At 35.6% G+C, this 61,966-nt stretch overlaps 1 protein-coding gene and 1 non-coding gene across 2 annotated transcripts; one reads left to right on the top strand and one right to left on the bottom strand.

Moving 5' to 3' along the window:
- Positions 1–8,928: 8,928 nt before the first annotated feature.
- On the bottom strand, positions 8,929–10,418 carry LOC125492650 (uncharacterized). The gene is made up of 2 exons (XM_048635326.1): positions 9,996–10,418; positions 8,929–9,882 (listed from the first exon to the last, which is right to left on the bottom strand). Exons 1-2 carry the CDS (start codon positions 10,416–10,418, stop codon positions 8,929–8,931), a joined length of 1,377 nt encoding a protein of 458 aa, XP_048491283.1.
- On the top strand, positions 10,255–10,361 carry LOC125494525 (small nucleolar RNA R71). The gene has a single exon (XR_007270772.1). It is a non-coding gene; the product is annotated as a small nucleolar RNA R71 (small nucleolar RNA).
- Positions 10,419–61,966: the final 51,548 nt, after the last annotated feature.

Raw genomic sequence — 61,966 nt, 5'->3', positions numbered from 1 at the left:
CCAAGCATCGAAACATTCTCAAGCAAAGCCGCATAGCACGTCATGTGATGCAATCAACTCTCCTAGCATACCACATACCATCTCCCCCAAGCTAGACTTAACCAAACTTGAGAGACCTCGCTTTAGTCATGTGCACTCGTACTCTCATGTGTTTATGGCATAATCAATGTCACTCAACCTAAACCACTAGTAGAATAAATGCTATTTGCTGCGGTTAAAAAGTGCCTTATTGCTGCGGTTTTGGGCGCGCAGCAATTAAGAGGGCAGCAATAGGTATTAATTATATTGCTGTGGTTTAAAACCGCAGCAATATCTACAAATATTGCTGCGAATATTTTTACGTTTTATATATTTAACAGAGAGTATTGCTGCGGTTTTGGGCCAAAACCCCAGCAATATGTCAAACTATTGCTGCGGTTTTTTTTTTTTTTTTGCATTTTGCAATCAAATTTGAATTAAAATCAGGCAATTAATCCATCCACTATCACCTAATTCACAGAAGAAAGATGAAATGACATCTTATAATCAACAACAAAGTTGACGAAAAGAAAGAATATGAAATACATAAAAAAAATCTAAATCTGGTGAAATTACCAGAAAATTAAACAAAACAAATAAAAGTCGAATTACAAAAAAAAAATTATACAAAAAAATACAGATCTGGCTAGTTACAACAAATCGTGGCTTCAACAAAGGTTCTAAGAAAGATTCTAAATGTACAAAAAATTAATGGATGTACGAAAGGTTCTAAATGTAAAAAAAATCAGCAAAGGTTCAACAAGAATATGAACATTTGTTAAACCAGATCTGGTGAAAATAAAATTACACGAAAAAAAATTTAATGGCTCGAATGAACCAGATCTGAAAAATCGCGGCTCGCGTCTCAACCTTGACGAACGACGAAGAAGAGGAGAGAGGTCAGATCTGATTGTTGACGCACGACGGAGAGATGACCACCACTGGGCGACGAAGACATGTCGTCGTCCGTCATTTTTTAAATTGACAAATCGAACCGTTTGTCAAATCGAACCGTTTTCTGGCGTATCGTTTGTCAAATCGGCCGACTACAACCAAGTACTTCCTGTTCGTCAGCTATCAACCATAATTCAACCAAGTACTTCCTGTTTCGTCATCCATCATCCATCACTCTATATACCGTTTTTATATTAGTACTTCCTGTTGATGGTATTTTGTTATTAGAAGTACTTGGTTGTAGTTTCATGGTGGTTTTCGGCGCCGCATGGTTTCTCTTCAAATCGAACCTTTAGCAATGAAGACCCGAAAACCTTCAGCGATGAAGACCCGAAAACCTTCAGCGAACCTTCAAACCGTTTTCTGGCGAACCTTCAGCGATGAAGACACGAAAACACCAACAACGACGCCGAAGACCCGACAACACCAACAGCGGCGCCGAAGTCCTTCGAATTCCTTAAAATTCAAGAACGAAAATTCATGAGGAGGAGATGAGAGAGAGTGAGGAGAGAGAGGAGAGAGAGTGAAGAGCGTAATTTTTTTTAAATTGATGAGGAGGAAATGAGAGGGAGAGAGAGAGAGGAGAGAGAGTGAGGAGAAAATGTTTTAGAAAAAACGGCTGGGATGACTTGTTAGAAGGAAGAAGAAATTAACCCTAATTGGGCCGCGTCCTTTTTTTTTTTAAGCAGACAATATTGCTGCGGTTTTGGGCGGGAAACCGCAGCAATATCTTTTAAAAATATTTTTAATATATTGCTGCGGTTTCCCGCCCAAAACCGCAGCAATATTAGTCTCTCTAGGCCCCACATTTTCTTCAAAATGTATCCGTTGAACAATATTGCTGCGGTTTTGGGCGGAAACCGCAGCAATATTATTATTTTCTATTTTTTCTTTTCTTTTTGCGTGTAATATTGCTGCGTATAGGTAAAACCGCAACAATATCACCGCAGCAAATAGTATTTATTCTACTAGTGAACCATGTCGACTCAAATGAAGCATTTACTCTTTAACTTTGACTATCGACTCACTTTCCACTCGAAATTATAATACAAAATGATCATGAGGACTTTCAAGGGTTGTAACGGGGCTGAGGTTATGGGTAGGAGATATATTTGGAAATGTGGTGTTAAAAGCCAACTAATGGAGAGAACAACATTTAAACGTCTATTGTCATTAGATGCAAACGTCACAAAAACTTCTACTAGAAGTTCAACATCACATTCCATTAAATCAACATAGTACCCATCTTTATCAACTCCAACCGATTTCATTGACCTTTTATTCGATCCTTTCATTTTTTTAGAATCATTTTTCACAACTTCTTCATCATTCTTTTCATTTTGCACTTTCACAATATTTCAAGCAACTTTCTTTCAACATATTTCCTTCCAATAATTACCACAAGACCACAAACTCAACCTCAAAACATAAACTTTGATGCTACTCCACTTAGCAAGGCTTAGGTAGAGAAATCATAGAAGGCTTAAGGCTTGTAATGTAGGTATTAGTTCATAATAAGGTCAGGAAAGTCTCAGCGGGGCTAGAGAAAGGACAATATATGTGAAAAGAAATTTCTCTGGAAGTTTAGAACACTGAAAAGAACGCCTCAATCATATCCAAATGCTTATAGAGTCGAGTATCAAAGAGTGCCAAGTCAAAGTCAAAATCCATGCAACAAATGAGGAACTAATCACACACGGAAGAACATAACTGACATAGATATATCAGTTTATAGGCACAAAAGCTCACGTGGGTTAAGGTGTCAAAACAGTAAGGTTAAATCAAGCCAGAGAGAGATCGACCAATCTTACCACAAGCAATCAATCGCGATACAATCATGCTATGAAGAATCATGAACGAGATGAATTACGCTTAAGAGTATAGTAAGGATATCAACCAGGTTCTCAAATGGTGCTAGCAATAGTCTCATAGATGCAACTAAGATGAGATGAAACCTAATATGCTAATGCAACTAAGAAAGCAGTGCAATATTTTTCGTTACACGTAAACTCCCACTCCTAGTGAGTGGTACAAACCGTGCAACATCCTATGAAAGCAAGAAAACCTACACTAGAAAGCGATAAAAGATAGAATATACCTCCCCCACGCTAAAATATCGCAATGTCCACAGTGCATCAAATATGACATGAATATCAAGGGGAAAGAATACGCACAGCATGCCGTCATGGAAAGGAACAAGGAGGAGTTGAAAATCCTCCTGATTGGATCCAAGTGCTAATAGTGCCAAGGAATGTGGATATCGAAGTCAATTGCTCCTGGATCGCCTTTTGTTCATCTCTGATCCCATCAATTGAAGTTTGGAGTTCCACAAGAGCCTTCTCTGTTAGCGTAGAAGATAGGCCAGCACCATGAAAAACACTAGGCACGACCACCGGGTCAGGAAGAATTGGAATTCGAGTTCGAGGATGAGCACCACCAAATGACCAGTTTGCCTTATCACGCAAAGACAATGCCACTCTACAGGGTAGTGCATCTTCGTCATTTTGAATACACCAAAGTGTAGTTCCTTCTCTCCTACGAATCCAACCCATTAATGAGTATGCAGGAATGTCTATGCAATCACTGCCCACAATAGATTCTTCCTTCAAAAGGCGCTCCTTGTGACCTAAGTGAAGAGCAATAGGAGTGATGAGACCACCAAGGACAATTGCCCCTTTTTTTGGTAGTAACAGTCGCCAATTCTTTCATCTGCTTGATGAAAAAGGCACCTGTGTCAATGGGTAGAGCATGAAGCATTTGGTGTATCATGAACAATTCATCCTTTCGAGCCTTGCTCCCTTCTTGACGACCAAACACAGTGTTAGCCAATAATCGTTGGATATATCGAAGTGCTGGATGACGGATGTGATTCGCTGGACTCATCTTTGAATCATAAGTCGTCTCACCAGTTAATAATTGCCAAACAGGATCTGCAGACCAATGATGAGGTGTTAGTCTTGGGCCACCAGGACATAGTCCAAGTATCTCATTGAACCTTGTCAAAGTCCACGTATGCTCTTCATCGTATAATCGAAAGGTGATGGAACCTTAACCACAACCTGGTTCCGAGTAAGTAACTGCCTTCAAGGAGCTTATAAACTCTAATGTGACTCTTTTATATGTCGGATATTTGTGCATGAGAAAATTACCCCATCCAACATTAGAGAATAACCAGCAAACGGCATCGTCAATAGTTAGAGTTTTTAAGGCATCTATATCACAAAAATGAGTAGCAGTGACTCCTCGTTCAAACAATCTCTCATATTTCACTCTGTGCTCGTCATCACGAAATTTAATGTCATAGTAATCAACTACCACTTTCTCTTTAGTTTTGGATGATAACTTCTTTCCTTTAGTACAGGCAGATTTCTTCGTGGAAGTAGAAGTCTTAGAAATAGATACAGGCCGCGAAATTTCAGAGGTTCGCTTCGTCCGAGTTGTGGTAGAGAGAGCCATTCGAAATCGATGCAATTTCAGTCCAATAAACTACTTGTTCAGCGAAATCAAGAGCAATAATCAGTGAAGAGCATCAACTAATTCCAATAGGATAGTAAGCAATCAAAATTTCAAGCCTGCCAATGGGGGATGTGCAGTAATATCGCGAAACGCAGCAGGTTTCCACCAGCGAACAACCGAGTCGGGAATTAGGGTCGATGAAATACTTCGCCAATGAAATAGAGGGTTCAAGATTATCGGTCGCAAACCTTTTTCTTGGATGGCGCTTGAAATTTCTGGTGTGTTTTGACAATCGATCCAACAACAATGAGGATCACAAAGGGTAGCAGAGTTGAAGCGGCATGAGAGGTGTGTCAAAACCCGCTTGAGATTGTGTTTCTACCCGATTCTTGAATCTTTTTTTTTATCTCTCTTTTTTTCGATTTGTTTGTTTTTTTTTGTTGTTTTTTTTTTTGCTTTGTAAAATTGAACCCCAAGGTGGCTGTGGTGGCTGTTGTATACCGCAGCGATGTCGCGGACTACTCTGCTTGGGTGACGCCTCTTTCACACTCTTTCTATTTTATTTTTCTCATCCTCAGGTATGGGGCCACAGGCTGGTCGTGGCAGATTGCGGCTCACCGCAGGGTGGCTGCGAACTAGTCTGTGGCGTCTTTTTTTTTTTTTTTTTTTTGATGTACACAAGACCGCAGGTTACTTGTGGTAGGCGGCTGAAATCCCCGTGACACTTGTGGAACTCACTGTGATTCCAAAAAAAATTCCAAAGATGTTGGTGAGTTAGTTGCTATGTTCATGATTCCACCTGCAGTACGTTATATGTAAATGCATTAATAGACAAATAGGTGGAGAAGTCAATATACTTGACTCACTAGAAATCACAAAATGACCATGTAGCCACTAATCTATTTCACCTAACTAAAGGCCTACAAAACTAAAGCTACGAGCTAAGGAGTAGAATAGCTAGTTTAATGGAACTATTGTTTTTTTTTTTTTTTTTTTTTTTTGAAAAGAAAGAAATAGAAAAATAGTAATAAAAGAGATGAAGGAGAAAACTTGGGTTGCCTCCCAAGAACCGCTAGTTTAAGATTATCTAGCTTGACCACCTCTTTGTTCAGTTTGAATGAGGGTCGGAAAGGGTAAAAACCGCCTTCTCTTCAATAGGTTCACCTGCTCGGTAGTGCTTGAGACGTTGTCCATTTATCTTAAAAGAGCCAGTTGTTGCGCTCCAAATCTCAACCGAACCACACGGAAAAATCTTAAGGATTTTAAATGGACCAGACTACCTTGAGCGAAGTTTGCCAGGAAATAGCTTCAGTCGAGAATTGAACAGTAAAAACCAACTCTCCTTCATGAAATTCACGCCTCATAATATGCTTGTCATGCCACCTTTTCGTTCGTTCTTTGTACAACCGTGAGTTTTCATAAGCTTCGAGGCGCAGTTCTTCTAACTCATTTAGTTGTAATAATCTTTTCTCTCTTGCCACATGCAAATAAAAGTTGAGATTCTTTATCGCCCAAAATGCACGATGCTCTAATTCAACGGGGAGGTGGCATGCTTTTCCATATATAAGCCTATACGGAGTGGTGCCGATGGGTGTTTTGAATGCAGTTCTGTATGCCCACAGTGCATCATCGAGTTTTAAAGACCTATCCTTCCTGGATCTCGCAACTGTCTTCTCTAAGATAGTCTTGATCTCGCGATTAGAAATCTCCACTTGGCCACTAGTTTGTGGGTGATATGAGAGCCCCACTCGATGATGTACTCCGTATTTCTTCAACATAGATTCAAATTTCTTTTCGACGAAATGCGTCCCTCCATCGCTGATCAATACTCGTGGTACTCCAAATCTAGGGAAAATCGTCTTCTTAAAGAACTTTTGAACCACACGAGCATCATTAGTAGGAGTAGCAATAGCCTCAACCCACTTGGAGACATAGTCAACAACAACTAGAATATACTGATTCCCATAAGATGAAGGGAAAGGACCCATGAAATCGATGCCCCATACATCAAACAATTCGACCTCAAGAATGTTGTTTAGAGGCATTTCATTCCTCATAGAGATATTCCCGGTCCTTTGACAACGATCACAAGATTGGACATAGGTATAAACATCCTTGAATAGAGTTGGCCAATATAACCCACACTGAAGAATATTTACAGCAGTCTTAGCAGTTTTAGCATGGCCACCACATGGAGAATCGTGACAATGAGAAATTATGGGGCATACCTCAGCTTCTGGAACACACCTTATAATGACGCCATCCGCGCATCCCTTGTAAAGAAAAGGGTCATCCCAAAAGTACTTTTTCACCTCATAAAAGAATTTCTTCTTCTGTTGTGAAGAATAACCATGAGGGATAGTACCACTAGCCAAATAGTTGGCTATGTCAGCATACCAAGGAAACTCTTTGACAGAAGGAGCAAACAAGTGGTCGTCAGGGAACGAATCATCAATGGGGAGGCCTTTATCATCTTCATCATCAAGGACAAGTCGAGAAAGGTGATCCGCAACAACGTTTTCTGCTCCCATCTTGTCCTTTATCTCCAAGTCAAATTCTTGCAGCAAGAGAATCCAGCGAATTAAACGAGGCTTGGCATCCTTTTTACTCATCAAATATTTCAATGCTCCATGATCCGTATGAACTATCACCTTCGACCCAACCAGATAGTATCGAAACTTTTCCATAGAATATACCACAGCCAATAACTCCTTCTCAGTCGTAGCATAGTTCAGCTGGGCCGAATCCAGAGTCTTGCTTGTGTAGTAGATTGCATGGAGTTTGCCGTCTTTTCGTTGGCCCAATACTGCGCCAATAGCATAATCACTGGCGTTGCACATAATCTCAAATGGTAGATTCCAGTATGGTGGTTGTATGATATGTGCAGATATGAGAGCTTGTTTTAACCTATTAAAAGCTTCAAGACAAGCATCAGTGAAAACAAAGGGAACATCTTTGCCTAGGAGCTCAGTTAGAGGTCGAGCGATTTTAGAGAAATCTTTGATAAAACGGCGATAAAACCCCGCATGACCAAGAAAACTCCTCACCGCCTTTACAGAAGTAGGGGGTGGCAATCGCTTAATGACATCTATCTTAGCTCTGTCGACTTCAACGCCCCTATGAGACACAACATGACCCAAAACAACTCCTTGTTGTACCATAAAATGGCACTTTTCCCAGTTGAGAATAAGATTGACTTCTTGGCATCTACGAAGCACCTTTGTCAAGTTTTCAAGACAAACATCAAAAGATGTTCCATAAACAGAGAAATCATCCATAAAAACCTCCATACTATTCTCAACCAGACCTGAGAAAATTGCCATCATACACCTTTGAAAGGTGGCAGGAGCATTACATAATCCAAATGACATCCTTCGATATGCAAAGGTGCCATAGGGACAAGTGAAAGTGGTCTTTTCTTGATCACTTGGATGGAATTGAATTTGGAAAAAGCCTGAATATCCATCCAAGTAACAGAAAAATGAATGTTTCGCCAACCTGTCCAACATTACATCAATGAAAGGGAGAGGGAAGTGATCTTTTCGAGTGGCCTTATTCAATTTCCTATAGTCTACACATGCGCCACCCTGTCACAGTTCTAGTGGAAATTTCTTCTCCCTTATCATTCTTAACAACGGTCATACCTCCCTTCTTTGGAACAACTTGTACTGGACTAACCCACTTACTATCAGATATAGGGTAGATTATACCAGCATCAAGCAATTTAAGAACCTCTTTTCGAACTACCTCCATCATGTTTGGATTAAGCCCTCTTTGAGATTCAATAGATGAAGTATGATCGTCCTCAAGAATGATCTTATGCATACAAAATGAAGGGTTAATCCCTTTGATATCATCAATGCTGTATCCTATAACATTTTTATATTTTCTCAAAATGGTGAGCAATTACTCAATTTGCATGTCCTCGAGCATAGCATTGACAATAACTGGATAAGTCTCATTAGGACCCAAGTATGCATATTTTAAAGAAGGGGAAGGGTTTCAATTCTACCTCAGGAGGCGTAGTACTCTCCTTAGATTCCTCGTGTGTCAACACCTCTTTGATAGACTCATTCATTAGGTAATGAATGCGATTCCTCTAAGAGCCTCTTGTACGCCTTAGTTTCCCAATCCTCTTCATCGGCAACTCCCATGAGAACAGTTTGCAGTGAATCATCAAGTTGTAGACTAGAAGCTTTTACCTCAATCACCTCATCTAGAGCATCCACCCTATAGATAGTCTCCCCAAACGAAGGAGCCCCCATGAGTTTGTGAGATTGTATCCGTCTTCTCATCACCCACTTCAAAGGTAATCGTTCCATTCCTCATGTCAATGATGGCTCCAGCAGTGGCCAGGAAAGGTCTCCCAAGAATGATAGGAACTTGCGCATCTTCCTCCATCTCCATTACTACAAAGTCACGTGGAATGAAAAACTTCCCAACACGGAGAGGAACATCTTCAAGGATACCAAGTGGGTACTTTAAAGTTCTATCTGCTAATTATAAGGAGATACGTGTGGGTTTTGGTTCACCCATTTGAAGCTTATTGCAAATAGACAAAGGCATTAGACTAACACTTTCCCCAAGATCACAAAGTGCCTTTTTTATTTCAATATCTCCTAGCTTCACAGGAATAGAGTAGCTACCCGGATCTCCTAGCTTCTTAGGAAGCTTATTCTGCAATATAGCACTACATTCTGCTGTAAGTGAAACAATTACATTCTCTTCGATCTTCCGCTTGTTTGAGAGCATGTCTTTTAAAAATTTTGCATAAGAGGGCATCTCAGAGATAGCATCCAAGAATGGTATATTTATGTGCAGCTTCTTCAGTATATCAAGGAACTTCCCATATTTCTTCTCTAATTTTGCATGGGCTAACCTTTGTGGAAATGGAACTGGTGGCGTGTATGGACGAATAGGGGTAGGAGTAGGTTCCTTCTTCTCTTCTTCAATAATCTCGTTCTCCAGCGCTTTCTCAGGTTGAACCATCTCTTCCACAGTTCTATTTGATGGCTCCTTCAAAGGATGATCTTGTAGCTCTTTTCCATTTCTCAAAATCACAGCATTGATATGGCCCTTAGATGGTTGTTTAGTATTACCGGGAAAATGACCTGTAGCTTTTGAAGATTGACCCACTTGATGTGCAAGTTGGCTTATTTGACTTTCTAAGAGCTTGTTCTGAGCTTGAATTTGTTGAATTGTGTGATTAGTCTTCTCATTCCGCTTACCCTGTTGAGCCATGAAGTTGGTTTGTTGGGCTAAAAGGTTCTCCATCATAATCTCCAAGTTGCTTTTCTGTTGAATTGGAGGAGGTTGCTGATTAACACCTTGATTGACATGAGGATTGAATGGTGCTCTAGCTTGAAAACCTGGTGGTGCATTAAATTTGTTGCGAGGTGGAGGAGGTGGATTGAGTTGTGCTTGAGTGTTCTTGTATGAGAATGCATGATTGTGCTTCCATCCCTCATTGTATGTGTTAGAATAAGGATCATATGGTCGCTTTGGATTGGAATTATTTGACATTCAGTAGCAGCATGTCCTTGTACTCCACACATCTGACATGAGACCATCATAGATGAACCAGCTTGGAATCGATCAAACTTGTGAGAAAGTGCCTGCACAGTATTAGTCAAAGTGGTTAGCGCATCAACATCATATTTACCTCCTTTCTTAGCACGATTGCGACCATTTGGATGGTAGTTGTCATTGGCCGCCATCTTCTCAATCAACTCCTTTGCTTCGGAACCACCTGAAGCAGCATCAATGTAGATACGAAACTCATGTGTCAAACCATTGTAGAAAGTTTGTATCAACATCCATTCAGGAATCCCGTGATGAGGACATTGTCTTTGCAAACGTAGAAACCTTCTCCATGCTTCATACAATGATTCGTCGTCATGTTGCTCAAAGGTTGCTAACTCGTTTCTCAACTTCGCAGTCTTTTCTTGCCCCAAAAACTTCACCAAGAATGCTTTGGCAAGTTTCCCCATGTATCAAAAGTTCCGACACCTTCATCTCTCAACCACTCCTTTGCTCTATCTCGAAGAGAGAAAGGAAAAAGGCGTAGTCGAATATAGCATCCTCACTCACATTGTTGATTTTTACTGTGTCGCATTTCTCCAAGAAACTAGCAATGTGACTCACAGGGCATTCATTGGGTAACCCTGCAAATGAATCATTGGAGATGAACTGGATGAATTGAGGCTTAAGTTCAAAATTTGTAGCATTGACGGCTGGTCGAACAATGCTCGATAATGCACCAGTTGTAGTATCTGGTACACCATACTCCCAAAGAGTTTTTAGTTGCTTCTTCACCCATTGCTTGATTCTTATTCTTAAGTCGTCTCTTTGTACTTCCTTGCTTGCGTGTAGTGGCTTCGATTTCAAGATCAAGAGGAATCAAATTCTGTGGACCTCTACGTCGAGTTTGCATGCAACAAAGAAAGGACTAAAAACAAAAGATCAAATAAACAAGAAATGATAGCCGAAGCAACAAACTAAAGGAAAACTTAGCAAAAATAAAATCAAAAATAACTAATTTAAATACCGTTAGTCCCCGGCAACGGCGCCAAAATTTGAAAGGCGTGTCGCGTACCTAACAAAAATAACCTAACTATTCCTCCTAACTAATATAGTCGGGCAAGTAAGGGTAGAATCCCAAGAGACTAACTGATTCAAAGTAGCTAAATTGACTCTAATTAATACTAAGCAAGTAATCAATAAAAGTGATGATGAACTAATCTAAATAACTAAATCAAATGAAATTATCAAGAGTGAATAAAAGACTAAGGACATCTAGGTTTAAGTATCCCCACTAACACGAATTAATGCCACAAATAATCCCTTTTTCCTTAATTAACTAATAGATAACTCATAGGATGGACGCGCCTTAATAATACTAAGGATTTCTTTCGATCAATCAATAGCTTCCCTAACAATGCAATCATGCCTATTTTCATGGAGTCATGCAAATTAAGGACTTTAGACATAGCATCCTAACATCCTAATAAATTCCATCAACTACTTTCGTGATGATTTCCTTTATCATAAATTAGGGTTCTAGATCCAATTAAGATTCAACTTTCGTTGCAAAAATAATCACATTCAAAATATACTATTTCTAGTCATAAATTGATAATTAAAACCAACTTTAAAATAAATGAGTCATAAATTAATCAAGGTTTGGGAATTGGGAATTAAACATGTATCAATTCATGTTAGGGTTCAACCTAATCCTAGAATAAGAAACTACTCACACATGATGATTGAACGAACAAAATAAAAATTAAAATAAAGCATGATTAACAATAATAATAATAGAATAGAGAAGAGAAAATAATACTTGAATTAATTGATGAAATTGCAAACTTGAATGTCGGAAACAAAGTCTTGAGGAAAATAATGGGGAATGGCGTCCAAAACGTGGAGAAGCCAAAAGCAAAACAAAACTCACGTTATTTCTCCCTAAAGGAATCCTCAAAAATCAATCTTTTTTGCCCCTAATACTCGTGGCCTTGTTTTAATTACAAGATAAGGAAGATCCAATTAAATCATTAAGGAAATCGTGCAGTCCGCGTGCGTAGGAAATTTCAGCAAAACTGGGCCAACTTGCAAGGCCCATATCTCTTAGAATATAACTCGCTTTGGACCGTGTAGCCTATCGTTGGAAAGCGCTTCAAGCCTACTTTCCAATGCCTTTGGAATCAGCCAAATATCAGCATCCAGTCGGAAGTTATGGGTAAAAGAGTGTGCATGACTCGATTTTCGCAATTATATCAATGAATTCCAACTCCAATTGAGCTCCAATTTGCACTCAAATACATCCAAAATGATCCGTATCAATGTAGCTTGCTTCCATTTGATCCTAAGTACTCAAGCTTGCCCAATAATGCTCCAATTATGTTCTTGATATCTGAAATTTATCAAGGAATACCAAAAACGCACAAGAGAAGTAATATTTCGCAAATTAAGTAAAAGTGTGCAATTACGAACTAAAATACACCTAAATGTTCCTAGAATGCAACCTAAATGCAACTAAAACCTATATAAAAATATGACACATCATTATTATGTAAGAGTTGTAATATTTTTATATATGAGTTAGATAATAATAAGTTTTGGTTTTATTATAAAGTTACAAATTCTGAATTTATTTTGTTTGTAATTTACTTACTAAATTAAATGAATTTTGGGTGTAAGCATCCCAAATGGGTTGAGTAGTTTTTGCCAAAAAGGAAACCCAAATCCCAACCCCACCCTTTGTCGGTTTAATGAAAACCAAAACACACCCCTTAAACTTTCTCTCCTATAAAATCCCAAAATCCTCACCTAGTTCTCCGTCTCCCCAATCTCTCTCACCGATCTTCCTCTCACTCCTTGTGAAACCCCTCTCCAGTACCCGTTTCTCTCTCCCTTCGTTGCTTCGTTGTGGTCGCCTCGACTACCGGTGCTACCGCAGGCATTTTATCCAATAGTTGGAGCTTATTCTCCCCTTCTCGGCGTGTGCCCTGCTATTTCTTTTCTCCTCGTCGCTCTCTGGTGGTTCGCGGCCGGTGCTGTCGCGATTGTTGTTGTTGCTCGCCGGTGAACGACATTTGTCGTGGAGCTGTTCTTGTTACTGTCTTGGATTCCCCTCCCTTGCCGCCACTGTTCCTACTCTTTCCTCTTGCATTTTTGTTATTGCTCGTGTGTGGTGGTGTTGCCACCATGCTTTCACCTGTGTTAGCCGCCAGTAGTGGTGGTGTTGCTTTCTTCTTCTTCTTATCCCTTACTCCATGAGGTACTAACCCGTTGCATCTTTCTGAGATTTTTATTTTGGTTTTGTTCCTTTGAATGGAAAACATTGTAATAATTTGATGGTGAATTGCAGTTGTTAGTCCCAATAGTGGAAAAAACCTTATATATCACTTAGTAACAGATCATCCGAAAATCAACTTAAAAAATGAGAGGGAAAGCTAAGAGGAAAATCTGATGCGGTTCTTTATGGACCGGACCAGATTTCAATCCATAAAACAAAAATAAAATGCGTGGCCTAAATAAATGCGCGGCCCAAAGAAAATAATGAGCGACCCAATATAATCCATTCTCTCATCCGGTCTTATTTCTAACCCTCTGCTTTTTCTCTCAGACCCAAAACCTAACCCCTCTCTCATTTCTCTCTCTTTTCTCTCTTCTCTAAACCTAACTCTCATCTAAACCTCCTTTCTCAATCCGCCGACGCCCTCCTCTCTCCTTCCTCCTCCCTCCTCCCTTCTCAACGTAATTCGCGCCGCCTTCATTTTCAGAGAACTTCAACGAATGGCAACGACAACGAAGAAAAATTCCGCGCCACCTTCAACGTGATTGCAGATCTTCATTTTCATAGAATTTCAATGGAATTCAAGATCTTCAACCTAATTCCAGAGAATTTCGCGCCACTTCACCCTTCGCCGGCTTCCATTTTCGTTCGTACATATATTTTCGTTCGTAGCAAGCTTTCAGATCTTTTTTTTTATAATTTCGTTAATTTTCGGCAATTTATAATTAGATTTAGTTCGTTTTTTTTTGTTTTCGTTCATTTTTTGTAATTTATGGTTTTAATTAGATTTAGTTCTTTTATGTTTTTATTTTTTGTTCATTTTCTATAATTTATGTTTTTTAGTTAGATCTACTTTGTTTGTTTTTTTTGTAATTTTCGTTAATTTTTGCTTCTGAAATTCCACACCTTCCTCATTTAATTTTTGTAATTTTTGTAATTTTTCTATGTTCGTAATTTTCTGCAATTTATGCATTTTTCGTTCGTAATTTTCATTGTTGAATTGGAATTGTGTACGCTTTTTTTCAGGTATATGTACGTTTTTTTTTCTGCAGTTTATTCTGTTATGAGATTTATTTTCGTTTTGTTTGTATTTTCTCTTAGATTTTTGTTTATATTTTTGTATTTATTTGCATTATTTTTTCGATTCTAGATTTATTTGTATTTTTTTAAATCACTTCTATTTGTATTTAGTTGGCAATGATATAAATGTGAGCATGTTTCCTTCGTTTTTATTTTTGTAATTGTGTTGCTGTAAAATTGTATTTTTGTACTTTTGTTGCTGTAAAATGTATCCGTCTAGTTTTAGTAATAGAAACCTTATTCTAGCTAAGATAGATAGTAAATAATTCTAATTGAACAACTCCTTCTATTAAAGATTGTCATTTAGATTTAATGGAATGGTTTATGTTAAGAGTAATGAGAAATGATTGTTGACATTACTTAATATCACTAAGGTGAAATCATGGGATTGAATTACGGAGTATGTTGATGCTTGAGTTTTGAAGATGACCTAACCACAAAAGACATAGTATATTTTATTTATGTTGTTGCAAGGTAATTCATGCTCGAGCTAAGAGAATACTTGATTGAAGATTAAAGCGGAGAATTAATCAAGATCGAAGTAAAGATGTTCGAGAGATGAAGAATCAAGCATGGAATGAAGATTAGAATACATTAGGGTATTTATTAATCTTCTTGTTAAGGTTGAGTAAAGCTTTATTAAGTTCGTGGTGAATTCTCAAAGGAACTTGGTTCTGTTCCCATGAAAGGAACAGACCTGACACTATAGGAACAACTAACAAGGCTAAGGAACAAGACTTAAAATTAGGGAACAAGATTTAAAACTAATTTAGGAACTCTAAGTGACTAATATTGTGCGCCTAAGTGAATTGTGCCCAATATAGTTGTTAGAGTTTTTAGGGATTTTGACTAAGATCCATATTTTAGGAAGTTAGTTTAAGTTTGTTAGGAAAAGATTTTAAAAGATTTTCTGATTTTAAAATAACTGATTTTCAAATATATCTTTTTAAAATTATTTTTATCTTTTATATTTTATTTAAAAGATTTAGTTTTCGAAAATTTATATTTCCGGTTTTTAAAATGTTTCGGATTTTTAAATATAAAACTGTTTTTCCGGTTTTATAAAAGATTTTGAAAAAATATTTTTCCTAAAAACTAGCTAAAGTATTTTATTTATTTATTTCCTAAATCTAGATTACACGCCTAAATTACTGCTACAGTTTATGTAGTTAGTGGATTTAGTGGCTTAAGTTAATTATCCTCCAAGTATTTATTAAATTAAATAAGTTAATTATTCTCCAAGTTTGAAAACCACGTAATGTTACTGCTTCTATGAAGTGAAGTAGTGGATTAGTGGATGCTTTACATGACATGAAATAATTAATTTAATTTAATTAATTAATTAACATCATGGAGAACATGTGATAATGGTCTAAGTTAGTGGAAATCATGTCTTGTCTTAATTGTCTATAAATAGGCGCCTAAATTATTTGAGAAAAATTGTGTCTGACTTAGTTAATTTGTCTTAAGTTATCTAAAGTGTCAGTGCCTTTTCCTTAAGAGAATTCATACTTACATTAATCGAGTTTATTACTCTTCCATTTTTTAAAAGTGTATTTTTGAGAAAAAGGGTTTGAGTGAACTCTTGTAAGTGTGAGAAAGCTTTGAGTGAAGCAGAGAGAGAAAGAGAAAGGAACTTCGAGTGAAGTTTGAGAGAAAACGTCAGTTGTTGGGAACTGTCGTTGGGAACTTGAGTTGAGTGACTTAAGTTGAGAATCGAGAGAAAAGTAATAGGTTGTAATCAGAGTTTTTTGGCCTATTATAGTGGAAAGTTGTTTAAAATCCCTTGTGGTCGAGGTTGTTTCTTCCTACTAGGCCTAGGAAGTTTTTCCTCGTAAAATCTCTCGTGTTCCCATTGTTTGTTCCCAAGTTTACTTTTAATTCCGCAAAAAGTAGGCTTATTCTCTCACTATAATTCACCCCCCTCTTATAGTGCTCATATTATACAACAATTGGTATCAGAGCGGGAACTCTAATATTCAGGAAACCCTGTTGAGTTCAAGATCTTGAAAAATATGAATACTAGAGAGAAACTGGAAGAAGGGTACTCTACGCAGAGGCCACCAATGTTCAATGGTAAGTTTTACACTTACTGGAAGAACAGAATGGAGATCTTTATCAAAGCCGACAATTACCAGGTATGGAGAGTCATAGAGGTAGGTGATTTTGAAGTCACTACCACTAATGACAAGAATGAGGTAATTCCTAAATCTATATCTGATTTTGATAAAGCTGATTTCGAAAAGATGGAAATTAATGCTCTTGCTATAAAATTGCTTCATTGTGGTCTTGGCCTCATGAACACAATCGTGTCATGGGATGAAAACCGCAAAACAAATTTGGGATCTTCTTGAAGTCACTCATGAAGGTACGAGTGAAGTTAAGAGATCAAAAATAGATCTTTTGATGAACCAATATGAACTTTTTCAAATGAAATCAAAAGAGTCTATCCAAGACATGTTTACACGCTTTACTAATATAATTAATGAGCTAACATCTCTTGGTAAAGTGATTACATCTGAGGAACAGGTACGAAAGGTCCTAAGGAGCCTTCCTAGGGATCGTTGGATGGCTAAGGTAACTGCCTTACAGGAAACTAAGGACTTTACTAAGTTCAATTTGGAACAACTTGCTGGTTCCTCATGACTCATGAGTTGCAATTGGACAATGAGAATGGAGACATGTCCAAGCAAAATCGATTGCCTTAAAAGCTGATGAAAGTGAAGCTCAGAAACAGATGAAGAAGAATCGCTCTCATGGTCCGAAAATTCAAAAGAATGTTTAGGAACATGAAAAAGGGATTACAAAGGTAAGAATAAGAAATATTCTAACAAACTTGTTTGTCATAAGTGTGGCAGTTCTGAGCACTTCATCAAGGATTGTCCCCAATGGGAACAAGAAAAAGGCAAAGGAAGGGAACGAAGCAGAGATAGGAACAAGAATACAAAAACTCCTATACTCGATCTGACATGAAGAAAGCTATGGTTGCTGCATGGGGAGACTCTGACTCGAGAAGAAGATGATCCTCAACCAAATGAGGAGACTGCAAACTTCTGTCTTATGGCTCTTGACAATTCCGAATCTGATGAAGAGATTGAATCTCTTGAGGCAAGTCTAGACACCATCAAAACTCGTCTTAATTCTTTAAGTAAAGAAAAATTATTTGAGTTTATTGTTGACGCTGTAAATGATTGCAAAGATGAAACCATTAAACTAAAACAATGTCAAATGCTTTAAGTGTAGCAAAGGAACATACCTCTTGGCTTAAAAGTGTTCGATTGATATTGAGAAAAGATTTTTCGAATTGTTTGACAAAAATCTTAAATTAAAAGAGGATTTCGAAAATCTTAAAAATGAGAACTACTTGTTAAGTCTTGAGTTTCACAACTAAAAGAGTTTGTTCCTGAAGTAAGTTCATTTGACATTAAGTCAGTTCCCTTGCAAAGTTTCAAATCTGAAATAAACGAATTGAAAAATCATGTTTCATTTTTGGAAATTGAAAATAAGAACTTGTAGGGGAACTGCACCAAATGAGAAATGAAAAGAAAATGCTACCTATTCCAAACTGGATTAAGAACCCTCAAACAAAACGAACTGAAGGTCTTGGTTTTAATCACAAAAAGAAATTTGAAAAACCTAAAAAGAGAGTTGATTTACCAAGTGATAAAGTTTGTATTTTGTGGGAACACTGGTCATTTTAGGAACTCTTGTCCTAAAAGACTTGGTCGCATCAATGAGAACTTGGAAACAAGTAAAGTAATTTGGAAAAAGAAATCTATTGTTCCTGAAGGAAAGGAACCCAAGAAAGATTGGGTTCCTAACTCTAACAATTAGTTTTCTTGCAGGTTGGAGTGAGGGGGAACAACACATGGTACCTAGACAGTGGTTGTTCTAAGCATATGACTGGAGATAAATCAAGATTTCTCTCACTCTCAGCCTAAATGGTGGAAGTGTGACTTTTGGTGACAACAAGAAAGGTAACATAGTTGCCATGGGCAAAGTTGGTAAGTCATCGTCACATTCCATAGAAATGTGTTTCGATGATTAAAGCATAACTTGTTAAGTATTTCCCAATTCTGTGATAGAGGGAACTGTGTGAAGTTTAATATGAAAAATTTATTGTCAACAATAGCACAAAGGATATCATTTTGGAAGGAACAAGGAAAGGGAACACATATGTTGTGGATCTCAACCTTGTTCCCAAAAACAAATTCACATGCCATTTATTGATGATGATTCATTCTTATGGCACAAGCGTCTAGGTCATGCTAGCTTTTCCTTGCTTGACAAACTGCGTTCTAAAGAACTAGTTTTAGGTTTACCCTCTACTAAGTTTCATTTAGATCATGTGTTGATGCATGCGCAAAAGGAAGCATGTTAGGTCCTCTTTCAAGTCCAAGAATGTGGTAGTACCACAAGACCTTTAGAGTTAATACATATGGATTTATGTGGACCTATGAGGATACAAAGTAGAGTGGAAAGAAATATGTTTAGTAATTGTAGATGACTTCTCTAGATTTACTTGGGTTATTTTTCTTTCTAGCAAGGACGAGACTTATGATGAGTTCCTTGTCTTTGCAAAGAAAGTACAAAATTTGAGTGGTCATAAGTTACTTCACCTTAGATCCGACCATGGAAGAATTTGAAATTTATAAGTTCGATGACTTTAGCAGAGACAATGGATTAGATCACAATTTCTCAGCCCCTAGAACACCTCAACAAAATGGTGTTGTTGAAAGGAAGAATAGAACACTAGAAGAGATGGCTAGGACTATGTTGATAGCTAGTGGACTTCCTAAAAACTTTTGGGCAGAAGCTGTGAATACTGCTTGTCATATTATAAATCGAGCCATGGTAAGACCTTTATTAAATAAAACCCCCTATGAGCTGTATTTTGGTAAAAAGCCCAATATTACATATTTCAGAACATTTGGATGTAAATGTTTTGTTCATAATAATGGGAAACAAAATATTGGAAAATTTGATGCTAGAAGTGAAGAAGCTGTATTCTTAGGATATTCTTCTAGTAGCAAGGCTTATAGAGTGTATAATAAAAGGTCTATGTGTGTAGAAGAAAGTGTGCATGTTATATTTGAGAAACAGATAAATTTGATGCAAGCACACAGGTTGAAGATGACTTCGAAATAGGATTGACAAAAGACTAAGTCTTATTGATGAGACTTTGGAAGACGAAGTCATGGGAACAAAGCCAAGGGAACAACATCCTGTTCCTGTTCCCAATGAGGAAGAAGAGGAACTAAGTGATGATGCACTAGTAAATGAATCCACTATTGTTGAACCTGGTTCCCAAGTACAGGAAATGAAGATGATCAAGGAAACCAAGTTTCCATCCAGGATTTCCAACCAAAGCCTTGGAAAACTCATCGTTCCCATCCTGTGGAACTAATAATCAGTGACATAAATAAGGGAACTCAAACGAGATCTCAATTGAAAAACTTTTGTGCTTTTCATGCTTTTCTTTCTATGTTGGAACCTAGGAATCATGAAGAAGCTCTCACTGATGCTGATTGGATCGTAGCAATGCAGGATGAACTTCATCAATTTGAAAGAAACAAAGTTTGGCACCTTGAACCTAAGCCTAAACATAACAAGGTTATTGGTTAAAGTGGGTGTTTCGAAACAAATTAGATGAGTTCGGAACTATCATAAGAAACAAGGCCAGGTTAGTTGTGAAAGGATACAATCAACAGGAAGGCATTGATTATGAAGAAACTTTTGCTCCAGTTGCAAGATTGGAAGCAATTAGAATCTTCATAGCTTTTGCTGCCTTCATGGGTTTAAATTGTATCAAATGGATGTAAAATGTGCTTTTCTAAATGGTTATCTTAATGAGGAGGTATTTGTAGAACAACCTCCAGGTTTTGAAAATAAAGAATTTCCTAATCATGTCTTTAAGCTTGACAAAGCTCTTTATGGGTTAAAGCAAGCTCCAAGAGCAGGTATGAAAGACTTTCTAAGTTCCTTCTTGAAAATGAGTTTAAAAGAGGAAAATTGGATCGAACCTTGTTTTTAAAATCAAAAGGAAAACATTTATTAGTTGTTCAAATATATGTTGATGATATTATATTTGGTGCCACTAATGAATCTTTGTGCAAGGACTTTGCTAATCTCATGAGTAAAGAATTTGAAATGAGTATGATGGGTGAGCTCAACTTCTTCTTGGGGTTGCAAATCAAGCAAACAGAAGAAGGAATCTACATCCATCAACAAAAGTACATAAAGGAACTATTGAAAAAGTATGGTTTGGAAGCATCCAAAGTTAATCATACACCTATGGGAATCTCAACCAGATTGGATGAAGATTCTATAGGAACAAGTGTGGATCAAACCAAATATCGAGGTATGATTGGCTCATTACTATATCTAACTGCAAGTCGTCCTGATATTGCTTTCAGTGTAGGTTATGTGCAAGGTTTCAAGCCAATCCAAAGGAATCTCATCTCACAGCTGTGAAGAGAATCCTAAGATACCTCAAGGGAACAGATGATTTAAGCCTATTCTATTCGAGAGTGATACCTTTGAATTGAAAGGATTTGCGGATGCTGACTATGCAGGAGATCTGGTCAATAAGAAGAGTACATCAGGTATGGTTCAGTTCCTTAGTCATAGTTTAGTTTCTTGGAGCACCAAGAAGCAAAACACAGTCCACAGAGGCTGAATATGTTGCAGCAGCAGCTGTTTCCCAAATGCTATGGATAAAACAACAACTACGTGACTATGGAATCTACTTTGAATGTGTTCCCATCTATTGTGATAATACTAGTGCTATTAGTATTTCTAAAGATCCCGTCACATTCAAGAGTCAAACACATCCATATTAGGCATCACTTTCTGAAAGATAATGTTGAAAAGGGTCTTATTAAAATGGAATTCTGTGAGACTGAACGTCAAATTGCAGACATTTGACAAACCCTTAAAGAGAATTGAGAAATTGAGACTTGAACTTGGCTTAATCAAATTGAAATGATTGCTACATATTCCCCTTTGTGTTAATTCTTTGGCATTATGTTTGGATGTGCATTTTGATGTTTTTATTTGCTTAAATACATCACAATTCTTATATGATTATTTCATATGTATAAGTAAAAATGTCTGAAAACTGCTCACCAATGTCCAATAATATTCCCCTTATTGTTCATAGGACAATTCTATGCCTTAAATGACAAAGGATTAAAAGAATTAATGGAGTTCCAAAGTAGCAAATTTCATTGTTCCATTCATTGTTCCCAAACGCTGTTCCCAGCGTTAGATTAGATTTTTTTTCTTTTCAAAATTCGAAAAACCAAAAATATTCTGGTCAGATTTTATTTCCTAAAAATCTGATTTTTCCTTATATCTCTCAAGTTAGTTGAAGATATTTTTTTGATAGAAGATATTTTTTCATAAAAACGTGTAATACACGGTTTTATTTTATTCTTTCCTTAAACAAAACAAATTTTTTCTTCCTTCTCATAAAACCGAAAATTACTCCACAAAATATGATACCAAAAACACTTCTCACTCTCTCTCCTCCCACAAAGCCGAAAAACCCTCTCCTTCATCCCTAAAATTGAATCACCAACACCCATGGATACTCCCAATTCTTCATCAGAATTCTAAGGAAAAAGAAAATGGAAGAATCGTTGAAATGGAGGTTGAAGAAGCTCATGCAACAAGTGAGGGGGAATCGGATGTTCCCGAGAGAGGAACAACAGGTTGTCGAAAAAATTCCACAACATTAGGTATGTGCATGGACTTTTTATTGATGTTTCTTGGTGCAAAAGAGTAAATTTCGTCAATTGCTTAATATGATTAAGTTTCAAGGTTGGGAAAATCTTTTGTGAAATGTTATGGAAATAGTTTGATTCCTAAAATGGATGAATTTTGTGAAAACTTTTCCATGGATGAAGAAGGAAATTGTTCCACTTGGTAAAGGAACTCAAATGATTTTAATGCTAAAATTTGGGTAAATGCTTGGTGTTCCCGTGAGAGGAACATTTATTTCAAGAAACAACGTGGTCCTATCCATTTTCATTCCAATTGATTGTTAATATGGTGGTCAAAAGGGAAAAACATTTCTTGCATAAATCTTCTTTCCCTTACACAAAATTTTTCACATCCTAAGAAAGCTTTATTGCCTCGTCCTTTCCAAACGTGCTCAAGTTAGCATGTTGGATTTAATTTACATTCATTGTTTAGCTTCTCAAACACATAAACTTTCCTCTTTAATGATTCAAACATTGAGTCATTGTTGAAAATGGATTTGTTGTTGGTATGGAGCTTAGTAACCGAAATTCTACTTAAGTTTAAAGTGAAAATTTCGGGAACTCAGTCCATTGTGTTCCACGGGAAATATGTTGAATGTGCGTGCCTTGAATAACTTAAATGTTTGTGTTGTGAATGGAGAAGTTATTAAGGGAGGCTAATCTTGATGATGATGAGGATGATGATGTGGATGATGAAGTGGAAGAAGAAGAAGAAAAAGAAGTTAAGAAAAAAAAAAAGTGAAAAAAAAAAAGAAAAAAAAAAAAAAGAAAGAAAATTGAAAAAGAAAAAGAAAACTAAGAAGAAAGGGAAGAAGGTGGTTGATGAGGTGGTGAAACCGGTTTGAAAAGCACTAGAGCTAGTCAAAGGTTCAAATATGAAAGTGCTTAATTTTCCTTCTTGATGCCGAGAAAGTTTGAGGAAGATGAAGTAAAGGTGATTGATAGGGAAGATTATGAATCTAACCTACCTCCTTCTAGGGAACCGACTCCTGTTCCCATGGAAACCAATCCTCCTTTTCCTCCATCTCCACAAAAATCTGCCTCACCTCTACCCTAGCACCACAAAATGATCTATCCCTCCCTCTACCTCAAAACCCTCCTGTTCTGTTCCTAAAGCTAAGAAACAGTGGTGTTCCCATTCAGAGGAACAACCTGCTGTTCCCAAACCTAAGGAACAAACACGCAACCCAATCCTTCTCAAGCTCCCTCGTCTTCTCAAAATCCTACCATTGGTTCTACATATACTCTAGCTCATGCTAGAAGGTTGGATTCTTTGTTTCCTTGGTTATGGGTCATTCGGAAGCAATGATGGAGTTTGCTACGGAAGCTAAGGATTTAAATGGGTTGGTAAAAGGGGTTATGGCAAAGTTGACAAAGCCTTGGAGGACAACAAGAAATTATGGCTCGGCTTGGTGAACTTTCTTCCTCCATTCAAGCATGAACTCTAGTTGTTGAAGTTGGAAGACATTGTGCTCAAGGGAAATGATACATTGGCCGAAAATCATCAAGAAGTGATGGCAAAGCTTCATGATGTGGTGGAAGAAGTAGACAACCTCCCTCTCCTAAATCATAAACTTTTCATTTAGTTTGTTTTATTTTGTGTGGGAACATGAACTTTGTTTAATATTTGTCTTTTCTATCCTTCTCCTTTAATCATGCTACAATGGAACTTTTTTTTGCTTAATTCTAAGTTTGATCTTTTTGCATGTGTGCGTCTAAATGAATGGCTAATATTCTTGGATTGCGGTTTTTGAGAGTTGAATGCTTTATTTGCTTATACTAACCAACTTATTTCTTACAAGTTTGGTGGTGTGATGTGTTTAGTGAATAATATTCATCTTTTTGAAATCGTGGACTATGTTTTTGAAGATGCCAAAGGGGGAAAAAAAGGCAACTAAAAATTTTTTATGTTATATTTCTACTTTACAAAATAAAATAACGAGTCTATAATACTAATTTAACTTGGTTACATACTTTGTTAAAATTATTTTATATGACTTATGTGTATTATTTTTAGTATATGCCTTTTGTTGCATCTTCAAAAAGGGGGAAATTGTTGACCCTTGAGTTTTGAAGATGACCTAACCACAAAAGACATAGTATATTTTATTTATGTTGATTGCAAGGTAATTCATGCTCGAGCTAAGAGAATACTTGATTGAAGATTAAAGCGGAGAATTAATCAAGATCGAATAAAGATGTTCGAGAATGAAGAATCAAGCATGGAATGAAGATTAGAATACATTAGGGTATTTATTAATCTTCTTGTTAAGGTTGAGTAAAGCTTTATTAAGTTCGTGGTGAATTCTCAAAGGAACTTGGTTCTGTTCCCATGAAAGGAACAGACCTGGCACTATAGGAACAAGGCTTAGGAACAAGACTTAATAATTAGGGAACAAGACTTTAAAACTAATTTAGGAACTTCTAAGTGACTAATATTGTGCGCCTAAGTGAATTTGTGCCCAATATAGTTGTTAGAGTTTTTAGGGATATTTGACTAAGATCCATATTTTAGGAAGTTTTTAAGTTTGTTAGGAAAAGATTTTAAAAGATTTTCTGATTTTAAAATTAACTGATTTTCAAACTTATCTTTTTAAAATTATATTTTATCTTTTATATTTTATTTAAAAGATTTAGTTTTCGAAAATATATTATTTCCGGTTTTTAAAATGTTTCGGATTTTTAAATATAAACTTTTTTCCGGTTTTATAAAAGATTTTGAAAAAGATATTTTTCCTAAAAACTAGCTAAAGATTTTATTTATTTATTTCCTAAATTAGATTCACGCCTAAATTACTGCTACACGTTTTATGTAGTTAGTGGATTTAGTGGCTTAAGTTAATTATCCTCCAAGTATTTAATTAATTAAATAAGTTAATTAATTCTCCAAGTTTGAAAACCACGTAATTGTTACTGCTTCTATGAAGTAAGTAGTGGATTAGTGTGCTTACATGACATGGAATAATTAATTTAATTTAATTAATTAATTAATTAAACATCATGGAGATCATGTGATAATGGTCTAAATTAGTGGAGAACATGTCTTGTCTTAATTGTCTAAAAATAGGCGCCTAATTCATTAGAAAATTGTGTCTGACTTAGTTAATTTGTCTTAAGTTATCTAAAGTGTCAGTGCCTTTCCTTAAGAGAATTCATACTTACATTAATCGAGTTTATTACTCTTCCCTTATTTTATAAAGTGTATTTTTGAGAAAAAGGGTTTGAGTGAACTCTTGTAAGTGTGAGAAAGCTTTGAGTGAAGCAAAGAGAAAGAGAAAGGAACTTCGAGTGAAGTTTGAGAGAAAACGTCAGTTGTGGGAACTGTCGTTGGGAACTTGAGTTGAGTGACTTAAGTTGAGAATCGAGAGAAAAGTAATAGGTTGTAATCAGAGTTGTTTTGGCCTATTATAGTGGAAAGTTGTTTAAAATCCCTTGTGGTCGAGGTTGTTTCTTCCTACTAGGCCTAGGAAGTTTTTCCTCGCTAAATCTCTCGTGTTCCCATTGTTTGTTCCCAAGTTTACTTTTAATTCCACAAAAAGTATAGCTTATTCTCTCACTATAATTCACCCCCCTCTTATAGTGCTCATATTATACAACAGAGTAAAAAAGTTATTTGGAGAGTGATGATTATTAGTAAGAATTGAATATGTTAGGTTTATTGTCCCCTAATCAATGATTTTTAATTAGACTCATGACAGATTCTTATTGAAGGAAAACTAATTGAATACTCTTATTTAATTGAAGTAGATGATAAATAGTTGTTATTAATCAATAATTAAGGAATTAGAATACTATGAGTTAGTAAGAGGCAATCTATCTTTCTTGGTTCAAATGTTAATGGCAAGTTATTAATCCTTATATAGTATATCCTTTGTCAAATATAATAATACTTCGCGTTTATTGTTAATTATAAGCGAAGAGTATTGCGATTAAGAAGTTATAAAGGCAAAAGGTTTTTAGTGATGGACTATTTATCTAAACTCTAGGAATGAATTGGTTTTGTCACTTTACTTAACCAAGTATTGATAAAACAAAGAATGTTAAAAGTAGTTAATAGCTCATAAAGTCTATTAGCAAGGTTTATGTGTGAATATATCTTAGTTAATGTGATGAGGGAATACTCTATATAGTGGATTACTATAGTAAATTAAAGTTAGAATACTAGTTAGAGTTTAGTAAAACGGAATTAAGATGTTTATTCTTTTTGTAATACTTAGTAAACAAAGCTAATAGTTCAGTAAGCTACTTCTATGTTGGTTACAAAATTAAACATCAGTCACTTCTTTGCTAATTGATTGAGATCTGAGTTAATCAAAGTTAACGTGTAAGAGATTCACTTTGATTGACTCTTAAATGAAGGATGTGACTTTGTTGGCGCTAAAAATAACTTTGGAAAGGAGTAATCAATAGTGGCTAATAATATGTTGAGTATTGGTTATTGCTTAATTAATTATGGACTTAGTTACCTAGGTTGTGTAAGATGAGATTTCACTTTGATATTGGTATATGGAGTAATATAATTAGGTTGTTCTATTGTTTGATTAGTACTCACCAAAAGTAAGTTAATACCTCATATTAATTACTTAAGTAAGTGTCAGTCCATGATATACTTCAAAGTAGTTCCAACTACATGGTTGAATGACTTCTAATTATAAATGAGGTTGACTCGCTCTACTAATTAGGATTATGATTCATTAATGGTTGTCATTTATAATGGTAATTGGAATTGGACTTATGAGATAACATGACACATAAATATTAAGTTTAATTAATCTTTGTTTTATGAATCATGCATGGCTTGTGGAATTTATGTTAGCTCTCGTTAGTTAATTCTAACTGAGAGACTTTTTGTCATTGTTGTTGATGTTTAGCGAACATGAGTATCTATTAGTTGTTGCGGTTTATAAGTTTCATGATTATAATAGGAATCAAAAAGCATATATGTACCAATTTGAAATACTTATTTGTGAAAGTTATATGTTAAATGATTATGGTTATCTACGGAGGAAATCTATTGGTTTGGTTAGTTATTCAAAGATCGATGCTAACAATTATTTAAATTATTGCATGATTTCCAAGAATGATCTGATTGAGTTATGAATGATAGTCGATAGAAATCTAAAAGGGGAATGTAGCCTCGTATGAGTCAATGGTTGAGGTGACACGAACTGTACCCCATGGAATGTGAACCTTGGGGGGCCACAGGAAAACATGTCCATTACTCTGTGGGGTGATAATCGGGTAATATATCAGGTAATGCGAATGTAATACCCCATATTTTTTAGTATTTATTTAAATAATTAAATATTTATTTTATAATAATTTTCTAAAATAAATATTTTAAGAAAAGGATTTTTAGCATTTTCACTGGTTTTAAATTATTTTGGCGGTAATATGGCATCAAAATTGGATTTGTTAAGCTTTTGGTATTAAATCCTAATCAAAAAATTTATGGAAACCAAAAAAAAATTATTTTCTTTTTGGGGTCATATTTTCCTACAGGATTCTATAGTGATTGGAGGGAGTTTTTTTTCCTATGACTTCCAAATTAAAAATGGAGGTTACAAATCTTGGTTGAATCTCCTAATTAATGGTGAAGGTTACAAACTATTCAATTTTGGAAGTTAAGTACTAGTTATTCTACTCCTATAAATACCTCATACCGTAAGCCATCTTTTCCACACAAAAACTTTGGAGAATCCATACTCTCTTACTTCAAGGTTCTTCTTTCTTTTCTTATTTATTCTAGTTTTATATTTCTTATTCAGGTTCCAATTTTCTTTCGATTAAGAAAAAAATTCCATGTTTCTTATTCAAAAACATTATGCTCATGATAGGTTATTCATGTTTAAATTCATGATTAAGTTCATGTGGTAAGGTACTTATTAGTTGGTTATGAGAAAGCTCAAGCATAAGAATAAGTGAAGATACTAGTATACACTTTGTGCAAGATCAAGGAACGTTATGTAGCTAGATCTTTTGAAATGTGGTTTTATGTGATAAAGTTGTTTATTGATTTAATGTTTGGATTGGTTTAGAAATTTGGTGTTAAGTGGTTACAATATTTTATTATTCACTCTTGGAAGTGAAAAGAATGAATGATTTTATCGATTAATTTAATATAGAAATTTTGCTATCCTTTTTGGAAAATTAAATTATTTTCATCTGGAAAGATTAATTGGTTTTTTATGAACTTTGAATGTTCAAAAAGTTGTTTATGAGAAAATGAGGTTTATTCATGCCATACAATTCATATTATTATTATTTCCGCATGCTGAACATCAAGAGTTTCAAAGTCCACTTGTTGGCAATTATAGTTACCCCTTGATATAGCTCTATGATGGGATGACTAGCTTAGCTTGGGGGGTGTGCACACTTACCAAAATATAAGGGGAGATATATAAGAGGAGGAATTGTTTTCAAGATTATTTTTAATCCAAGTTTTTTGGAAAGAGTTTGTTCTTTAAAGATTATTCTTGAATTATTATTCAAGTGTTTGGAAAGAGTTTGTTCTTAAAAGGTTATTCTTGAATTATTTTTCAAGTGTTTGGAAAGAGTTTGTTCTTAAAAGGTTATTCTTGAATTGTTATTAAAGTGTTTGATAGTAATTTATTGCTAAAGAGTTATTCTTGAATTATTTGTGATAGAGTTTTCAAAATGAAGAAAAAATGTTGCAAACTAACAAATGTACTACTTATCTAGTACATTTTGTACACAGTTTTATACTGATGCGTATTTCCTTTTTCCCATTACTTAATAGTTAAAATCGCCCAACAATTACTTAAAATCGCCTAAAAATAGTTAAAATTACCTCTATAACCTTCTCATTTTTTTCTTAAATCATCACCACCCACCTGCTGCCAAACACCCACCACCACCACCATTTCAAACCCGAAGACACTTTCTTAAACAACCTAAACTCTCCTCTCTTCATCTTCTCCACCATTTCCTCCAAATCACCATTTTCTCCATTAAATGGTAAAAAACCTACACATAAAACATACAAAACAACACCACATGACCATACATTAGCCTTCGCACCATATTACCCTCCACCTCTTCCTGTAGACATTAACAGTTCATTTACAAAAAAAAAAAAAAAATGGGATGGTTAACTTGAAGGCTGAGTGCAAGTACACTCACAAATTTCCCCAAGTTTCACATAATTATACCAGGGAATATAACAACAAAGTTCATCCAACACATTTGATGTTAGCGAAATTTTTTTAGGCTTAGGCGAACGTCTACGGTGGACGTTCGCCCCATGGCCGGAACGTCTAGTCTGGACGTTCCGGCCATGGGTGAAACGTCCACCGCGGACGATCGCCCTATGGCCGGAACGTCCAGGCCAAACGTTCCTGCCATGGGGCGAACGTCCACCGCGGACTTTCGCCCAAGCCTAAAAAAAATTGCTGCAGAATGAAGTTCAGAGCTTTCTTTCCCTACGACTTACAGTGCCAATGAGGGTAATGATGCATAGGAGCTGCACATACATTATCTAGTTAAGCTTTGTATAGATTACATTAGAAGTAGGGTCCTGTTCATGACCCCATCATTAAATTGTAGAAAGTTGTGGGCAGGATATAAGCCTTTTTAGCGAACCTGCTATTCCTTTCTGGTACTAGGAGGCGGTTTTTTACAAAGGTTTTCTTGTCAAGTGTACAGAATCTGGAGAATTTCTGTAATCAGCGATGTTGGCCTGTGGCCTGTGAAAGTCATCTTAGCTTAATTCACCAGTAGCAGTAGCATCTATCATGCTCTTATATTTTTGTATAGAAGATTTTTGGAGCAAGAGGTAATAAAAATGGTGTCAATTGCTTCGTTGCTCAGCAAACTTTGCTCTTCTAATAATAATTTTAGGATACAACTACTAATATGGCACTAACTAGGAGCAAATTTCAAGAATTCATCATATTAATCATACCATTAAATAATAAAACCGAAGTTAGTTCATTCGAAAAACATTCCAATAAAAGGCAGACACCAGTTACATTATTATGGTGTCATTAATCGTATGTGGGTGATGGTGGTGGTAGGTGACGGCGGTGAAGGGTCACAGGTGGCAGTGGAGAGGTAGGGGATGGTGGTGGGGTGGTGGATGGTGGATGGTGGATGGTGGATGGTGGATGGTGTGGAAAAGAGGAAAGGGTAAAATAGTCCGAGAAAATGGATTTGTGGCGATTTTAAGTAATTTTGGGGCGATAATTAACAAACCTCATTCTTGAATTATTATTCAAGTGTTTGGAAAGAGTTTGTTCTTAAAAGGTTATTCTTGAATTATTGTTCAAGTGTTTGGAAAGAGTTTGTTCTTAAAAGGTTATTCTTGAATTGTTATTAAAGTGTTTGAAAATAATTTATTGCTAAAGAGTTATTCTTGAACTATTTGTGATTGAGTTTTCGAAATGAAAAAAAATGTTGCAAACTAACAAATGTACTACTTATCTAGTACATTTTGTACACAGTTTTATACTGATGCGTATTTCCTTTTTCCCATTTGCTTTTGCCATGTTTACCTTTTTGGTAAGCAGTTTTGCAGGTGAATTTAGGATGTGCATGGGAGCATACTATGAAGGGGATCTTCACCTAGATCAGAGCGTTTTATTTATATTGAGTTTTTTGAGACAATATTTACTTTTATTAATAGAGAAATCTTATTATTTTTGGTTAAATTCTTTCGCTGCAAGTTATTTTGTTAGTAGTAGTTGGTTGGCGAAAGCTTAGTCACATGGCGGTAATACTCCTAAATTACTCAATTATTATTTACTAAATTATTTATTTAAAAGTGAGTAATTGGGGGTGTTACAAAGCGGTATCAGTTTTTCAAGTCTTGAAAAGATAAAAGTTGAACATTAAAATTGATGGATAGACATAAGATGGGCATATAAAGTTTCTCATTTGCATTGTCAATTGTTCTGCTTAAGTTTTTTTTTTTTCTTTTTGACGATTTGTATAGATGCATCTTACTAGCTCCACAAAAAGGTATATATATTACTTTTATTTGGAAAGATGAAGGTTGTAGATATGTTAGTGTGACAAGCTCTGTCTAGGATTAGGAAGGCTCTCCCTGACGTTGTGGGTAACTTCCTTACCTAGGAGCTATAATCACCTTGGCTATTCTATATCTTGAAATCAAGCACTTTAAATTTTTTGAAATAAATATTTTAAACCATAGTGGTGCATCTAATACAAATCTTGGTCCATATTTAGCTATCATATATTAGTATTACTTCTATGATGTTGTTCTTCTGATATCTAAATTCTTCTTAATTTATATGATTGTTGTTGAAAGTAGAGGAAAAGGTTTATGTTATTCCCTATGTATGGGATGAGCAAGGAAGTCATCTTGCTTTAACTAGTAAAAAGTAGTATTATGTGTATTATTATATTTACCACTTATGAATACCCAGGTCAATATGATTATATGGCCATTGATGAGTTGGAGATATTATTGAGACAGACTATCAGAGTTTGAAGTCTTCGGTAACCTAGACATATATAGTTTTATTTTGGCCATGAAGCGGCCTAGCCGTCTTAAGAATATTTTTGATACACTCAAATGTTCTAGTAGTCGTTATGTATAAGGCCTAATATTGGGACATGATATACAAAGTATGTGATTGTTATGTTTTGAACTAGTTATACTTACATGTTTATGGAATTATATGGTAGTTACATAACTATTTTATGAATATTAGTTGAGATTTATCCTAAAACACTCGTAGTTCTAGCAAAATGGCAGAAAGAAGGAGAAGAAGTATAAGTTTCATAGTTAGTAGACTAGTAAAGATAACTGAAAACATCACTCAAGTGATAGCTAATCAAGAAACCAAGCAGAGTGAGATCGATAGTTTTGGTGAGGTCTTTAAGAGGATAGCGGCTGTCAAACCTCCGACTTACCATGGGAAAGAGGACCCACCTAGCTTAGAAAACTGCAACTGATAATTTGATAAGCTTTTGGATGCCAAGTATGCCCTGAAAACCTTAGAGTTCATAATGTTGCTCATTATTTGAGAGATGATGCAGACCTATGGTGGAAACAAAGGAAAGATGATCTTTTAGAGGATCCGTACTTTAGGTGGAATGATCTTAAAGATGCCTTGAGAACTAAGTTTTATCCTCCGTACTTAAGGAAGCAAAAGGCTATGGAGTTCACCAATCTTAGGATGGGGGAGTATGTCTGTTAATGAGTATTATAGCAAATTTTTGGAGTTAATGAAGCTCGCACCTGAGATAGTACCATATGAGACTTTGAAGGCCCAAAGGTTTGAGCAAGGGTTAACCTTAACTCTCCAAAGTAAGCGGGGAGGTGTAATTTTTAAGACTCTTGATGAAATTTATGGTAGAGCTGCTCACTTATGTGGTATTAAAGGAAGAGAGCTTGAAGGGACCTACTCTAGGAAAAAGAGGAAGTATAACAACAATGGGAACCAACGAAGTGGAGATAAGAAGCCTAAACCGAATGGTGGATTTAACCAAACTGAGAAAGACAATAGGTACCCTAGTGGGAAGCCTAATAGGAAATAAGGGAATAAATAAGAAGAAAGCTGAGAGAACCTTTTTCTGCAAAAGGCGTGATAAGAACCATCTTGGAAAGGATTGTCAGGGCAAATTGGTGACATGCCATTATTGTTAGAAATTGGGGCACCGGGAGTATGAGTGCTTTAGAAAAGCTGGTGGAGAACATGCTCAAACCTGCCCCGAGTAGTAAGGCCCCTCAGAATGATCAACACAATTTAGCTTCTTCTAATGCTGGTGTTAAACTAGGGATGGGGAATCAGTCTAAAGGCATAGTTTTCGTAATGAACCATCGTGAGTCTCAGAATATTTCCAAGGTAGTAGTTGGAACCTTTTTCATTAATTCCCTCCCTGTCAAAGTGTTGTTTGATTCAGGAGCATCCAATTCATTTATTTCTAGCACTTTAGTAGAAAAGCTCCAGTTAAGCAGTCTAGTGTCTATTTCATTAGAAATTGCATTGCCATCTGGGGAGATGTTTAATTGTACTAGGTTGCATAGTCAAGTACCTTTAGTGATAATTGGGTTGAACTTTCAGTCCGACTTAGTTGATTTTGACTTGTCAGATCTCGATGTAGTTTTATGGATAGATTGGTTAGGAAGATTCAAGGCTCAAATTGATTGTGTGGCTCGAAAGGTGTCCTTTGTCGGTCCTAAGAAAGAAAGGGTGACTTATAGGAAGCTTGGGAAGGAGAATGGAGTGAAGATAGTGTCTGCGATGATAATTCAATCTTATGCGAAGAAGGAATATCCATTATTCTTATGTGGAGTTCAGAGGATTGGAAAGGAAGATGAGAATAGGGAGGTTCCGGTTGTATATGAGTTTTCTGATGTGTTTCCTGAATAGATACCGGGTATGCCACCTGCTAGGGATCTTGATTTCACCATAGACTTGATGCCAGGAATTTGACCTATTTCAAAGGCTCCGTATAGAATGGCTCCAAATGAGATGAAAGAGTTAAAAGTTCAGTTGGAGGAGTTATTGAAGAAAGGGTATATAAGACCTAGTTCGTCTCCTTGGGGTGCACTTATATTATTCTTGAAAAAGAAAGATGGTAGTTTGAGGTTGAGCATTGATTACCGGGAGTTGAGCAATGTGACAATCAAGAATAAGTATCTGCTTTCGAGAATAAATGGTTTATTTGATCAGTTGAAAGAAGCGGGCACTTTCTCGAAGATACATTTGAGCTCAGGTTATCACCAATTGAGGATTGCTAAGGGTGATATTCCAAAGACTGCGTTTAGGACGCGTTATGATCACTATGAGTTCACAATTGTCGTTTGGTCTGACCAACGCACCTGCAATGTTCATATATTTGATGCATAGGATTTTTAGGCCATACTTGGATAAATATGTTGTTGTGTTTATAGATTATATTTTGTTATATTCGAAGGATAGGAGCGGTCATGAGCTACATTTGAAGGAAGATTTGTCCACCCTATGAGAGCATAAGTTGTATGCCAAGCTTTCTAAGTGTGAGTTTTGGTTGGATGAGGTTGCATTTTTAGGACATATTATCTCAAAGGAAGGAGTTTCGCTGGATCCTGCTAAGATTCAAAAGGTGCGCGAGTGGCCAACACCAAAGATGGTGTCTGATATAAGGAGTTTGCTTAGGTTAGCTGGTTACTATCGAAGATTTGTAAATGAATTCTCGAAGATCTCAGGACCAATGACTAGCCTGACGAAGAAAGAATGTAAGTTTGTCTGGACTCCAGAGTGTGAGGAAGCTTTTCGGCATTGAAGGAAAGGTTGACTACAACACCAGTTTTGGCTCAACCTGATGAAAGTCAGCAGTATAATGTTTATAGTGATGCTTCAAAATTTGGGTTAGGGTGTGTATTGATGCAGAACCGAAAGGTCGACGCTTATGCTTCTAGGTAGTTAAAACCACATAATGTAAAATTATCCAACCCATGATCTTGGATTAGATGCAATAGTGTTTGCTTTGAAGATATGGTGACACTACTTGTATGGGGAAACGTGTAAGTTATACAAGGATCATAAGAGCTTAAAGTATATTTTCACTCAAAAGGAGTTGAACATGTGGCAGAGGAGGTGGTTGAAGTTGATCAAGGATTATGATCTGGAGATCCAGTATCATGAAGGGAAAGCTAATGTTATTGCTGATGCATTGAGTCGAAAGTCGAGTCATTTAGTTAATGTACTGGTGTTGCCCAGTCAGTTATGTGTCGAATTTCGGAACCTGCCATTGGAGGTACTAGAAGAAGGAGGTGCTGAAGAATGGTTGGGTTCTTTGTCAGTCCAAACCTCAATCAATGATGAGACTAGGGAGGGTCACTCAAAGGATGAAAAGTTAGAAAAGATTCGAGAGAAGATCTAGGATGTTTATGTGTCGGATTTCCAGATAGCCGGTGATGGAAGTATCCGATTCAAAGGGAGGTGGTGTATACCAAGTAATAGAGAAGAGTTTAAGCGAAAATTATAGGAAGAGCTCACCTTATTCAGTAACACCCAGGTGGTGATAAGTTGTATAAGGACATGAAGCAAACGTTCTGGTGGCCAAACATGAAGCAAGAGGTAGCAGTGTTCGAGGCTAAGTGTCTCACAAGCCAAAAGGTCAAGTTTGAGCATAAGAGGCTGCAAGGGAAGGTTCAACCTCTGGATATTCCGAGTTGGAAATGGGATTCTATATCAATGGATTTTGTGTCTGCATTACCAAGAACTAAGGCTGGACATTATACAATTTGGGTAATGGTGGATCATTTAACTAAATTCGCATATTTCATACCTATGAAGAATACTTGGTCGATGGATTAGTTGGCTAAAGCATATGTGAAGTGGGTGGTGAAATATTATGGTGTACCTAAGGACATTGTTTTCGATCGTGATTCACGGTTCTTGTCTAACTTTTTGCAGAGTTTGCAGAAGGCTTTGGGTACTAATATGTTAATAAGTACATCTTTTCATGATTCTATATCAATGGATTTTGTGTCTGCATTACCAAGAACTAAGGCTGGACATTATACAATTTGGGTAATGGTGGATCATTTAACTAAATTCGCATCTTTCATACCTATGAAGAATACTTGGTCGATGGATTAGTTGGCTAAAGCATATGTGAAATGGGTGGTGAAATATCATGGTGTACCTAAGGACATTGTTTTTGATCGTGATTCACGGTTCTTGTCCAACTTTTGGCAGAGTTTGCAGAAGGCTTTGGGTACTAATTTGTTAATAAGTACATCTTTCCATCTGGCTACAAATGGGCAAATAGAACGAACAATTTAGACTTTAGAAGATATGTTGCGATCTTGTGTTATGGAGTATCAGGGTTCGTGGGAGGATTTCTTGAATTTGATAGAATTTTCCTACAACAATAGTCATCATGCAAGTATTGGTATAGCTCTGTTTGAGGCTTTATATGGTCGAAAGTGTACAATTTAATCTGCTGGAATGATATTAGTGAAATCGTGGTGCTTGGACCCGAGTTTCTCCAATAGACGATGAAGCAAGTGAAAGTGATTCAAGAAAAGATCAAGGCAGCTCAAGATCGGCAGAAGAGTTATGCTGATTTGAAGTGAAGGGATAAAGAATTTCAGGTTGGGGAGAAGGTATTGTTGAAAATATCTCCAATGAAAGGGGTGATGTGATTGGGGAAGAAGGAAAAGTTAAGCCCAAAGTATATCGGGACATATGAGGTGTTAAAGAAGATCGGGAAAATGGCATATAATTTGGATTTCCAAATAATTTAAATCAAGTCCATGATGTTTTCCATATATCTTAGTTAAGGAAGTATATCCCAGATGTGTTTCATGTGCTGCAACATGAGACCATTGAATTAGATGATAGTTTGACTTACGAGGAAAGACCTGTAAGAATTCTTTATAGTAAAGTTAGAAGTACTCGGACTAAGGATGTAAGATCAGTTAAAGTATTATGGTCAAACCATCAGACTGAGGAAGCAACATGGGAAGCGGAAGCGGATATATGCAAGAAATATCCGGCGTTGTTTTCTGAGGTTAGTTGTCGAGTTACGGGGTCGTAACTCCTTCTAAGGGGGGTCGAATGCGATAGACTTTTGCTTTTTTATTATAGTTAATGCATTTTAGCGTGTGTTTGAGTCATTATACGCATTTTAGACGTCAGCATTTGAGTCAGAAACTACAATTTTGAGATTTTAATCCTTTTTTTGGTAAGTGTTATGACTGTTTGTCTTAAGTTTCGAGGTCGAAACTTCTTTTATAATACCCCACGTTTTTAGTATTTATTTAAATAATTTAAATATTTTATTTTCTAAAATAACATTTTAAGCAAAGAGTATTCTAGTATTTTCACTAGTTTTGAATTATTTTGGCGGGAATATGGCGCCAAAATTGAATTTGTTAAGCTTTTGGTATTAAATCCTAATAAAAAAAATTCAGAAAACCAAAAAAAAGAAAAAATAATTTTTTTTTTGGGGCCATATTTTCATACGGATTCTATAGGAACTGGAGGGAGTTTTTTGTTCTATAACTTCCAAATTTATGATGGAGGTTACAAATTTTGGTTTAATCTCCAAATTTATTGTGAACGTTACAAACTATTTAATTTGGAAGTTAAGTATACTACCTATTCTACTCCTATAAATACCCCATACCTTAAGCCATCTTTTCCACACAAAAAGTTTGGAGAATCCATAATCTCTTACTTCAATATTCTAGTTTTGTTTATTTCTTATTCAAGTTCCAATTTTCTTTGGGTTAAGAAAAAAAAAGATTTTCCATGTTTCTTACTCAAAAATAGCATACTCATGATAGGTTATTCATGTTTAAATTCATGATTAAGTTCATGTGATAAGTTAATTATTGGTTGGTTATGAGAAAGCTCAAGCATAAGAATAAGTGAAGATACTAGTATACACTTTATGCCAGATCAAGGTATGTTATGTAGCTAGATCTTTTGAAATGTGCTTTTATGTGATAAAGTTGTTTATTGATTAAAGGTTGGATTGGTTTAGAAATTTGGTTTAAAATGGTTAGAATATTTTATTATTCACTTTGGAAGTGAAAAGAAGGAATGATTTTATCAATTATTTTTATATAGAAGTTTTGTTATCCTTTTTGAAAAATTAAATTATTTTTATAAGGAAAGGTTGATTGGATTTTTATGAACTTTGAATGTTCAAAAAGTTATTTATGAGAAAAGGAGGTTTAATCATGACTTACAAGTCATATTATTATTATTTTCGCTTGATTAACATCAAGAACATCAAAGTCCACTTGTTGGCAATTATAGTTACCCCTTGATATAGCTCCGTGATTGGATGACTAGCTTGAGGGGTGTGCACACTTAGCAAAATAGAAGGGGATATAAGAATAGGATTGTTTTCAAAATTATTTTTAATCCAAGTTGTTTGAAAATAGTTTGTTCTAAAAGGTTATTCTTGAATTATTATTCAAGTGTTTGGAAGGAGTTTGTTCTTAAAAGGTTATTCTTGAATTATTATTAAAGTGTTTGAAAATAATTTATTTTTAAAGAGTTATTCTTGAATTATTAGTGATGGAGTTTTCGAAATTGAAAAAACAATGTTGCGAACTAGCAAATGTGTTACTTATCAAGTACATTTCGTACTCAGTTTTTTATACTGATGCGTATTTCCCTTTTCCTATTTGGCTTTGTCCTGTTTACCTTTTTGATAAGCAGTTTTGCATGTGAATTTTGGATATGCATGGGAGCATACTATGAAGGGGATCTTCACCTAGATTAGGGCGTTTTATTTATATTGAGTTTTGAGACAATATTTAGTTTTATTAATAGAGAAGTATTATTGTTTTTGGTTTAAGTCTTCCGCTGCAAGTTATTTTATAAGTTAGTAGTTGGTTGTCGAAAGCGTGTTAGTCACGTGGCGGTAATACTTCTAAACTACTCAAATATTATTTACTAAATATTTATTTAAAAGTGAGTAATTTGGGAGTGTTACAGCGAAACCTATGGACGGCTGATGAAATCAACGAAAAATGAACTCCAGACTAGTCGCGGTTCCTGGCCAACAGTAAAGCGAATGGTTGGGTGACATACCCCCACTGTCGGAGTGTAAGCTTTATCTCCTCCACCGCATTCTCTTTCCCCCTGATAAAAGAATGTATCGCGTATTATGAAAGTTGTTTCGATATTGGATTTTCGATAAGGAATCATATTTTTATATTAGATTCCCAATAAGGAATCATATGTTGATGTTGGATTCCCGATGAGGAATCATATGCTAATATTGGATTCGCAATAAAGATTTGTATTATGGTAAGTTATGATATTGGATTCCTAGTAAGGAATCATATTTTGATATTAGATACCCCCAATAAGGAGTCCCATCATGAAATGTTGTCATTTTTTTTAATTTCCTGAGAAGGAATTGTTTGTGAAGTATAGGAAAATGATTGATAATGTATTTGGAAACTTAAATTTGGATTTCTTATAAGAAATCGATTAAAGGAAAGGAACTATATCATCTATATCAGGGTTAGTTAACCTAGATTCCTCATAAGAAATTGTGATATGTTTGAAAGGATAATTGAAAAAATATATATGAAATATATTTCTGTTGTGATTGCTTGGTAGTCAGCTTACTATGTATGCTATTATGTGACCGTCGGTGTATTATAAAAGGAGTATCTGAGTAATGGTATTTCATGTGTCCAAAAAAGATTAATGTTATGCATCGTTATCACATATGTGATTATGATGGTTAAGTTAATTGTTGAGTCGTTTTCATGTAATAGCCACCAAAGCATGTGTTAATCTTCTCTACGGGTTTATACTCAGCTTTGCTGATGTGTATATGTTGTTTTGTCATTTATGTGGCTTGTCACTTGGTGGGTGCAGTATCCTAAATGTTTCAGGTTGAAGTTGTAAGTTAGTCTTTTGCAAGTTGAAGTTGATACAAGATGGTGTAGTATGGTATTTGTTTTCGAAGTGAGGACGTTCGACATTGTAATAGTTAATAATTAATTATTTATAACCTAATTCTGTACTTAAGAGTCGTTAGTACTTCTAATTCTCTCTTGTTGTTCCTCTGCGAAAGCGTTGAGATTGTCAAGTTTTTGGAATTGGAGATATTTTATAAATTGAAATTGTAAACAGGTTTAAATTATTTTTGGTTTAGGGTTATCCGATTTTCAAAGGAAGCTCTGCCGGATTTTCCATAGGAAATTATTATAACAGAGTTTGAGAATCGTGGCCTTGTTGTAATAGTTAACTTAAATCGAATAGAATTCGGAATTGAGCTCCACACTCTCTGATGTAGTTCGGTGAGTGTGATGGTAATAGTTCGGATCAGCTCGACCAAGGTCTCTTCTGTTGTACTTAATCTTCTGCAAGTTGGTCGGGAAAATCCTGGTTGTTATAGTGGAAGAGGTTCAGCTTCTTCTTAAAGGGGTGGAAGGGGGTTCCACTACTTCACAGAGGGGTGGAACATTGAAGGGTGGAAGAGGAAGTGGTAGAAATCATGTTTCGCCTTCATTTTTTAGTAGTATTTCCTCAAATTGCGTGTATGGTCTTGCTTACATCATAACTTTTTTCCCCTTTTTTCAAGTGCCAGTTGGGGTAGGAAATTACTTTCCATGTGATTGGGCCCCTGCGACACAATCAAGCCAAGTCTGATGTTTAGTGGATGCTTCATGGATCTTTAAATTAGCTTACTTTATGTCTTAGGAAGAACTACTATGAGTGTTATATACTGGTTTCTGGATGATGAACTTATTTTTTTTGTTGCTTAGTAATACACGGTACACAATGAATCATATCAGTTGGAATGTACTTTGCTTCCATGCTAATTTAAGGTTTCATAATCATACACTAGTAGAATAAATGTTATTTCCTGCGGTGATATTGCTGCGGTTTTACCCATACGCAGCAATATATCACATAAAAGAAAAGGAAAAATATAAAATAACCATATTGCTGCGGTTTTGACCGAAAACAGCAGCAATATGGTTTCAACGGAAAATTTTTGAAATTTTTTTGACTATTTGACCAAATATATTGCTGCGGTTTTTTACAATAACCGCAACAATATATTAAAATAATATTAAAAAATATTATTTTAATCTATTGCTGCGGTTGTTTCTAAAAACCACAGCAATAGGATCATTATTGTTTAATAAAATGAGCGCTGCTCATTCCTTCCTCTCCTCATTAGGGTTTCCTTCCTTCGCACTCCTCACCTTCACTTTCACTTTTCCTCCTTCTTCCTCTATCTCTCCATCTCTCCTCACCCTCTCTTCACCGCACAACCAGCGATTCCTCCTCCTCGTCGCAACAATCGCTCAACGCAACATCCACCGACGGCGCATCCTCATTCGTTCGGATCTCCATCAACACCGGCCATCACCCACCGTTCGTTCTTCGTTCGTTCTTCGTCGTCATCAACCACCGGTCGCTCTTTGTCGCCATCAACAACTGTTCATATCTCCTCGTCGTTCACATCAACAACTGTTCATATCAACCACCGTTCGTTCATGTTCCTCGTTTTCTTCGATTCAACCCCTAGTTTTCTTCTTCGTTCAGATCTGGGTTGATGCAAACCGACACACTGATTACCAGATTTTTTCGTTTTTTTTCGTTTCTGTTTGTCGTTCATATCTATTTTTTGATTTTTTTTTTCGTTTCTGTTTTTAGATTTCTTTATTTTTTCGTTTTCTTTTTTTTCGAATCTATACGATTGGTCCCGAGATATGTTTGTATTAGGATTTTTTTATTTCAATTTCTTATTTTTTTGTAATATATTTTTTGTTTTTTTATTAATTGTGTTGCTTCAGTTTTTTAAATAAGAAATATGTGTTTGAGACTAGTATTGCAATTATTATTGTCTTTTGTTTATCATTACTTTGAATATATTGTGTTTTATTTTTTTCAGCATTTGTATTTTTCAAATTTGATGATAAAATGCAAAAAAAAAAAAACAAAATTTTTTTTGCTTCCATGTAGAGCTATCAATATCTTTTATTTTTTTTTAATAAAAAAACAGCATATTGCTGCGGTTTTGGGTAGAAACCGCAGCCATATAATCATTACCTATTGCTGCCCCCTTAATTGTTGCGCGCCCAAAACCCCAGCAATATGCCACTTTTTAACCGCAACAAATAGGATTTATTCTACTAGTGATATCTATTGCAAAGAGACAAATATTGATGGAAATTATAAGAACTTTCTCTCTTTAAACGCTTAACTGGCGGATGATAAGGTGACCTACTATTGTGAGTCGTCAAGCCTCAATGGGGAGGAAGAAGAAGACTTCTGGGCCGGTTAACAGCTCTCCGGCACCGGTATAGTCTGGCGAACCTTCTAAGACACATGTTGCACCTGAAGGAGCATCCGGTAAGGATAAACTGAATAGAATAGTAACCAACCCAGACCTGAATGTTACAATCCCATCGAGAATTCAGTCGAAGGCAACTACAGGGGTTGTTTTTGGAGAAGAAGCTCGCAAAAACTGGAAGACCTTCACCAACTAGAGCAAAATCTCCGATAAAGATATGGGTCTCAAATTTATAGCTCCTACTATAGCAGAAGGATTTCCAACAGCTAGATTAGAGAAGGATGAAGTAGAAAAAATGTTAGAAATTTGGATGAATGCTTTGATTGTTTATGTAGTAGGGCACAATCCTACTTTAATTTCCCTCAAAGCGTATATTATGACACGATGGAAACCGACTGTTGAACCTCAGATGTTTAAACATGAGGAGGGATATTTTGTGATAAAACTGGGTGGTAGAGAAATTAGAGATTCAATGTTATATGCAGACCCTCATCTATTCTATGGCAAACCTATGATTGTTAAATAATGGTCAACCAATTTTAACGTTTATAGTGAAGTTTCGAAGGTGATACCTATATGTATTAAGCTGCCAAATCTACCTTTTAGCTGCTGGAGTGAAAACTCTCTGAGTAGGATAGGCAATTTATTAGAGTTCCATTATATGCAGATGAATGTACATCTCAATCCTTGAGAGTTTCATCTGCTAGGATACTGGTGAATATGGATGTTACAAAGAAGATCAAGAAGGTGGTGAAAATAGTTGACCCTAATGGAAAAATTATAACACAAAATATGATCTATGACTGGATTCCTCCTTTCTGTAAGAAATGTAATCTTATTAGTCATAATTGTGATACCAAATATGCTCAGTAAGGGCCAGGAAAAGCCTTATAATAAAAATGGGTTAATAAGATAGATTTGACTTCTGAAACACATGACATCACTGAAATTCCTAAGGGAGATTTTATTGCAAGGGGTCCCTCTTTGGTAGTAGATCCTAACTTAGGTTGGGGTCCTGTCACTAAGGTAGATCTTGGCAACTTGATCATCCCTATTCATACTCCTATGGGAACACTAGACTCTGGATAGAACAAAGAGGTGGATGAAGAAGGAGCTTGGATGTTAGTAACTAGGAAGAGAAAGGATGAGGGGAAGCAAGTTGTTCAAGCTTCTAGGATGATTGCATACAGTGCTTCACAAGACCCAGGTAGACCTGGAGTTGCTAAAGGACCAAACCCTTATCTCTCATGATGATTGTTGCGTCTTGGAATGCCAGGGGCATGAATGACCCCTTCAAAATAAAAGAAATTTTATATTTCTTGTATGAGCAGAAGATTACAATTTGTGCCCTACTTGAAACTAGAGTAAGGGTTCATAATGTGGCTAAGATTCAAAGAAAACTTGATTCAATTTGTAAGTGGGTCTCTAATCATTCTCACTCTCCTAGAGGAAGAATTTGGTTGTGTTGGCAACCAAATGATGTTAAATTGAATCTGCTTAGTTAGCCTGAGCAAATTGTGGTAGCTAAAGTGAGAAACTCAAATGATACTGTGGCTTTCTAGTTGATTATAGTGTACGGTCTTCACAGTATAAGTGATAGGAAAGAACTTTGGAGAGAGCTGGATAGTGTGTCTAACAACTGCAACAAGCCTTTTATCGTAATAGATAATTTTAACTGTATCTTTCAACCTGATGATATAATAAATGGTGCTCTAGTTAGTAAAAATGAGACTCAAGATATGGCAAATTTTATTCTGTCTTCAAATGTCATTGAAGCTCCAAGCATGTGTTTGTTTAATTCTTGGACAAATAAAGGTTTGGGTGATGTCAGAATAGCCAGTAAAATAGATAGAGCTTTTGTGAATGCTCTTTGGATGGACCATTATGTAAATGTGAAAGTTAATTATCTTCCCTATGGTATCTCTGATCATTCTCCCTTGGTGTTTTATGTGGAGCCTAGTGTTAATGAGGGTGGTAGGCCTTTTAAATTCAATAATATCCTTTGTGATCATGAGGCTTTTGAAAAGACTGTGAGGATTGCCTGGGAAGAAGTGAATGATAGATTTAAGATGGAGCAAGTCTGGATGAAGCTTAAGAAGGTTAAGATAGCCCTCAAAAGCCTACGATCCAAACATTATGCACATGCTCATCTTAAAATGAAGGAATTTCGAAGGAAACTAGCTGCTTTGCAGGCTTTGCCTCACTTGCAAAATGAGCTGGCTATACAGCCTGAATAGAAGGAGTGTTATGCCAAGTTGAAATTCTAGTCAAAAGTTGATAAGAGTATTTTGAGATATAAAGCTAGGATCAACTGGTTATCATTTGAACATTCCAACTCAAAAACTTTCTTCACAACTGTCAAAATTAGGAAAGCAAGAAATAGATTGGCTATAGTACGTCTATATTGAAGATGATACTCCACTTACAAATAGAGCAAATATCCAGTAGGAATTGGTTGGTTTCTATGAGAAATTGCTGGGGACAGATAACCAGCTCCCAGGCATTGATCTTCCTACTTGTGAGAGATGGTCCCACTTTGAGTACTGAAGCAAAGAAGATGCTGAGCCAACCTATTAGTGTTCAAGAGATTGACAATGCACTATGGTCAATGATGACTCTAAGGCTCCTGTCATAGATGGTTTTAATACCATTTCTTGAGAAATGTTGGCATCATATTAGATAATACGTTTATGATGCAGTTCAAGAATTTTTTCAGAATGCTTACCTACATGGGCCTATAAACATTACTGTTGTGACATTGGTTCCTAATAAAGATGAAGCTAGATATGCTAAGGATTATAGGCCTATAGCTTGTTACACTATTCTCTACAAAATAATCTCTAAAATCATCACTCATAAATTGTACGAGATTAAGGGAAGGTGGTGAATTAGTCTCACATTGGTTATATTCCAGAGAGAGACATTGCCGATATTATAATTTTAGCAACAGAATTGATCAGAGGTTATGGTAGAGCTCACATCTCTCCAAGGTGTTTAATCAAGGTTGACATTAGGAAGGCTTATGACTCAATTGAATGGTCATTTCTTGAGACTATGTTGTATGAACTGGGGTTTCCAGATCAATGTATTAGATGGACTTTGGCATGTGTTCAGAGTGTATCCTACTCCATTTTGATCAATGGTATCCCTACCAAAGCTTTTAGAGCTAAAAAGGGTTTGAGACAAGGAGATACTCTCTCTCCTTTTCTCTTTGCCTTATGCATGGAATACTTAATTAGGTGTTTGGGTAGAATTAAGATAAACCCTGAGTTTAACTTCTATCCCAAATGTGAGAGACTTCACCTTACACATCTCATGTTTGCTGACGATCTTCTATTATTTGCAAGAGCTCAGATAAGCTCTATTACGAAAATTATGGCAGCTTTTTAATCCTTTTCTCAAGCTTCTGGATTAGAGACAAATATAGAAAAAAAAAAGTTACATTTATATAGCAGGGGTTAGACATGATGAAGCTGAAATTGTGGTTGCAGATGTGCATCTGCCAATTGGGAACCTACCTTTTAAGTACTTAGGAGTTCCACTCACTCCTAAAAAGTTGAATTTTTGTCAATGTAAGCCTCTTATTGAAGAACTATAGAGAGAGCTCAGAGTTGGATGGCTCATCTTATCTCTTATGATGGAAGGCTACAACTTATCAGAATAATATTGAATAGTATACAGAACTATTAGGCACATATTTTCCCTCTATTCCAAGAAAATTATTAAAGCTCTTGAAAATATTTGCAGAAAGTTTCTTTGGATTGCGTCTACTGATGCTTCACATAAACCATTTGTAGCTTGGGCTGATTTTCATAAACCAAAATCAGCAGGGGGATGGAATCTAATTGATATGAAGATTTGTAATAAGGCTGCCATATTGAAGCTGATGTGGGCTTTGGCTTTCAAAAGTGACAAACTTTGGTAAGGTGGGTCAATGCTTACTACTCTGTGAACACTGTTGCTATAAGTAGCAACACGTCTTGGCTCCTAAGGAAGATTGTAGAAAGTAGAAGCATCCTTACTAATCTGGGAGGATGGGATACTGTGCTGCATAATGATCACTTCAGTATAAAAAAAAGTCTACACCATGCTCCTTGGTGTTGAAGATTATGCTGATTGGAGAAGACTTATTTGCAATAATAGGGCTACACCTAAAAGCAAATTCATTATGTGGCTTGCTGTCCAAAATAGACTCTACACTATAGACATGTTAAGCTAATGGAACATTCAGTGTAGCAGGATGTGTCATCTTTGTGACAAAGCTCAAGAATCAGTGAATCATCTCTTTTTTGAGTGTGATTATGCTGCTGGTATATGGCATCCTATTCTTCAGTTGTTGGGTATTACTCATCAGGGTCAAGGGTTTCATACTGAGAAACAGATAGTTGTGACAAAAGCTCACAGTAAGAGTAAAATCTCTAGGCTATATGTTATGTTGTTTACAGAAACAGTTTATTTGACGCAACAACAAGCTATTGAGAGGGTTTTGTATGACTATGAATCATTTAATGAAGGATATTGTGTTTAAAGTGTTTGTTAGATGTGAAGCTATAGATAGGCTTATGTCGCTTTTCTAGGAGCTTGGTTGTTAGGCCTCCTGCTCTCTCTCTCTCTCTCTCTTGTTTTAAGTTGAGTTAGTTGGCTTTTGTAGTTTTCGTAATAATTTTGAATTGCCAAAAAAACATCATATCATTGCAATTTTATTATCATATCTATTGCAATTTCATAATGATGCCATAATTCAAGCAAGCTAAACTACATAAACTTCCCTCATCGCTTTCATAATCATACCACAATACATTGCTTTCATGCTACTTTAAGGTTCCTTCATTGTCTACTTATTGTAGACTACAACAATTGCAAATAGAAACCAAGATAAAACCAACATAGTTAATAGATTTTTCTCCTTCCTTGAACTCTTCATCAACTCCATACGCGTTTCACAAATATCACTTTTCATCTCCCTTTGTAACTTTAATTTCTTGATTTTCTATTCCAACAACTTTTTCTCATGCTCTAGTTCACTTATGATGTTCTTCTTCTACAGTAATTGATAACACAAGTCATCATCTTCATTGTTATCAATTATCCACTTCATAAAATCGCACTTAGTGTCCTACAGCACAATCACAATATACGGTAAAATTGAGGGGAAATTTGAAATTGAGGGGAAAATTTGAAAATTGAGGGCAGGAAAATTAACTTACAAGCCATAAAAGGCAACCATAATTCCAAAAAATTAATTACAATGTTAGTTCCATTCTCCACAGTACGCACTACAACATCTCTTCCACATCTACACTTCACTCTTGCGCGTCTAGAATGTAAAGAACACCCAAAACTAGGTGTTGACCTCCGCATATTCGACCTGTTGAACCTATTTTTGACGATGACAAAGAAACAAAGATACAAACTAAGTAATGAACTAACAAGTTGGTAAGTCAATGGATTGTTGCAAGGTATCATTGACAAGAGTAAAAGAGAATACTAAGTCAAAAGAAGTAATCAAGTTTGGATTTTGAAGACTAAGTGAAGATGCTCAAGGAACTGATACTAGAGAAACGTTAAAACAAGAGGACCAAAGCAAAGCTTTTTGTTTCTAGTTCCAATGTAAATGAAGGAGTAAGAATTTGTAAGGAACTGTGGCAATTTAAAAAGAGAATGAGTGTATGTTCCCTTGACGGGATGAAGCGAACTAGCACTTTCATATTGAGTTAAAGGAACTACCTATTAAAAGGAACTAGACATAGGTTGATGCAGTACAACGGTTAAAAGATGACGCTTGAATGTTATATGCCTACATTATAGGAAATTGTTTTCTAATTAGTAAAAATCTAATTTTAAGAAAAAGATTTTATTTTTATTAGATAATTGAAATCCTTTTTTGGTTTTAATGAAAATATCTTTAAATATATTTTATAAAAGGATTTAATTCAGTTTTATTAATTAATAAATATTTGGTAATTAAAATCATATTTTGCTTACTGCTTAAGTGGTTTCTAAAATAAAGAAAGCAATATTAATCTTAACCTACGTTTGTATTGGGTCATGGAGATCATGGGTATTAAAAAAACGTGTTCCTCTAGTTAATTAACATCATGAGAAAATGTTTTTACCAAAACTACTATAAATAATAATGTCTAATTAAGTTTTTATTTGTGTCTGACCAAGTAATAAAGTAAGTTTAACTAAGTAAAGTGTCAGTGCCTTCATTCTCTTATAAAAGTCATTTGTTCTTTGCCTTCTTACTCTAATTGAACTAAGTTTATTGATCATTGTATTTTGGTTTTAGGGTAAGGGGATTTTGAGTGAAGTCTTATAAGAGAAAAAGTTTCAACTGAAACAAGTTAAAGTGAGAAAATTTCAAGTGAAGTTGAGAGGAACAGTTGTTAAGGGAACAATTGTTCAGGAACTTGAGTTTAGGAAGTTATGGTGTGGCATGTGAATAGAATTAGGTTGTAACAAAGTTGTTTGGCCCAAGAAGTTTTTCCTCGTAAAAACCCCTTGTATTCTTTTTGCTTGTTTCTTTATTTATGTTTTGTAATGCCGCAAAAAGTTACATTTATTTTTATAAATGCAATTCACCCCCCCTCTTATATTGTTCCTAGTGAAATAACACGACTTGCCTTCAGTTTCGCAGAATGGTTGACAAATATGAGAAAAAATAATATGAAGGGGAAAAGAGATTCAATAGGGGAGAAAATGAAGGAAGAAGAAGATTCAGGGGAGAGATGGAGAGTTAAATAAGCTTGGAACCAAAAAGCAACGGTAATATGCCATGTAGGTTAGTTTACCTGCTTCTCTAAGTAAATTACTTGTTAGTTGCATTTATACAAATATATTGAAAGGCGTGCATAAACAAGAAATTGTGCCACATGGTGCTCTCCCTAGAGAGTTTTAGTTCATGTAATCCATGTACATTAAAAAAATTTAGAAATTGCGTAATATATGATTTGATCCTAAGACCTCAAGTACATAAACTAAAGTCTTAACCACTAGACTAAGTTGTATTTAGTGTTATTATCATAAAGTATTATATTAATAAGTGAAACTTTTTCTTACTCGGGGCATAGCTCGGACATAATAACTAGTTAAAAATTACAAAATGTTAAAGGTTAGAATGGCCATGGCCAATCCCCGACCTTCTGAGTCCCAACCCCGACGCGGTGAATTCCAGTTAGTCGTTAGTCATTCAGTAAGTGGCTTTTTCTAATTTCTAAGCCCTAAAGGCTAAGTTTTAGTTTTTTTTAAAGATAATATATATATATATATATATATATATATATATATATATAATATTATATATATATATATATATATATATATATATTGTTTGGTTGTGAAAATGTGAATTGTGATACTTTTGAAATGTGAATTTGTTATTGTGGATTGATTTGTTGTTGGTTTGGAATTGGTCACAAACTCATGATTTAGGAAACTATTAGTTTGCAATTTTGAATTTCTCATTAGGAAATTGTAAATACGACTATATGAGTTGACTTATAACTGAAATATTGAATAGTTTGGTTTGATTACTTTGATATGTAATTGATTAATGTTTATCAATTTAATAGAAAATGTTGAGTGATTCACATTCACCTAATTCTAACAAGTCCAAGGCTAAGGGAATACAACCTGGTACAATTTGTGTTGTACTGTTTTTTTTTTTTTTTGAAAAATTTCCGAATGCTTGACGATCAGATTTTGTCCCCCCACTTTGAGAATCCTGGCTCCGCCACTGGTAGTCCATGGATAGATTACCTCCTAGAAATTTTTTCAAAATGCGCGTAAGTAATGACAAAATACGTCGAAAGAAAATGGGTTGGTTATTGAAGATAGGTGTTGGCCCTGGATGCTTAGTGGTGACCCTCGACTCGACTCCGTATAGTCGGGTGTTACCACCACCACCACCGACACCCTCCCCTAATCCCAAACTGCCGCTTTTCTTTCCCATCCACCAAAATCGCTCCCTCCCTCATCCATCCCCCAATCCCAATTCTGCAATCCTCTCCCCCCAATTTAATATTTTTTACTGCTTTTGGGAGACGATTTTAGGCGATCTAAAAACGCCCTCGTCTGGTGTTTTTCAAGTCATAATTACTATACTAGAATTCGGAAAATTTCACGGGAGGTGAGTTTTCAATCGATTTCTGACTGAGCATGGGAGACAATGAAGGTCGCCGACTTTGAAGACGAAGGTAGGCTATGAGGGAGTTGAAGAGGTCGTAGTTGGGGTTGGGGGATGACGTGGAGGAGAGAGAGTTTTCCCTTTCCAAAGTTTCTTCTTCTCGCTTCCTTTTTTTATTAGAAAATTAAGTTAGCCCAAGGGCTAACCCCTACAAGGCTACTAGCCTGTAGGAAACACCAACACATTGGCTGGTAAGGCATGCATAGCATGCTACGGAAATACCCCAGCATAATGCTGGGGGTAAGGATCAAACCCCTGACCTCAGGGGCTAAGGGGGAGTGCTCTACCCACTTAAGCTAACTCCTATCCTTCTTCTTCTCGCTTCATGCTTCAAGTGTTTTGTTCTGTTTAATAACGTAGAATGTGGGCTCATTGGGTGTTATAATTGAATCTATGCAGTGCTTCCTATCCTGGATTACGATAATCGACGCCCTCTGGCTTTCATATTTTTATTGCAATTACCCTTTTGCTTTGACATTACTTCACCTAGCTAGTGCTAAACTGTGCACTGCTTACTGCACGATGTTTTAAGATTTAGTAATTATGTGAGGAAAGATCATTGAATCTCTATTATATAAGCCAAGGGGGAGCTATGATGTCCCCCTTTAAAAAGTCTTTTTGGTCCTTAGCTAAATATGTAATTGGATATTAAAATTTTCTACAATATATCATTTTCTAATTTAAAGATGTGGTCAAAATTTTAATGATAAATTAAACTAAATAAGCATTAACAAAATAACTTGACACTGAGAAAATTGGTTATTTAATTTAAAAAAAATTACAAATTTAATTTGACTATAAGACCTTATATCTAAATGTTCATTACAATTTCTAAGCACTATATTAGTTTGTAAAACAATAATTATAAATCACGCTTCTAAAATTATATTTAGATGAAATTTATTAAGAACAGACGCAAACAATCGACGCACACATCGCGTGCATAGAAGGCTAGTATGATATATTGATTGTTATATTCTTAAAAAGAATCATTAGCGGTGCTTTGTGGCTGATTTGATGTGAGGAGAGAGAAAATTAAATAAATATTGATTTTGATTGTAGTGGTCTGTGGATGGGTTGGTGGGAGGAGAGAAAAAAATAATTGGGTTGGTGGTCCAAGGCGGATTCAGGATTTTGAATTTGGGGGGTCCTAATTAAACCAAGCAAATATACAATGATTATAAATAAATCTTTGTCATACTTGATGTAACAATAGTGTATAAAGTGAAATTGTTGAATTTACTTGAAAACAGAAGGAGAACAATCCGTATACAAAAAAAATGGTGAAAATTAGAGCTATATTTAAAAACCAAAAATCAAGGAATTAAGCAAAGAAGTAAGAAAAGGAAAAAAAAAAAAAACTGGAATCAAGCAAAGAAAGAAAAAGAAAAAAAAAAAAAAAACTGGAATCAAACAAATAAGTAAGAAAATGGAAAATATAAATGAAAGGTATGCGGGGGAATTCGAACCCACGTTCCACATAGTAGCATGCAGTAATGAGTTAGAAGTTCACCACTAGAGCAAGGGTGTTGTGTATGGATTCGAGCGCTTATATCACTTTTAAACGTGATATTTTCCAGACGTTGAAAAGAAAAGGAAAACTAAACTTTTTTAGTGAGACCTGTGCCACCCAGGACCCTTAATAGGTCCGACTCAGTTGGTGGTATGTGTTTTGTGGCTGGATTGGTGCTGAATATGGTGGAAGGAGATGAGATGGTCGGTGGGGGTCATTATGGAGGAAAGGTTTGGTAGAAAGAGATGGAGGTGGGGGTGGGGGAGGAGAGAGAAGTCGGATGGGTGGTGGTGGCTGGGTGGAGGGAGGAAAATGGGAGGCAGGAGAAGGAAAGAAGAAAATAAATTTTTTTCTGTAAAAATATTTAGTGTTAATCAGATTAGAGCTGTAATTATGGGATAAGATTTAAGGGTAATCAATAGAATTACCATTAATAGGGTAAAGCCATAAATAAAGACAAACGATAAGTTAACGTCCAATTTTTTATTTTTATTTTTTTTTTGGCGACAAGAACAAACATACAAAGAAAACCTTAGGAGAAGCTAAAGGACCCAGAAATTCCGCTGACAACAGTTGCCAGTTCATGGGCACCCTTAACCTGGCTACCAACATACATCATCTCACGAGCTACATTATTAGAAGCATTACAAATCTGACAAAGAGAACCAATACTAGCATAGCTATTATCCGATCCAAAACCGGTAATACAGTGGCGCCTTTTGCTTGGAGGGTTGCAGAAACATGAGGAAGGGGGTATCCGATCTTTCCTTTTCCTACCAGCGCTTAACCTGCATTCAGAGGAACAATTAGATATTGAATAAGAAATGTCCTTACCCTTAGTGCGTATCTTCCTTAAACCACTTCTCACTGTCTTCATTCTTCTTGCTGTAGGAGAAAACCTTCTCTTCCCACTTGAACCTCGTGACAGACTGGAAAATGAACCAACCTCAGACATGAGTGTGTCCTTATGATACTTGTTATCTTTTACACTTTTTTTAGCTTCATTATCTTCCGCTTTCTCTTTGTACTCATCTCCCTTCTGTGACTCAACGGGAATCTGAGTTACACTCCGTGTCGTTTGATCTTCCAACTCCATAATGGTATCTCCTATTACACCAATGCGATTTGGTTGACCGGAATCGGAAGATGCAACCATAATCTCTTCTTGACATACATCCTTGCACTTTATACCTTCTTTTGTACCCATCACTACTCTTACAGTCATCAAATAACCCAGCTTCATGCACTGAATAGATTTTCCTGTAGATAGCAGTTTATAATCTTTCTTCGAAATGTTTATCAAGGAGCCCGACCTTCGTTGGTTAGCAAACCGATACTTGGGCTCCGTTAGATTAGATTTCTTAACTTCATTCTTTCCGTTCACCTTCTTCTTTATCTCGTTTAGAGTCTTTTCACCCTTTATATTTGAACATTATTTTGGTCCTGAGTCCACTATGCTAGCTAGGCCATCATGATTGCGCTTATCAGTTGCACCTGAAGTAGAAACCTTCCTTTGCACATCTTTGTGTTCAATTCTAGCCTCCTGCTCTAGACTCCCTTTTGTATTCTTTCGTGGAAGAGAAAGGCTTGATCCTAAGCCTAATGGGACAACACTTTGTGAGCGTTTTATTGATTCTTCCTTGCGCACAGAGCTTTTAACCTCTTCAAGCTTATAGGCAACCTCTTGATTATTAGGGTCTACCTCGACTGCCAATAACAATCCCAATATGCCCAAATGCTCATCCCTAACTCTAAAGCAGCCAATGCTCTTCTAAATAAAGCTTTTACATTACTTGGTTCAAATTCCAATATAATTGAACAAATCTGGCCTACATTCTCAAATTCATTCTTCTTACCAAAACACGCTGCAGAATTTAACAGAACACAAATAGCCAACTCAAAACACGCTCCCATGTCTGATTTTTCCACAAATTCATATCGGGCAAGAACTAGTCCTGCATATCCATACTTTTCCAATGCATCCTCAAATTTCCTTTGCTTGTACAATGCATTCCCCTCTTCTTTTAAAACTCTTACAAGTTCCAAAAGAACATCTTTTGAATCATTAGAACACGAGATCAAATCAAGCAGAAATTCATCATCATCCATCAGATTTTCCCCTTCAGTGAGGAGGCGATGAATCTCCTCCCTAAGTCTCTTATAATCCTCCATAGAAACCATTGAAAAACCCACCAAAACTTAGACCACTAAACAGAAGAGATCCACAAACCAAATCAAGAATCCCAAACTAGCAATAGCATAAAAGCATCAGACCAAACTAAAGACGAACTATACAGACAATTGAACCGGAAAACTAAAAGCTAACCTAAATTACCAACGGAGATTCAGACCACCTAAGTCGAGAGAACTCGCAAGAAGATCTGTAGACCGTCAATCCTCCACCGCCGTAAAAGCGACCAGCGTGAATACAGAGTAGCTAGGCCCCAATCAGTGAAACAGAGTAGTTGTAGTTCTCCTAGCTTGATCAAAATCCAGATTTAAAAACTTATTTGGGAAGTTTGAGAAGATATAGAAACTAGAAATAAGACCCGAAACTGTATTAAAAGAAGAAAAAAAGAAAAAAGAAAGAAGGAATTTAGTTAATCGGAAGTTCGACGGCGACCGGATGGGCAAGGCCGCCGGCGAGCACTGGCTTTAGCCGATCAAATTGGCACACAGTAAAAGATAAAGGAGGTATCCGAACCAAAAAAGCCAGATGTTATTTTCCTCGAAGAGAGAGAGTTTTCCTCTAACTTATTTATACAAGTTGTAGGATAGTTAACGTCCATTAAAAAGGGGTAAATGGTGAACATTTTAGGGAACTCGAGGGTACATGGTTAATTTCTAAAATAATGGGGTATATGGTGAATTGTCGAATTTGTTAGGGGTATATGATGAAAAAACCGTTGTTATTTTTTATTGTGCCACCTTAATTTAATTAAAAATAATGATTTTATCCCTTTGAGTCTAAGGCCCCATTTTTTTAGATTAGGAGAATAATTAATAATATTACTAAAAATAGTAATAATAATTAAGTAATAATAATAAATAATAAATAATCAATATTATAAAGAATTAATAATAATAATAATAATTATTATTATTATTGATAATAATAATTATTATTATTATTGATAATAATAATTATTATTATTATTATTGATAATAATAATAATTATTATTATTATTATAATTATCATTGATAATAATAATAATTATTATTACTATTATTATTAATGATAATAATAATAATAATAATAATAATAATAATAATAATAATAATAATAATAATAATAATAATAACATTGAATTGAAATGAACTAAACTAAGTTAAAATGAGCCGAACTGAAGTGAATTGAAAATAAGTCCAAAAGAACAGGTTTATTCAACAATAATACAAAAGCTTGAGTGGTACTACCTCCTTTTCCTAAAGATCTTCCCTGTTTCCGTTTAAATGTGTTTCCAAAAGATATTTCCTCTTTTACTTTATTCCTTATTTGGAATTTTTTTTTTCCTTTTTACCCTCTCATGTCTCTATTATATGGTCCACCATTACATTATTAATTCAATTGTACTCTCTTTCTCTCTCATACTTTAACCTCTTTTTATTTGTTTATGTTTATTTATCTTAACCCCTTTCTCTCTCCTACTTTACCCACCCCACACCCCACACAAATTAATTCTCATTGGTATCTGTAATAACAGTAACAAGGAAGATCTTTAGGAAACAGAGGTAGTAGAAGAGTAAAAGATGACTATTGAATAGTGTGAGCACATTTTATTGCAGCATGAAATCGATGGGATTGAAGTCATATTACACTATATGTACGGAAAGATTCAAAATAGAAACAATAAATTGAAATTTTCCGATGAGAAATAGAGGAACAACAAAATAAAATAAAGGCAGTAATTTTTTGTAATGTTTCATTTCCCATATTTACTGTGTTGTGGACGTAGTATATTGTCACTATATGTCATTCCTCATTTCCTTGATGTACCTAGTGCAAAATAATTAACTCTTCAAGGTGATGGGTTTTGTGAGTTTGTCTACCAATTTGAACCCTCTCAGGCTCTCTTCACTACACCGTACCCACATAAATAGTTTGCATGGTTTATAATTACGCTTCAAAAAACGAATATACATGAACCAAATATCTTATTTATCAATTTACAAACACAATTAAGTATTATCAAAACGAAAAATTCAAAAAATTAACAAAGTGAAATAATTTATTTAACACAAAAGATTATGTTATACAAAATAAAAAATTCTCAAATAAGTTTATTAACATTCTTTTATTATTCACCAAGTTTAATTTTAAAAACCTAACAATAAAAGAAGGGTCAAGTGATGGAAGCTTAATCTATGAAATTTAGGCCAAAAAAAGTCTAGTTTTTAAATTTTTTCTCTCTTTAGGCCCAAAAAGGTTGGAATTTATGTTTGAAACGAAATTAAAAAAATTAGGCAGCATCACGTTCATAATTTGCTAATTTAGTACAGTGAGTAGCACCAATTATTGCAAAAGTTTAGGAGTAAACTCATACGATTTTGAAAAGCTAGAAATGCAAAGTCATAAAAAACATGGTAAAAAAGGTAAATAGATATAAAAGTATCTAAAAATAAATAGAACTTGCAAACAGGGGTGGATTCAGGATTTCGAATTTGGTGGGGCACCAAATTAGAAAAGAAAAATCATAATATCATATTTTAAAACAATGCAAAACTTTAATTTTCACAACCTTAATAAATAATATTAAGTATCCAATACTATCTTCATTTTTAGTATATTTAACATATTGACTTTCACATTCATCAACAGATGCAACTTTTATTTCAATTTGTTACTAAAGTTTATAAGAAGCTGATACAAATTTATTTAATGTAAATAGAAATCAAACAAAATTTTAAATAGTAATATTTATTTTTAAGTATTTGTAAATAAATATTGGTCATAATTAATATATTGAGTTTTTAGTCAGAAACAACCTTTTAAAAGTGCCATTTTGTCAAAAACAACCTTATAAAATTTTTTTTGTGACAAACAACCTTTAAATGGGATTTTCTTGTCAGATCAGACCCTTCGACCATTTTCCGGCATTGACTTGATTTTTTCCGGCCAAGACTTGATTTTCCGGCGAAGACTTTTTTTTTTTACCCCCTTCACTCTCTTTTTCCCTCCAATTTCTTATTGCAAACCATTATCTCTCCTCTCTTTCACTTCCTTCCTTGACCCTCATTCTCTCACGCATCATCTCTCTCGCCTTCTTTCTTCTCTCTCCTCCACCTCGCTGAACAGTGCCACTGAACACCGCCATTGCTGCTCATCCTCTTTCCTTCTCTCCCAAATTTGTCGCCTCTGTTTTCTGTCTCCACTCTTATTGTTAATGGCAACAAGCTTGTGGGGGGGAGGGGATTTTTCTTAGGTTAGCAACATTGGAGGGCCATGGTTTCTTACTAGTTAATGGCAACAAGCTAATTTTTTTGTGCAACCATGGTGAAATGAGAGAAAAGAGATGAAATGGCAAGTTCACAAGAGATTCAAATGGGGGATGACATTTGAAAGAGAGGAGAGAGAGAATGGTTTCTTTAGGTTTAAAATAGGGACTCTTCCCTAGGCTTCCGGCCACTGCCGATGTGGTGGCTTCTTGTGCGAAGGAGAAGGCGAGAGGGTGAGGATGGAGGATGGAGAATGGGGTGAGGATGGAGGATGGAGGATGGAGAATGGGGTGAGGCTGGAGGTTGGGGTGAGGTTGGGAGGAAGATTGGAGGGAAAAAGAGAGGGAAGAGGGTAAAAGAAAAAAGCCGGAAAAATCTAGTCAATGCCGGAAAATGGTCAATGGGTCTGATCTGACAAGAAAATCGCATTTAAAGGTTGTTTCTCACAAAAAAAAATTTATAAGGTTGTTTCTGACAAAATGACACTTTTAAAAGGTTGTTTCTGACAAAAAACCCTAATATATTTGAATAATGCCGAAAGTCAAATTGTTGCATTTATTTGTAAATGAAAGAAAAAGTAATCTTTATATCACAAACAAACAAAATGGTTAAAACTAGAACTAGAATTCAGAAAGATGGATACTATTTAAAATATGAAATGAAGATCCAAAATAGAGAAGAATAAAAATGCTAAAATAGAGAAGAGAAAGAGTAAGAAGTAAAAAAGAAAAAGGAAAAACAAAACAAAACAAAACAAAACAAAACAAAACAAAAAATAAAAAACAAAAAAGAAAAAAGAAAAAAAAGAAAGCAGAAAAGCGTTTGGGGGTAGTCGAACCCGCGACATAACAGCAATGAGATGTTACAAAGACAAGAGTAACCACTGGAGCAAGTTGCATTATATGCAATTATTGCGCACATTTTAATTTTAACCTATTGTACAAATCTGCTTGACGTTAAAAGTAAAAAGAATCCGATTTTTTTTGGTGGGGCACGTGCCACCCAGGACCCTTAATAGGTCCGCCCCTGCTTGCAAAAGTAAAAGTTAGTTGCTATATACTCCCTCCGTTTCTTTTTAATTTACTCATTTTACTTTGGGGGAGAACTAATAAGGAAGTACAAAAGTATGAGCGGGAAACTGAAATGGTGGAGAGAGAAACTGAAAAGTGAGAGAGAAAAACAAAAGAGTGGGTCAAAATATTAAAAAGTGAATGACATGGGTGGAAAAAGAGGAGAAAGTAGATGTGATATGTTATCAAAAATAGAAAAAGCAATAATGTGTAGATTAGAAATAAACGGACTAAAAAGGAAAGTGTGTAGATTAAAAAGAAACGGAGGGAGTATATAATGAAGAACATGAAGGAAAAAGATGAACAACAAAACTTTCATAAATTAAAAAAATCTTCCATGAATTTTAAAAAACTTTTAAGTAATTATTATAAGTGTGTACAACAAAGGAAGAGTCGAATTTCTATCTAATATGTGTAGTAAAGTATAAATACTTAAAAGAAAGGAAAAATGAATGAGAATACCCCAAAACTTTGAAGCGTCGGCTTTTAATACCTTTCACTATGTGCTATTTTTGAATACTCCCAACTATTGGGGAGGTCTGCCAAAAATACCCCATTTACCTATTACCACCGAAAGAACTGGTAAACAATGACATGTGTGTTACTCGTGACGTTTTTTGCCTCGTTAATCAACCAATTGCCCCTATTTTTAATTTTTGATCGTTGACACCTACAATTAAAACCCCTGTGCTCACATCTCTCCTCATCTCTCTCCTCGCATCTCCTAGTCTCTTTCTTCCTTCTTCAATGGCGTCCAACACCACAACTGGTTCTTCTTCTTACATGTCTCGGTCCATAAGGTCCAACAATGGTGGTCACATGGTGTGTTTCGGAATGGTAATAGGTCGAACATGGACCAGATTATGCATAATCCGACTCCGGCCGTACAAGAAGTCGGATATTAAAGCTGACTACGACATCCGACTCCAAAAATCCGAATCCGACCCGACTTAAAATCCAAACATTCGACTCTGACCCCGATCAGACTTATTTTTTCTGCTCAATTTTTATAATAGAATAGTCTTCTATATTACAATAATCTAATCATTATAATTTATTCTAGTAATCTTATGAAGATCTTATATAGTACAAATAATCTAAATATTTTATTATTTTTAACAATCATTTCTTCAATGGAAAAATCCTATATAATACAATTGGATGAAAGTCGAAGTCAGGTTATACATAAATTATACATTAACATAAATAAGAAAAAAGGATTGATTGACTGAAATTCGGAGTTGAATTATTTTATGAGATCTGATTCCGACCCTCCTCCGACTCAGAGTCGGATTTTTTACGGAGTCGAATTACTTTTTTGTCGAGTCGACTCGAATTTTTTCTTTCGGATCGAGGCGGGCTCGGGTCGTATCCAGATTGGGTTGTCATCCCTAGGTGTGTTACCATCAAGAAATTGCACATGTGAGGGTTGTTAGGGTTGAAGGGCCAACAAAAGGCGAATGCTTTTATGAAAGTGCTTATTGGCATGTAAGTATGTGAATTTTTTGGCTTTTGCTTTTAGTTAGGTTTGCAAAATCTTAATTTTTTGTTTAATTTTGCAGCAAACTTGTAGGTTCTTAAAGTGGGTAGACGAGGTGAATGATGTGCGTGAACTCCAACATAGGATCTTTGTAAGGGATGGGTTTATTTCTAAACTAGAAGGGCAGAATATTTTTGGTGAGAGAGAAAATAAAGAAATTGAAAGTGAAGAAGGAGAAGTTGGTGGATGAAGTTGAGGAAATAGGTTTGACCACAACTGAAACTCTGTATGAGTTGAAATCCAGCATCACTAAGAAGAAGTTTTCGTTTGCTTTGTCCGTGTTGAAGTAATGTATGTGAAGTTGTAGGTGAAGGCTTAGGGTAGGATTTTGCTTGGCGTAAGATTTTGCTTGGGGTATGAAGTTTAAGATTGTAGTTGATAACAATGGTGTATTGCTGCTCTTTTGGCCCCTTTTGTGTAATTTGCAGCTAAAACAATGGTGTAATGATTTTGAATGATCTTGCAAATATAATTGAATGATCTTAGAATCTTTTATGTTAATTGTTTTTTTCTATTTTTGCTTCACAATTTTAAAGGAAACACATAACCAAAACCAAGCATACCAAAAGAAAACCAAATCTGTCATTAATTGAACATAAATCTAATAGACAACCAAAACAAAATAACCCTGGACCACAACTTGTTTAATGTCAGGTTAAACCCAAAAACATAAGTAAACACATGGGGTATATGACTATTTGACTTCCTAAATTCTAGAGTGTTGCGGTGCTTGACGCTTGACTTCCTTAAGTTAATTGTGCTGATGTTGCCATCTGAGACACAACGCTTAGGCTATGTTCAGTTCACCTTATTTTTGCTTATTTCAGATCTAATCAGATCAGATCAGATCAGAAAAAATAAGTTCAGAGTAGATAAGTTCAGATCATGCTTATATTTAAAAACCATTATATCTTTCATTACATATTAGTAAAAATTGTAATAATTGAATATTAATAAAGTACTCATTGAAACGAATCAAACAAGACCCCACATGACTATATTTTTTCTTATGTATTGAGAGAAATCTAAAAGATAAGATCTTATAATCAGATCAGATCAGAAAAAATAAATTCAGATCAGATAAGTTCAGATCAAAAAATTTCAGGTGAACTAAACATAGCCTTAGTCCACCTCTAAAGAAAACCCTCAAACCTAATACTTCCTCCGTTCCGTTTTAAATGAAACGTTTGCTTTTTCACGCAACCCAACGCGCTTCTTTAGTCATTAATATCTATAGTTGTGTATGCGTAAAAAATATAAAAAAGTTATAATTTGATAGTATGCATTGAGACGAATCTAACAAAATCCCACTTGACTATGTTTTTCTTTATATAATAGTGATAAATTGGAGTCAAAATTGATCAATGAATAGTGTCATTTCATCCAATGTTTCATTTAAAACAGAACGGAGGAAGTATATCTTTCTTCTTCAAGAAACCTCAAACCTGATGAAACCCAACTCCTCACCATCTCTCTCGCTGACCATCGATTGCCCCTCCGTCGTCTGCGAGTCGCGGAGCTACGTCGGAGAGCCTTGTCGCTGATGCTTCTCCTTTCTTTCGTTCTCCTCATGGTTCGCGTCTCCCTATTTCATGAGGTTGTGCTGGCGCAGACGTGAGGATCGTCGCCGCGCCACCATCCTGTCTCGCAGGAGGTTTTGTTGTTGGTGGTGGCCGTGTGTAGGTGGTGTTGTAGTTGTTCCCCTGCACCTCGTCGTGGTGCGTTATGGTTCCTCCCTCTTTTCTGTTTGTTCGTTGCTACTGCTGTGGTGGCGGTGTTGTCGCCGTCGTGGCCTGCTGCTACCAGCGCCTTACTATTGGTGGTGGTGGTTGTCGCCACTACTTCTAGTGTTGTCGATTTAGGTGCGTGGCTTTCTCTGTAACTACCTTGTTCTCTTCAATTTTCTTGACTTTAGTTATGAGTTGGAGTAAATTGATATTTATACATGTCCCTTACTAATTTGATTTAAAGGAGCCAAATTAGTTTCTTTCATATTTTATTATAGTTGTCAGGTTTGGTTGTTGTTGTAAATTCATTGGGTTAAGTATTATGAATGCAAGTTAGAAATCAGTTCTTGAGAATTCTTTATGAGCTAAATTAGTTTTGTCTTCTCTTTATACTATTAGTAGCTAAATTATGTTCTTGGTTTAAATAAGGTTGTCGGTTAAGCTTGGTTAGTTTGATTCAATAATGTAGAATTATGGTTTTGAAATTGGGATGCTAGTCGTGTGATGTAGGTGTTGTTATTGAAACTATAGTTGGTTGTGAACTGCACATTTAAGGAAATTGGAATGTTAAGTGGAGTTAGTCTCCGAATCAGGAATTGATTATAATCTCGGATTTTGAGTTTGGATTAGTTTAAGGATAGTTATTAATTATT

This window comes from Beta vulgaris, chromosome 1 (genome assembly GCF_026745355.1).
Source record: "Beta vulgaris subsp. vulgaris cultivar EL10 chromosome 1, EL10.2, whole genome shotgun sequence".
Taxonomy (NCBI): Eukaryota; Viridiplantae; Streptophyta; class Magnoliopsida; order Caryophyllales; family Amaranthaceae; genus Beta; species Beta vulgaris.
Note: the sequence above shows the minus strand (reverse complement) of the source record. Positions and strands in the feature narration are given on the sequence as shown.

Bases quoted from the DNA above. Each gene is read 5' to 3' on its own strand.
- LOC125492650 (XM_048635326.1), bottom strand. From the start codon at position 10,418: ATGGGGAAACTTGCCAAAGCATTCTTGGTGAAGTTTTTGGGGCAAGAA. The intron at 9,883-9,995 runs GTCTCATGTCAG...GAGGGATGGAAG, and splicing joins AAGCTGGTTCATCTATGATG to CACAATCATGCATTCTCATA.